The sequence below is a fragment of the Bos mutus genome, chromosome 5 (genome assembly GCF_027580195.1).
Source record: "Bos mutus isolate GX-2022 chromosome 5, NWIPB_WYAK_1.1, whole genome shotgun sequence".
NCBI classification, from domain to species: Eukaryota; Metazoa; Chordata; class Mammalia; order Artiodactyla; family Bovidae; genus Bos; species Bos mutus.
The window spans coordinates 106,798,820-106,868,373 of NC_091621.1; the positions used below are offsets into that span (position 1 = coordinate 106,798,820).

The 69,554-nt window shown below is 55.5% G+C and overlaps 1 protein-coding gene across 3 annotated transcripts; it reads left to right on the plus strand.

The window, feature by feature from the left end:
* Positions 1–17,865: 17,865 nt before the first annotated feature.
* On the plus strand, positions 17,866–55,234 carry NFAM1 (NFAT activating protein with ITAM motif 1). 3 transcript variants are annotated; one of them, XM_070370076.1, is made up of 6 exons: positions 17,866–18,019; positions 37,079–37,408; positions 38,572–38,684; positions 44,083–44,181; positions 53,333–53,419; positions 54,768–55,234. In XM_070370076.1, exons 1-6 carry the CDS (start codon positions 17,914–17,916, stop codon positions 54,825–54,827), a joined length of 795 nt encoding a protein of 264 aa, XP_070226177.1. In that variant the 5' UTR covers positions 17,866–17,913; the 3' UTR covers positions 54,828–55,234. The 3 variants fall into 3 exon arrangements, with proteins under 3 accessions (XP_070226177.1, XP_070226179.1, XP_070226178.1); XM_070370077.1 differs by lacking the exon at positions 17,866–18,019 and adding an exon at positions 32,258–32,369; XM_070370078.1 differs by lacking the exons at positions 53,333–53,419; positions 54,768–55,234 and adding an exon at positions 48,838–48,956.
* The last annotated feature ends 14,320 nt before the right edge of the window (positions 55,235–69,554 follow it).

Below are 69,554 nucleotides of genomic sequence, written 5' to 3' on the forward strand. Positions count from 1 at the left end.
AAAAAAAGAAGGGGAAAGTTGTGATATGTCCACATTTAGGGATGATCCAATACTTTGGCCACCTGATGTGAAGAGCTGACTCGTTAGAAAAGACCCTGACTCTGGGAAAGATTTAAGGCAGGAGGAGAAGGGGACGACATAGGCGAGATGGTTGGATGGCATCACTGACTCAATGGACATGAGTTTGAGCAAACTCAGGAGATAGTGGAGGACAGAGGAGCCTGGTGTGCTGCAGTCCATGGGGTCGCAAAGAGTTGGACAAGATGGAGAGATAGAACAACAAAACAGAAATCCAATCTCATCACATTTGAGCTTTTTATCAGAGAGGGAGAGGAGCTGGTAATCAACAGGCACCTTGCTGAGATGTGGTGAGTAGCCAGGGGAGTCAAGATCCTGCTGGAGGTTCTGGCGCAGAATCCTTCCTTTCCTCTCCCAACGTCTGGGGGCCCCCAGCATCCCACGGCTTTTAATTACATCACCCCAGGCTCTGCCTCCACCTCCAGGCAGCCTTCCTTCCTGCATCTCTGTGTGTCCCGTCCCCTTCTTACAAGGACACCAACCAGTGGATTTAGGGCCGACCTTAAATCCAAGATGATTTCGTCTCAAGATGAAAGGAACTAATTATATCTGCAAAGACCCTATTTCCAAACAAAGTTTCATTCACAGGGGGTTAGTCCTTGAACGTATATTTTGGGGGAACACAGTTCAACCCACTGCATTCAGTAAGACTTTCTCAGGGAGGGCAGAAGCAAGCTGGAGCCTGGTGCTCGCTGATGGCCCTGTAGCCTTTGAGGTCCTTGACCATCACCCTCAGATCTCGGGCTGGGATGTCCCTCCATCTCCCCAGCTCCTCTGCCTGGCAGGCGGGATTGGGGGAGGGATCCCTAGAGTTGCTACTTAGCAACAGAAAAATCACAAAGTCCCCATTCCGAATAAACTCCATTGCTTTTCCTTCTTTCATTCTCCCAGCAATTCCCACAGTGGTGTCTGTGGTGGGAGGGAGGGGAGTATGGATTAGAAAAGAGCTTGACAAAAACATAGCCTTTTTTGTTGGTTGTGGTTCTTGCCAGTTTTTGCCGGTCTAGCATCCTCCGCCCCTCTCCCACCAGGAACAGCCTTGATTTCCCTGTGGGGACTTCTGTCCCCCACCAGGTCTTCTAGCTAGGCAGGGCTGTCCCCACCCCCAGATGACTTCTTTCAGCTCCCTGCCCTCTGCTTCCTTCCCCAGAGCCAGTACCCGACCCCAACCCCGTCACCCAACCCCCCACCCTGGGCAGAGCAGACCCTTGCTCTGCTGCAGCCTTGCCTGGTCCTCCCTTCTGACAGGTGACTAGCCAGGTGCTGGCTGGACCTGCCCCTCCCTGGCCTGCCCGCCAGCCCGAACCAAGATGCATTCAAGCAGAAAGGGTGAGGGTGGCCTCACTGCAGTAAAAACCAGCAAGTCCAGCTTCCTGGCGGCATGTGGCTCTGTTGCTTTATACGTTCGCAGGTCAGAAGAGTGAGGAAGGGTGCAGGTGGAATAAAGGTGTAGACACCTTTGGGGGAGAGGGACTGGGGGTGGGAGAGTGGGGGTGATGACCTTTCTCTTTATAGATTTTTTTTTAAAGATTTATTTATTTTTGTGTCAGTGGTGGGTCTTTGTTGCTGCACACGGGCTTTCTCTAGTTGCGGCTTGTGGGCTCGGTAGTTGTGGTACATGGGCTTAGTTGCTTCAAGGCAGGTGGGATCGCCCCCGACCAGGAATCGAACTGCCATCCCCTGCATTGCAGGGTGGATTCTTCACCACTGGACCACCAGGGAAGCCCTCTTTATAGATCTTTGATTGTTACACTTTCTGAGTTCTGATTTCACTCTCACAGGTCCTTGTTTCTGCCCTGCTCTTTCCGGCCTCCTCACCCTTGGGATGGCACGGCTTCCATCCTGAGCCCTGGTCCAAGGCCCATTCCCATCTCCCTGGCTCCCTGCCCTGACACCTGCGCAGGTTCCCAGCTGGGTGCCCCTGGCCTTTCCGACCTGTGAGCATTCTTGACAGTAACTCATGAACGTGGCACAGCTTCTCCAATCCCCGGCTCCCTTCTCTGAAAACTTGGGGAGCTGCTATCTCACAGGGTTCTGTGCACAAGGGAAAAAAAATGGTTGAGAAAATGCTTTCGTAAAACTGGGATTCGCTGTCAAATCAGAAAGCTTATTACTAAAGATGTGAGATGCAGAACACTCAGCCAGCACTGAATCAGTCTTTTTCCTTACCATCAGGAAGGCTGAGCAGAGGGGCCAGCACAGAGATGCCACCTTAGTCTGTACTACGTCACCCCCTCTGCTCCCACCCTGTCCCTCCTGTCCAACCTGGGGCAGGGGTGGATAGAGCATCCCTACCCAGGGAGGACAGCTCACCGCCTCTCTGACCCTCTCCCGCAAGCATTCGGCTCACTGTCTGTCCCTCATGGGGGCTCTGTTAAAGGGCAGAGAGCCAGGGGTTGTGGGGGCTGTGGTAGAGGGCCTTCAGGGCATGAAGGGGCCCCAGGGAGCAGGCCAGCCATCCAACCTCAGCTTCGGGGGCTTCGTCAGTATCTTGCCAGGGTGCAACACGAATAGTCCTGCAAGATTCAAGACAGCCCCAAATCACCGCGCTTTCAGAAAATGGATGAAAAACTGATCAAACAGACGTTTGATGCCAGGATGAAGGGGAGCCGGGGCCTGCACGATCGAGTTGCAGGCAAAGTGTGGGCTGGAGTTCTTGACAGTTGGAGGAGGAGCCTTCCGTCATCCATCAAGCCTGAAAGTGAAAGCCTTCGTCGCTCAGTTGTGTCTGACTCTTTCTGACCCTATGGACTGTAGCCTGCCAGGCTCTTCTGTCCATGGAGTTCCCCAGGCAAGAATACTGGAATGGGTACCCATTCCCTTCTCCAGAGGATCTTCCCGACCCAGGGATCAAACCTGGGTCTCCTGCATTGCAGGTGGATTTTTTTTTTACTACTGTCTGAGCCACCAGGGAAGCCCATCAAGCCTGAAAGGAAAAGGGGGGGAAATAGGCTATCTTCTGCAGCCTGCCCACTGAGGTGTCCATGTGGGCTGGTGGAGTGCTAGGGTGAGAGCAGACCCGGGCCAGGGCGAGAGGCTGGGGCTCTGCCTGCAGGTAAAGCGCAGCCCAGTTGGGCCTGGTTCTGAATCCTGATCAGAGTCCTCACCCCTTTCTCCATGCCTGGGAGACCGCGGAGCTCCCAGAACCAGCCTCCGGGGCCCCCATTGCTGCGTTGTGCTGTGCTAAGTTGATCCAGTCGTGTCCAACTCTTTGCAACTGCATGGACCGTAGCCCAGCAGGCTCCTCTGTCCATGGGCTTCTCCAGGCAAGAGTACTGGAGTGGGTTGCCATGCCCTCCTCCAGGGGATCTTCCAGACCCAGGGATCGAACCTGAGTCCCTTATGTCTCCTGCATTGGCAGGAGGGTTCTTTACCACTAGCGCCACCTGGGAAGCCGGGGCCCCCTGCAGACCCCTAAATGGCAGGGTCCCTGGACAGAAGACAGCAGCCCCACGTTAATCCACAGCCTCTCACGTCACAGCACTCACTCTCCTTGTGGCTGCTCTTTTCATCGGCCTTGAGGAGGAGAAGGCGGAGGCTCAGGACCCTGGTGACTGGCCCAGGTTCCTGCAGGTAGGATGTGGCAGAGCCAGGCCTTGCAGACCTCAGCAGGAGTTCGGCTGCTGCATCCTCTCTGGGTCGCTTCCTCTGGAACAGCCAAGGAGTGCCTTGGCTTCGCCTGCCGGGATGTACCTGCTCAGTCAGTGCCCTTCAGTAAAAATACATTCTTTGTTTCAGCCGCTGGACTACAGTCTGTCACGGTATTGTGTTTATGTGATCATAGGTTTCTGCAGGCATTTTAACCTCAGTTAGTTGAGCCTCTTGCCACTCTGACGGCCTCCCCGCCTCTCTCCCAGGAGGGTGGTGTTGGAGTGGCCATAGCTTATGTGGCTCCCAGCTACCTCCACATGGAGGCTGGTTCTTGGGCTGCTGACGGTCTGGATGACTTCCAGGAATTCTCCCACCGATGAAGGAAAAACAGGACATCCAGTGAAAACGCTGAAATAATATTTGAATTTCTTAATGATTTGCCATGAAATGTTGACATTGATGGGCTTCCCTGGTGGCTCAGATGGTAAAGAATCTGCCTGCAATGCAGGAGACCCAGGTTTGATCCTTGGGTCAGGAAGATTCCCTGGAGAAGGGAATGGCTACCCACTCCAGTATTCTTACCTGGAGAATCCCATGGACAGAGGAGCCTGGCAGGCTACCTTCCATGGGGTTGTGAAGAGTCAGACACGACTGAGCGACTCACACTTTCACTTTCTCACTTTCTTGATATCGGTAAACACAAGACAGGGACTTCCCTGCTGGTCCAGTGGTTAAGACTTTGCGCCTCCACAGCAGGCGGCACGGGTTCGATCCCTGGTCAGGGAACTGAGATCCCACATGCTGTGCAGCCAAAAAAACAAATCAAAATACATAAACATAACACAAAACTCAAAATATGTCCCTGCAGAGAGGCCATCGAGGCTACACTGGGTATTGAGGGTTTTCCATCCAAGAAGCAGGTTGGTCTCTGTGGAAGGAAACCACATGCCCTGAATTCCTCCTGCTCATCTGCAAAGGAATTGATCCAAATTTACATTCTCTGTATCAGTTCAGTTCAGTCACTCAGTCATGCCCGACTCTCTGTGACCCCATGGACTGCAGCACGCCAGGCCTCCCTGTCCATCACCAGCTCCCAGAGTTTACTCAAACTCATGTCCATTGAGTCAGTGATGCCATCCAACCATCTCATCCTCTGTCGTCCCCTTCTCCTCCGGCCTTCAATGTTTCCCAGCATCAGAGTCTTTTCCAATGAGTCAGTTCTTTGCATCAGGTGGCCAAAGTATTGGAGCTTCAGCTTCAGCATCAGTCCTTCCAATGAACAGTCAGGACTGATTTCCTTTAGGACGGACTGGTTGGATCTCCTTGCAGTCCAAGGGACTCTCAAGAGTCTTCTCCAACACCACAGTTCAAAAGCATCAATTCTTCTGCGCTCAGCTTTCTTTATAGTCCAACTCTCACATCCATACATGACTACTGGAAAAATTATAGCTTTGACTAGATGAACCTTTGTTGGCAAAGTAATGTCTCTGGTTTTTAATATGCCATCTAGGTTGGCCATAGCTTTTCTTCCAAGGAGTAAGTATTATTTTTAATTTCATGGGTGCAGTTACCATCTGCAGTGATTTTGGAGCCCAAGAAAATAAAGTCTGTCACTGTTTCCATTGTTTCCCCATCCATTTGCCATGAACTGATGGCACCGGATGCCATGCATTCTCTGTATAGAGTGTGGCATTCCAAAATCCTTGTCAGACAAAGAGGTGATCAGCGTACAAAATCACAGGGAGTAGTGTATAGAGGTGGTCGGGCAGTTAATACAGAATTTCCGGTTATGTTCCTGAGTTGCTGGATGTTTATGGCTTTGTCAGCCTTTTAGGATTTGTAACTTGTGAGTTCTGTTCTCACTGGAAGGGGAAGTTACTATTCACTGTCACACCTCATATTGGTTTTGCAATTGTGGAGATTTTTTTTCCAAAGAAAATCTGGTCAAAACTGTAAACCTCAGCCCCCAGCTTCCTCTGAAAGCAGGCAATTTACAGAAAAGGGGTGGGCTTGGTCCTACCGCTGCCTCGTTCTGGATCCTGGCTACCTGGGCTTCCCAGCTCGGCTCTTTCTATATCATTAGGGGCAGCGTGTCGCTCCTGGGGGGCTATAAGATCACCTGTGTGAAGCACCCGAGGGCCTCCAGAATCCTCATGGAAGCCAGTTCTTGCCCCATCCCTCCCTCTTTTCCTGGTTGATGTCCCACAAAGATGGTTGCCGCTCCCCCCATGGTCCACGCTAAATGGCAAGTTATCTTTGCCTACACTCTGAGCTTCCCCACAGAGAGTGGATCGCAGAGCCTGAGAAAACCTTTTTCAAAATCAAAATGACCTGTGGGCAACCTGAGCTAATTAGGCGAGGGATTGGGAATCAGAATGTCAGAGGGGACAGAGAAGGGGGGCTTCTGAACCAGTGCCTCCCCTACAAGCTCCTCGGATGGGCCTCTTCAGGGAAAGCCAGGCTTTTGCCACGTGGGAGGCAGACGAGATCCAACCAGTCCATCCTAAAAGAAATCAGTCCTGAATAGTCACTGGAAGGACTGATGCTGAAGCTGAAGCTCCGATACTTTGGCCACCTGATGCGAAGAACTGACTCATTTGAAAAGACCCTGAAGCTGGGAAAGATTGAGGGCAGGAGGAGAAGGGGATGACAGAGGATGAGATGGTTGGATGGCATCACCGACACAATGGACATGAGTCTGAGCAACCTCTGGATGTTGGTGATGGACAGGGAGGCCTGGCGTGCTGCAGTCCATGGGGTCACAGAGTTGGACACGACCGAGCGACTGAACTGAATTGAACTGAACTGAGGCAGATGATAGTCACCATCACAAGTCACCTCAAAAGAGGATCCACGTGACGGTGGCTTCCAAGGACATAGAGGGGCACAGAAGAGGGTGGACCAGCCGAACGGGGCAACGAAGGACCCAAAAGGAGCTGAGAGGCTCTTGGGCAGCACCTGTCCAGGATGTGGGCGGGGCCATGCTCCCACTAGCCTCAGCCCTGCACAGACCCCAGCTGGACACCAGGGAGGTGCAAGTGGAGGAGCTGGAAGCTGGGCGGGGGAATGAGCTGGACCAGGGATGTCTTGGCCTGGCGGGAGGCTGGGGACCACACCCCCATCCTCACCTGTGGGAAGGAAATGGAAGAAGTTCCTGGAGGTGGAAACTCCTAAGAAAGGACTGTTCCCCCAGGGCAGGGGCTGAGAGCCTCCTGTTATGGGTGGAACACAAGTGGGCGAGGTGGGGGGGTGGGGGGTGGCAGGGGGGCGGGGGAGGCAGGAAGAGGACAGGCAAAGCCACAAGGGCTCTAGGGAGAGGTGGCGGGAGCCCCAGGTCACTGGCAGACCCTAGAAAGCCTCTGAGCCCATCCCCCTCACTTCCTCCTCCCCCATCAAGTTCCCCAAACAGCCAAGGCCTCCTGCCCCTACCCCTGCTCTGACCCCAAGCACAGCTGTTGCTTCAGCTGCCTGGACCCCAGGACCATCTGTTAGTTCCCTCCCCTCCCCCTCTGCTTCGGCAGCGTGTCCCAGGGAGCCTGTGATGCAGGCATCAGGGATCCCCTCAAGGGGAAGGGAGTCATCTGGGAGGGGTCTTATTTTCCCATGATCTCAGCACCAAGCCCAAGGCCTCGTCCCCGGGGAGCGCAGTTTAAACATCTGAGGAACTGAGTTGAAGGAGGAACTGGGTTCTGAGGCCAACTTCCTAATACTTTATAATTCTACATGTTAGCCACTTCTTTCCTATGAAGGGCCAAATTCCACGTTTTCCGATTCTGACATCCACTTGCTAAAAGTTTGTAACCAAAGTCATATGTATCTACTGTTAATTTGATTAAGGCTTCCCTGGTGGCTCAGTGGTAAGGAACTTGCTTGCCAATGCAGGTGACACAGGTTCAATCCCTGGATCGGGAAGATCTCCTGGAGGAGGAAATGGCAGCCCACTCCAGTATCCTTGCCTGGGGAATCCATTGGCCGGAGGAGCCTGGCGGGCTACAGTCCATGGCGTTGCAAAGAGTCGGACACAACTGAGCGACTAAACAACAACAAAAATGTAATCAGAACTCCTTGGGGGCCCCTTTTACCTCTGCATTCATAAAAGGGCCTCATACAGGCCTCCTCTCCCAGTTTCCCATCCATTCATTCAAGAGATACTTGTGCTTGTTCTGAGCACCTGCAGAGACAGAGGTGTTCTGCCCCTGGAAGGGACGGCTGCTGCAGGCGGGGCAGGTGAGGACCTGGGAGGAGTCGCGGCCACAGAGAGCTCACCACCTAGCCAGGGAGCACAGACACCCCAGAGGCTGTTAAGAGGCAGCCCGCGCGAGTGGGCAGAACCAGATTCAAACCCCAGCTCTGCCCTTGCCGGCTATGTGGCCTTAGAAAAGTGACTTCTCTCTGAACCTGCTTCCTCACCTGCAAGATGGGGATACCTGCCTGGGATGGTGGCTAAGAAGATGGATGCAGGCCCAGCATCTCGCAAAGACGAGTTCCATTCTCTCCTGGGGCCACCCTTCCCGCACCCTCCCCCCAACCCCAGACACTGGCCAGACACAGGCAGGCAGGTCGACGCTGGGGCAGGGGGTGGGCACAGAGTGGTGTCAGAGGGGCCCCTTGCCTGCTCCAGGCCCTGGGTTTCCTGCCTGCCCTGAGGTCAGCTGCATCCAGCCTGGAGCCCAGCCCTGGTCCCATGGGCAGCTCAGGGATGTCCACGGCCTGTGCACGGCTCATCTTCCAGAAGGTGGTGACAACAAAGATCAGCAGATAGATTTAGGGAGCGGAGAAAGGAAAAGGAATGACCAGCAGGGCGCGGAGATGCTGTGACTCAGGCCTGGGCACTCCGCCAGGCTGGGCTGCTGCTTAGGAATACTTTCACCCAAGCCAGATGCAAGGAGCCTGAAAACACTTTCCTCCAGGCTCCGCGGGGGTGGTGGGGGGTTTCCCTGGGAGGAGGTTTCTGGCAGCGTGAAATCCTCAGGCCCTCAGGCTGCTGCTCTTCTGTGGGACCTGGTAGAAAGACCACAGCATCTGAAGGTCTGGACTCAGCTGACTTTCTCCCTTCCTTCTCCTATCTGGACTCAGGGCAGGCTGTGGTTCTTGTCAATCAGCACATCCTCTGCAGATTTCTGGTCCTAAAAGCCACAGCGTGGCAGGCATTTTGTACAGAACGGGATTTTCACTCCAGGGAACGCAGGAAGTCTCTTTACTTCCAAATGAGCTGTCTTCCGGAGAAAGTCTTTCCACTCAGAAACCGTATCACAAATGATGCCAGGCTTCCAGGAACAGCCAGCAAGCTGCTTAACTCGGAGTGCGGCTGAAAATCTGTACCTGTGAAATGAACACAGTAGAAATCGATACTGGTTGCAACACCAGTAATTTTTTTAATAGAAACATAAACGGTTTTATTCATCTGACTGTTGACCCTGGAGAGAAGGCGGCTTCATCAGAAGATGGGGGAAGAGGAGGGCTGTCTCAGTCCGGCTCCCATGGGCCCCTCCTCCTGTCTCAGCTCCATAGCCTGGAGCTGACATCTCAGCCCGTCCTGCCCGCCCTCTCTCTTCTACTCCTGGGAGTTCCTTACCAAGACTCAGAACGCTGTGGCCGTGGTTTCCATGGCGGGCTCAGCCTGATCTGGGCTTGCGTCCCTTTCACATGGGGTTCCCACCGGGTTGTGACTTAGATATATGTGCGTGAAGCTCTGTCCTAGTTGGAAGGTGCCCAGGACAGGTCCTGACCCAGAGCAAGGCTCTGGAGACATTCACTGAGTGAATGAATGAGTGAACCAAAGTCCCTTGTGGGTCATCCGAAGGATTTCCACAGGAATTAAGAGGCGCCAGCCTGGGATTTTTACCATCTGTGAATTGAAGGCCTTCTGGCCTCGACCCAGGTCCCAGGCATGAGGGTTTGAGGGAGCAGGCCAAGATGCAATTCGACGGACAGATAGGAGAATGGAAAGCAGAGCTTTCCGGAGAGGTCAGCGGTGAGAGAGACCCCGGGAGAATCCCCCGCCGCTGCCCAGCCCCCAGAACCCTGCTTCTGGAACCTACCAGGGGCCATGGGCACCTGGAAGGCCCTCCTCCCGTTCCTGTATGTCACCCTGCTGCCCCCTCATACCCATCCCCACGCAGACTTCCCCATCCACAACTGCACACCCTTGGGGGCTGCACATGCCTCTCTCCTGGCGCAGACCCTTGTTGTTCTCTGCAGAACCTCCCCCAACCACCCACCCGAGCCCCTGGCCCAGCCCCAGTAAGGAGACCTCCTTGAAAGAGGCTCAAAGGTTTAAGGCAAAGCAGCTGCTTTCAACCAACACCTCATTCTTTGCAAAGCGCTCTCACCTTTGTTACTATGACTATTCTTCATCAGATCCGTGCAAGGTGGGTATTTCACCTGCGTATAGTAGGTGAGGCAACTTCGCCCACTGGCCTGGGATGCAAATGAAGCGGGGGGGGGCGGGGGGGGGGAGTGTTGCTCGCCTTCTAAGAGGGAGGAGGAGGGAGAGGGAAGGGAGGAGGGAAGACCCAGTCTCTTTGAAGGGCTCCTCCTGGCCAGAGCCTCCTTTCAGAGCTGGCTCCCTCGAGAGCCGCCCATCACTGCCCACAGACCCTTGGGAATCTGCCTTGGGAAGAACTATGGGCAATCTCTCAAGTGTGAGAACCAGCATCTGTTACTACACAGGTCTTCTGGTCTCCCAAAGCCTCATGGAGCTGGATCCCCAGGGTGGAGCCAGAAATCTTTGCAATTAGTGGCTGCCACCCCCTCACCGCTCCCTCCCCCCACCACCCTCACTGCAAGCCCTGGCCCCAGGGGACTGAGGTCCTCAGTCCTAAAGAACCCTGAGCGGTGAGGGGTGACAGTGCATGACTCAGCCTCAGGGGAGGCTAATTGCTCCCTAACTGTCTGAGCTCTCTATGGGGAGTCCTGCCTGGAAAGTCCCTGGTTGTCACTGCAAAGCCACAGACTGGTTTGCCTGGAGCCCGAGAGCTGGCTCCTGTGAAGCTGCCCCAAGAGGAGTTTCTAAGGTGTTCTCAGCCAAACCAGCTGTCAGGACGGAGCAGGGTGGGCTCTGAAGGAGGTTCTCGTGGGTGCTGCGGAAAAGCATCAGAGAGGCAGGCAGGTTGGGGTCCAACGGCCTCACGCCCTGCCTTCTGTTCCCCCGGGCCCCCAGCACATTCCTGGTCCTGCCTGCCCTGTCCTCCCCCCTCCCCCCACCACTTTATCATGTGGCCTCTCAAGCTCTGGTCTGCCCCATGCTGACCGGCAGCCTCTGGGCAGCCCAAGACCCCTGGAGAGGGAAGAAGCGACTTGGAGACGCAGGCATCCCAGGTGGGAGAGAGCCACGTGTGCCACCAGGTGGCGCCATGGGCACAGGACAACCCAGGGGCCGCCCTCCAAGCTGGAGGGGAAGCGGGTGGAAGCCTTAGGATAAGACCTTCAAGCTCTGCACACCCCACCTCCCTCCACCCGAGGACCTCCAGTGATCAGCCTCCGGGTGGGTGTTTGTCTCTCCCAGGGACACAGTTGTACCAAGAGTCTAAACCTAACAAGGCCATGGCACATGGTGAACATGCAATAAAGGTTGAAAAACGATGCTACCTTTGTTCTTCAGATCCTCAGGATTACTTTTAGTCTGGCAGGGGCACGGGAGGGGGCACTAGCTCCTTGCTGCCTCTCCCAGCGGTGTTAGCAAGGAAGTGAAAGTGAAGTCACTCAGTCGTGTCCGACTCTTTGCAACCCCATGGATAGTAGCCGGCACCAAGCTCCTCTGTCCATGGGATTTTCAAGGCAAGAGTACTGGAGTGGGTTGCCATTTCCTTCTCCAGGGAATCTTCCCAACCCAGGGATCGAACCCAGGTCTCTCACATTGTAGACAGACGCTTTACCATCTGAGCCACCAGGGAAAAAGTCTTATCTAACTCTGGGTATATATCCAACAGGAAAACCCTGGACTCTGTCTCCTCTGTGACCCCAGGCAGGCCACTTACTCTATTTTGCTGCATCACAAAATGAAGGTTGTAATGCTAGCCTCCCCCCAGAGAATCAAGTGAACTGCAGGACAGCATAGTGGTTAAAGAGCTTCCCTTGTAGCTCAGATGACAAAGAATCTGCCTGCGATGCAAGAGACCCAGGTTAGATCCCTGGGTGAGCAAGATTCCCCTGGAGAAGGGAATGGCTACCCATTCCAGTATTCTTGCCTGGAGAACTCCATAGATAGAGGAGCCTGGTGGGCTACAGTCCATAGGGTCGAAAAGAGTAGGACATGACTGAGGGGCTAATACCTTCACTTCCCTTTTCATAGTGATTAAAAGCAAAGCCAAGGAACAAGGAGTCCTTATTCTACTACTTCCTAGCTGTGTGGCCTTAGGGAAGTGACTTGCAGTCTCTGAACTGCAGTTTCCTTGTCTGTAAAGTAAGGGCAATAATAACACCTACACACATGAGGTTTCTGTGGGGACTGAAGTATTCAATACATAAAGAGCCTTTAGAATTGTGGCTGCATGAAGCAAATACTTCATAAACAGGCCAAATTTAGGGCAGCTTGAGCTGAGAAGAGACTTTGGAGATGGGCCAGGTCAGCCTTCCAGGCCAGGCAGGTATATTTCAGCGGAGCCTATATGCAGGTCAGGAAGCAACAGTTCAAACTGGACATGGAATAACACACTGGTTCCAAATAGGAAAAGGAGTATGTCAAGGCTGTATATCGTCACCCTGCTTATTTAACTTATATGCAGAGTACACCATGAGAAACGCTGGGCTGGAAGAAGCATAAGCTGGAATCAAAATTGCCGGAAGAAATATCAATAACCTCAGATATGCAGATGACACCACCCTTATGGCAGAAAGTGAAGAAGAACTAAAGAGCCTCTTGATGAAAGTGAAAGTGAAGAGTGAAAAAGTTGGCTTAAAGCTCAACATTCAGAAAACGAAGATCATGGAATCTGGTGCCATCACTTCATGGGAAATAGATGGGGAAACAGTGGAAACAGTATCAGACTTTATTTTTGGGGCTCCAAAATCAGTGCAGATGGTGACTGCAGCCATGAAATTAAAAGACGCTTACTCCTTGGAAGGAAAGTTATGACCAACCTAGACAGCATATTGAAAAGCAGAGACATTACTTTGCCAACAAAGGTCTGTCTAGTCAAGGCTATGGTTTTTCCAGTGGTCATGTATGGATGTGAGATTTGGACGGTGAAGAAAGCTGAGCGCCGAAGAATTGATGCTTTTGAACTGTGGTGTTGGAGAAGACTCTTGAGAGTCCCTTGGACTGCAAGGAGATCCAACCAGTCCATTCTGAAGGAGATCAGCCCTGGGATTTCTTTGGAAGGAATGATGCTAAAGCTGAAACTCCAGTACTTTGGCCACCTCATGCGAAGAGGTGACTCATTGGAAAAGACTCTGACGCTGGGGGGGATTGGGGGCAGGAGGAGAAGGGGACACCAGAGGATGAGATGGCTGGATGGCATCACTGACTCGATGGACGTGAGTCTGAGTTGGTGATGGACAGGGAGGCCTGGCATGCTGCGATTCATGGGGTCGCAAAGAGTCGGACACGACTGAGCGGCGGAACTGAACTGAACTGGGCGGATGGTTTGCACACCTCCAGTAACAGCGAGCTCATCCCCCCAAAAAGGAGGCTGGTCCACAGTGGACCAGCACAGTTCACGACTGGATGGGTCTCGTTCAACTGAGTTGCAGCCTGCTCTCTCCCCTGGGCTGGGTGGTCAGGGCCACTCTCAGAGAAAGGAGTCAGTGCCACCCATCTGCCGGCTGCTACGTGGTGCAGAAAGGGGCCCCCAGGGCAAACCCCGGTGTTGCTAGGAGGGGAGGGAGGCCACTCCGCACACCACTCTCTCTCTCTCTCCAGTGTGCAGGGTACCTGAGGCAGAGGATGGAAGGAAACAAGGAGCCGATCCATCTGCCCCTGGTGCCCTGGGCAGTGGGGTCATGAAGCCCAGAGGAAGGTGACATTCTCCATCCCGACTATCAGGCCGCTTCTCAGGGGGCCCTGGCAGGCTCCTCCTGGTGCTGAGGTCTACAGGGAGGAAGGAAATGACTTCCTCCAGGTAGGAGAGGAGAGTGGTCCCCTTCCGCTTCCCGTCCCCCCGCGGCCCACAGTGCAGCCTGGAGAGGAGACACAGCAGATCCTGAGCATCAGGGCCAAACGCAGCTTTGGAGCCTCACCTCGCTCGCTCACTTGGGGCAGCTGGAAATCCTTTCTGGGTGTTCTGTGTTCCTCCCTAAATGGGGAACACCTTGAGGGCAAAACTATGACTTATGTGTACCCCCACTGCCTGGCACACAGTAGGTACTTAATAAGTGTATGGAGGCCAACGACAGTGATCTCATTGGGAAAGCTTTAGTCTTTGTGTGGACAAGGCACTTTAGGACTTCAGGGACTTGTGTGCTCCCCCATGTCCTCCTTCACAGCTGCCACCTCCTCCATGAAGTCCTCCTGGTCACCCCTTCCTCCCTCCACCCCGAGTAATTCACTTCTTCCCCTTCCTCCCTCTTTGCTCTGTACACACTCTGCTTTTGAGGCAGGCTGGAGCAGAGGCTGGAGTCATCCTGAGTCACTTCCCCTAGATGCATTTCTTAGCTGTGTGACCTTGGGCAAATTTTAACTTTCTTGTGCCTCAGTGTCCTTATCTGTAAAATGGGAGTGACTATAAAACCTGTGTGAGTGTTAGTTGCTCAGTCGTGTCTGACTTTTTGCAATCCCACAGACTGTAGCCAGCCAGGCTCCTCTGTCCATGGGATTCTCCAGGCAAGAATAATGGAGTGGATTGCCAGTCCCTCCTCCAGGGGATCTTCCCAACTCAGGGATTAAGCCTGTCCCCTGTGTTGGCAGGTGGGTTCTCTACCACTAGCACCACCTGGGAAACCTGATTATAAAACCCACCTCATGGAACTGCAGTGAGCATTAAATAGATGTGTAGATTAAAACTGTCTCATATGATGTGTCTGGCGTTGGTTGAGTAACAGCTCTGAACTACCATGCGATTGTGTAATTGTGCAGACGGCTGCTCTCCCACCTGAGATGTGGGCTCCTCGAAACTGGGGTCTTTCACTTCTGCATCCTCCTGTGGAGGCCAATGCCTAGGGAGGAACAGGTGCACAGCAAAATGCGAAGAGATGACGGATGGATAGAAGGGTGGACAGACGACTGGGCGACAGCAGGAGCTGAAATGAGCGGGCCCTGGGGCCCTTGCCTGCAGACTCAGCTGCGGAGGCCTGGCCCAAAGGCTGCCCTGGAGATGCCAGTGGGGCCTTACACGGTCTGCTCTTCCTTTCACCCACTGATCGCAGCTCCCCCCAAAGGCAGGGGAGAGGAGAAGCCTGTGGCCCCAAGTCCAGCAAGTTCACTGCCCGGCAGCTGCTTCAAGGAGAGGAGGCGGAGTCTCGAGGAAACTGTGGTTCCTGAATGTGCTGCGACTTCTCTTTCATCACCATCACTGAGGCCCAGACGGCAGGGCCTGGGCCCCTGGCTCCCCACCCAAGGTCTGCGCCTGCCTCTCCCCAGGCGCTGGGTGGCCTCAGACTATCTAGGAAACTCAACAATGACTCTGGACTTCTGGCCACTTCCTTTCAGGTCACGTCTGCCTGGGGAGGGTGCCCGCCTCCTCCAGCTCCACCCCGGAGTCCAGCCTGATGCCCTGAGGCACCCACCTCCACAGCCAGCCTCGGAGGGAGGCATTTAGGCTCATTCATCCTTCATTCGTGCACCAGGATTTATTGAGCACAGACCAGGTGCCGGCCCTGTGCTAGGCTCAGGGGAGGCAGAGGTAAAAAAAGACAAATGGGAGGCCCCCGGGAAGGCAAAAGGCTGCAGGCTAGACTCGGGCCCGGAGGCGGCAAAGTTCCCAGGACCCCGGGGCTTGCAGACCCAGGGCTCAGGCGGCACCATTAGGGGGCCTCAGGCTCTGTGTTGGTGGTCGCAGGGGTGGGGGGTGGGCAGAGCGGCCCCAGAGGGGACAGGCAGGGGTCCCTGCTCCAAGGCAGCCTGGCACTCGGCCGCCTCCCGATGCCAAGTCATAAAGAGACACCTGGAGGCGCAGACCGATGCCTTTATAACGCTCCCTCCGTACGTGGAGGCATTAACATGACGTCTATCACCATGGCATCGAGGTGCTTAGACAACCTGCTCCCCCCAGGAGCTCGGAGACAGCGTGAAGCCGATTATCTGTGTCTCACCGCGACATCTGCGATCATGTATCACGGTGATGGATCCACAGTCAATACCACTGGGGTCCTGCCGCCCCCCAGCCCACAGGAAGTGTCTGCTGTTCATCCGTCTTCCTCACCTGGCGGGCAGGCCCTGCTGCCTGTGTCCTCCTGGTGCTCCTGGAGTTGGTAGGAAACAGCGTTCTGGTTTTCACTGTTCGTGTGCTCAGCGGCTGAGGGGAAAGCATTTAGACCAAGGGCAGAAACTGGACCCAGTGCTGCCATCCCTGGAGGTCAGTTAGGGGTGGGGAGAGAGGCTCTGGCTTCACCCAGCCTGGCTGCCCCTATCATGGGCACATCGCTTTGCCTCTTGGGGGCAGAGTTTGTCAGATTGCGATAAAAGCCTTGATCTTGAGGGTTGATGGGGTACTAGGGGCTTCCTCGGTGGCTCAGTGGTAAGGAATCCACCTGTAATGCAGTTGATTTGCAGGAGACTCAAGTTTGATCCCTGGGGTTGGGAAGATCCCCTGGAGTGGGGCATGGCCACTCACTCCAGTATTCTTGCCTGGAGAATCGCACGGATGGAGGAGCCCGGCGGGCTGCAGCCTATGGGGTTGCAAAAGAGTCAGACACGACCAGCAACTGAGGAGCATCAACAGTGATGGGGGAAAAAGGGGGCGTGCTCAGCTTGTGCTGAAACTTACCACCTTCAGTGCCACCCCCACCCCGCCCCGCCTTCCTCTGTGGGCCAGCTGGCTGCTCACCTCCACCCCAGACCCCTGCCCTCTGCTCCTCTGGACAGGCAGGCATGCATCTGTCCCCCATGCCACCCGGCTCTGCCCGGTGTGGGGCTCCAGAATGCCAGGCCTGCACCAGGTCCCAGTCTGCTGGGGAGAGGGACCCAAGAGGCAGGACCTGTGTTGGGGGCCTGTGGAGGGGAGGACAGGGACTGGGGTTCACTCCTGATGGGGAAGTGATTCCTGGGCCTCCTGGTGGCGGAGGGGTGGCTCGAGTTTAGGGGAGCTGCAGCAGGGAAGACATCTGAGGTGGGTTGGAGGGGAGGTGTCTGCTGGGCCTCTCAGGGGGACCCCCATGGAGGCTGTTGTTGGGCTAAGGAAAGACAGCAGGCTTTTTGGTCTCTGGGAAAGGCTGGAAACTTGGGGCTTTTGTCCACCCCCCACCCCCCAAATGCCTGCCCCTCCCTCATCCCCCTAGCCCCTTCCACTCCCCCATCCCAAACCATCCTCTTTAAGGAGCACCTTGATCCAAGGGGCTTCTGGGCTATTTCTGAGGGGCAGTTTGTGTGAATGGGGTTGGTATGCTGTTTTTTTTAGAGTTTCAGGCCTGAGCAGCTAGACCTGCCCTCCTTTGGGCTAATTTATCCAGCAGAAAAGGGGCTGAGAAGGGGAGAAGCCACCGCCTCAGGGGTGAGGGTAGGGCGTGAATGGGAGGCCTAGCCCCTCTCTGTTCTTCTGCATGTCGTGTTGTTGTTCAGTGCTGAGTCGTGTCCAGCTCTTTGCGACTGCATGGACTGCAGCACGCCAGGCTTCCCTGTCCTTCACTATCTCCCAGAGTCTGCTCAAACTCATGTCCATTGAGTCAGTGATATCATCCAACCATCTCATCCTCTGTCACCCCCTTCTCCTCTTGCCCTCAATGTTTCCCAGCATCAGGGTCTTTTCCAATGCGTTATCTCTTCGCATCAGGTGGAACTTCAGCATCAGTCCTTCCAATGAATATTCAGGGTTGATTTCCTTAAAGATGGACTGGTTGGATCTCCTTGCAGTCCAAGGGACGCGCAAGAGTCTTCTCCAGCACCACAGTTCAAAAGCATCAGTTCTTGGCGCTCCAACTCACATCTGTACATCCTGGACGGGTGGGAGCCCCACATCCTCGCCTGGCGACGCCCTGGCCTGAAACTGTTCCCACCAGGAAAGTCCGGGGTCACTGAGAGGACAAGGCGGCCAACTGAGACCTGGAGGAAGCAGAAGGCTGGCCGGGGAGGAGCCTGTTAAGGACGCCAAGGGCAACCGTGGCTACCAGCAGGCTGTCCCCGCCCGCGACCTAAAGAGGAAGAAGGCCCCGATGGAGAGCTGGCCTCCGCGACGGAGGGCCTGGCCGGGCCCCCTCCCGGCCCCCAGGCTGCTGGGCTTGATCCTGTTCCCCTGGACCCTGCCGCTGGCAGGCGCAGGTACGCGGTCCTCCCCTCCTCCCGCGCTCTCTGCCTCGCGTACATCACAGCCGCTTTCATCCGCCGCGCGGCTAATTCCCCGGACCCGTCTCCGGGGATTTGCTGGTTGCGTTTGAACATTGCAGACTTCACAGGGAAAGCCTTCGGGGACCGGGAGATGTTTAGCTAATGCCTTGCCGAGGTGGCTTTTGAAGAGGCGGGGCCGCGCCCCCAGTCTCGCTGCTGGAACAGCCTCTCTCCCGGCTCCTCCTGACCCCCTGGCCCCTCAGCGAGGTGGGTGGGCGTTGCTGCGGGCCGGGGAGGGGGCCATCCGGTGGGGTGTGGGATCTCTGGGAAGGGGCAGCTCACCCCCAAGGTATCTGACTGCGGAACCCACGCCTTGAACCTGCCCATTGGTGTTGCAGCCCCCACGTTGGGAGGGGTGGGGCGGAGGGAGGGAGGCCACCGCTGGTCATAGGGCAAGGTGCCTGGGAAGTTGGGTGGATGGATCCAAGCCTGGCCCTAGGATGGGTGGCCCAGGGGCCAGTTCATCCAGGCCAGGGAACTCCCAGGAGTGTCCCCCACCAGGGCTGCCCAGCCTGGCTCTGGGGTCTCTGAGGCTGTCTCACCTGGGCAGTGCCCACCCTCCTGTAGCCCCAGCATCCGCCCACCCCGCTGGGCAGGCTGGGTGCAGGCTGGATGCTTTCCTTCTCATTCACCTTGATTTTTATGAGCCTTCCAGGAGCTGCTCCCACCCTTCTGCTCCATCCTCTGCCTTTCATTCATACCATAAGCAGTAACAGCTATATTTGTCCATATATTTTTAAAAAATGTATTTATTTGGCTGTGCTGGGTTTTAGTTGCGACATGCGAGATCTCTAGTTGCAACATGTGAATTGTTAGTTGCGGCATGTGGGATCTAGTTCCCTGACCAGGGAATTAACCCGGGCCCCCTGCATTGGAAGAGCAGAGTCTTAGCCACTGAACCACCAGGGAGGTTGGACATCTACTCTTATTATCATAAATTAGCCTCTCTGTGCACATAAGCTGGGCTTCACACTTGTACTCAGGCCCCTTCAAGGCACCCTTGGGGTGCTGTTCCCATTGGCACCATGTAAGCACGGAGAAATTGAGGCCCAGCACAGCCAGATAGCTGGCCCACAGCCTAGAGGGTGAGTAGAGGCCAGGTTCAGCTCTGAACTGACCCTTGGAAGTGGGCTCCAGGGGTCCTCTTGCCTTTCTTTGTAAAGAACATCCTTCACAAAAAATCTACCCCTTTGGGAAGGCAAGACTCAACTGGGTGTACCCAGTCCTACCGCAGGCCTGACAGCCCAGCCCCTGTGAGGTCATCTCCTTTCGTCTGTGCACCTCACACCCCCAACCCCGTCACCAAACCCCCCGCCCCAATGCAAAGAAGGCTGAGAAAATGCAGCTTCTTGGTGACAACGTGTTGAAACTCATTCGTTTTAATTTCCCCCCCAGTTCCAATCATTTCTCTTTGTGTGGTCCCTCCTCTCCAAAAGGGACCCCCGCACACCCCAGTAACTGAGTAGAAGAGACTTTTGGGGTGCTGCTGTGAAAAGTGCTGTTTGTAACTGTCTTGACCACAAACAACATATTCCCCGCCCCCGGCCCCCTAGGATTGCAGCAGACATTGTACCCAAGAGAAACTCTGCTCTTTCGCAAGAGGTGGAAGCACCTTGTGGTCTCTTGCAGCAGCAGACAGCACCCGGTACTCCTGGTCCTTCCCCTGCGGGTCCTGGGTTCTGTCTCTAGTCTGTGCCATGCCCCTCCCCACCCTCTTATCTCCGAGCTTTGAGAATCTGATGGAGGGAATCCAGTTTCTCTCACATCCCCCAAACCTCCCCTGACCTCACCCATCTGCCTAGTGTAGCCAACTCCATCAACCATCAGCACCACGACCCAGCCTGCAGCCTCAGGAGTGTCCATGGGGGACCTTGGGGACTGTCATCGTTGAAGCTTGGGCTCAATACACTGTTTCCCTGGACCACCTGATGTAGGGTTGTGTGCAGGCCAGGGTGTAGAGTCTGGATCTGAGCTCTGCTTTGGACCTGGGCCCCTGGGCAGGTTCTTTCTTTTTCAATATGTATATTTCTTTACTTGTTTGGCTACAAGGGGTCTTTGTTGTGTCACGCGAGATCTTCAGCTGTGACATGAGAACTCTTAGTTATGGCATGTGGGATCTAGCTCCCTGACCAAGAATCGAACCCAGGCTCTCTGTATTGGGAGTGAGGAGTCTTAGCCCCTGGTTGTTGTTGTTTAGTCACTAAGTCATGTCCTACTCTTTCTGAGACCCCATGGACTGTAGCCCACCAGGTTCCTCTGTCCATGCAATTCTCCAGGCCAGCATACTGGAGTAGGTTGCCATTTCCTTCTCCATGGGATCTTCCTGGACCAGGGATTGAACCCTTGTCTCCTGCTGCTGCTGCTACTGCTGTTAAGTCGCTTTAGTTGTGTCCAACTCCGTGTGACCCCATAGACGGCAGCCCACCAGGCTCCCCCGTCCCTGGGATTCTCCAGGCAAGAACACTGGAGTGGGTTGCCATGTCCTTCTCCAATGCATGAAAGTGAGAAGTGAAAGTGAAGTCACTCAGTCGTGTCCGACTCTTCGAGACCCCGTAGACTGCAGCCTACCAGGCTCCTCTGTCCATGGGATTTTCCAGGCAAGAGTACTGGAGTGGGGTGCCATCGCCTTCTCCGTTGTCTCCTGCATTGGCGGGCAAATTCTTTACGGAGCCACCTGGGAAGCCCTTTAGTCACTGGAGCACCAGGGAAGTCCCCTTGGGCAGGTTCTTAATGTTGCTCGATGGCCTCACCTGTCAAGCGGCTGCGATAGAACACCTGAAGGTGCACGTGACGGGAGCTCAGAGAATGTCAGCCACCTGCCTGCCTAGCAGAGCCAATCAAGATGCAAGATTCAGTTGGCTGGCTCTACATCTTGGGGAGCCCCCGGGCTCCTTGGGGTCACTCTGACCTTTCCAGGGGTCTCTAGCAACACCCTGGGATGGCAACTCAGGACCGTTCTTGCTCCCAACCTTCCTCCCCTGCTCTCCTCTGATCTCTCTGCAAATTCTACTTTTCTCAAAGGGTCTAGTGGCTACCTCTGGTCTGAAGGGCACCTCTTAGAGGAAAATCATCTGAGTCTGAGGCTCAGCTTTCCTGAGAGCAGCTACACACCTGCTCTAGCCCTGCTTCCACCAGGCTTCAAGTCACTTCCAAGGGCTTTGAAGCCAGACAGAGCTTCTTCAAATCTGGCCTTCTTCTATTGACTGCTGTGTGACCTCAGGGAAGTTCCTTAACCTTTCTGAGCCTTGGTGTTCTCAACAAACATCAGTCTCCAGTCTCTCCCTGGCTGTGTTTATTTCTCAACTATTCATTAAAGAGGACCAGTTCCAGACACTGGGGGGAACTGAGGGTGAATAAGCCACAGCCCCTACTCCCAGCTTGGCGGAAACCGTGAGACTCACCCGCAGAAACAGGACCCCAGGGCCAGAGTCCTGATGCAAGTTCGCCTCCCCTCCCCCGTTAGCTCGGGACTCAGGTGTCACAGCTTCCTTTGTTGCCCAAAAGCTGTTCGGGAGCCTGCTGCCTCCCTCCCCGCAGCTCCAGGCCTCTGTCAGGACTGGCCTCTGCTTTTGATCTTCGTCTAATCCCAATAAAGAGCTTCCGAGGCAGGCGGAGGAGAAGACCTCCCTGTTGGAGGTGGGGCAGAGGGGGTGCTGGAGGGGGCGGCGGGGAGGCGACGGAGCAGGTGGGTGGGTGGCAGGCACAGCAGGAATAAAGGCTGGGAGGCCAGAAGGCAGAGCCCGGGGGAGGGCATGGCGAGAGGTTCAGACTCGCTGGGGAGGAGGGTCTCTTAGTAGAGCTGCGGGATACGATTCCCACTGGGATGTGGGTCCGCGTGGATCATAAACGCCTGTCAGGCAGGAGTGCAGATGCCGTTCCAATGGGGCCCTGTCAGTGCTTTCTCTTTTAAAATCGCGAACTAGAATACATACGCAGAGAAGCACCATAAATATTACAAAGCCAAGTGTGGCGTGTCGACCGTCCAGGTCAAGAGAGCAAACATTCTAGGGCCCCAAAGCCCCTGGATGCCTCCCAAGACACCGCCTCTCCCCCACGCAGAGGAACCACCATCCTGAGTTTAGGGCAATTGCTTCCTGGCATTTTTTTTGTACTTTTATCCTTTGGTTTGTGTCCCTAAACGATATAGATTAGCCTGGCTTTGTTTTTGAACTTTGTATAGTCAGAATGATGTTGTGGGTGTTCTCTGCGACCTACTTTTTCACTCAACATCTTTTTAAAATGTATTTAGTTATTCACTTTTGGCTGCACTGGCTCTGCTGCTGTGTGCAGGCTTTCTCCAGCTGTGGCAAGAGGCACAGGCCCTCTTTAGTTGCGGTCCACAGGCTTCTCTTGTTGCGGAAAATAGGCTCTAGAGCGCGAGGGCTCAGTAGCTGTGGCACACGGACTGAGTTGCCTCTCCGTGTGTGGGATCACCCCAGGCCAGGGATTGAAGCTGTGTCCTCTGCAATGGCAAGCAGATTCTTAACCACTGGACCGCCAGGCAAGTCCAAACATTATGTTTTTTAAGCTATATCCGGTTGACAGTGTGGCTGGTTTGTTTATTTTGGTTGGTAAAGAGCAGGGGTCCCAAACCCTGGCCACTGGGGGGTAAGTCCAACCCACTGCCTTTTTGTATGGAGTTATGAATGTATTTTTCTAATGGTCAGAAAAACATCATGAGAAGAATACATATTTCACAGTGTGAATATGAAATTATACAATAAAGTATAATTTTATACTTAAGCCCTCTGTATCTGCCAGTTCTGCATCTGCGGATTTAACCAACACCAGATCGAAAATATTCAGGGGAAAAAAAATTTCCAGAAAGTTCCAAAAAGCAAAACTTGAATTTGCAGTTCTCATGGCAAGTATTTAAATAGCTTTTACATTGTATTTACAACTACTCCCATAGTACTTACATAGTATTAGTCTTTTTTTTTAATTTTGGCTGCACTGAGTCTTAGTTGTAGCATGTGGCATGTGCAACTCTTAAATGCGTGTGTGAGATCTAGTCCCCTGACTGGGAATCAAACCCGGGCCCCCTGCATTGGGAGCACAGAGTCTTGGCCAGTGGACCACCAAGGGAATTCCTGTATTAGGTACTATGAGTGATCTACAGATGATTTAAAGTGCAGCTAACCTTTGGGCAGCATGCATTTGAACTGCTCAGGTACAGTTATACACAGGTGTTTTTCAGTAGTAAATACAACAGCTACACTGTTGGTTCACTCTGAGGATGTGGAACCTTGGATACGGAGGGCCGCCTGTAAAGTTACACTTGGATTTTCAACTGTGCACGGTTCAGTGCCTCTAACCACCATGTTGTTCAAGGGTCAGCTGTATATGGGAATCTTAAGCCATTTTATGAATCCTATGTCATTATATCATGAAATATAACTTTTGTGGTTGTCATTTAGTTGCTAAGTCCTGTCCTACTCTTTGTGACCCCATGGACTATAGCCTGCCAGGCTCCTCTGCCCATGGGATTTCCCAGGCAATACTGGAGTGGGTTGCCATTTCCTACTCCACAGGAGCTTTCCGACCCATGGATCAAATTCGAGTCTCCTGTATTACATGCAGGCAGATTCTTTACCACTGAGCCCCAGGGGAGCTGCATAAAATATAATACAGACACAGAAAAGTGTGATACATATTAAATAAACATAGCCCTATGTGTCTACCATCCAGGTCAAGAAAGAGAACATTCCAGTGCCCCAAAGGGCACTGTACAGGCTTCCCTGATGGCTCAGTGGTAAAGAACCCACCTGCCAATGCAGGAGATTTGGGTTCAATCCCTGGTCAGGAATATCCCTTGGAGAAGGAGACGGTAACTCACTCCAATATTCTTGCCTGGAAAATTCCATGGACAGAGGAGCCTGGTGGCCTACAGTCCATGTGGTTGCAAAAGAGTCAGACACGACTGAGCAACTGAATAACAAACCCCCTGTACCCCCATCACTCTCAAGATACCCTGTGTCTTGAGCATCTGTGGATTTTGGTGTCTGTAACGGGTGCAGGAACCAGTCCTCCATGGAGAGTGAGTGATGACTGTATTCCCATTTCCATGTCCATAAATAAAGTTTTATTGGAACACAGCCATGCCTATCCATTCATGGCTCATTTATGGCTGCTTTTGCCCCCACAACAGCAGAGTAGAGTAGCTGCGATAGAGACCATATGGCTCACAAAGTGGAAAATATTTATTCCCTGGCCCTTTACAGAACACGTTTGTGAACCCCTGCTGTGGAGCGTCCCACTGAATGAACATACTGCGATCTATTTAGTTATGATTGACGTTCCAGGTGTTCCCATCTCGGAACGCTCACGTGTGGTCTCCAGGCACGCGTGTGTTCGGTGCCTCCAGCGGGTATGTTCCCATTAAGACTGCTTCTTTCTACACTTTCCTCCTCCCTGTGTGAACTGCGAGCTTCACGAGGGCAGGACACATGTGGACTTACTTGGCTTCGAATCCTTGGCTCCCAGCACGGAGCCTGGCACCCAGAGGATGCCCAGGAAATACTCACAGTAACAGGAAGAATTCAGCTCCCAGTCAGACAACCCCCTGAGGAGCGCTGAGCAGGGTGGACATGTGATGCCACCAGGAGAGGAATGACAAAACCCTCCTGACTTGTGACCGAGGGAGTGGGTGCCCGAGAACCCCGAGACAGGATCTGACCCCCTCCAGCTTCGCTGCCCGCTCTGAGCCCCAGCTTCCCTCCTAAGCAGGCCTCTTGCCCGGGGCAATAGGAAGGCACATCTGGGACACTGATGACCCCAGGGCTGGCACCTGGGACCCCTCAGGGAAGGTCTGTGGGCCTCGACCATGGGGACAGGCTGTCTGGAGAAGGTTGGGGGCCTGGCAGGTATGTGCTCCCACCCCCCCCCGACCCTGTCCCAGGACTGCGTGGGCTGCGGCTGAGATATAGCAGAGCCAGGGCGGGGGCCCCTTGGAGGCTCTGGGCTCGTCACTGCTTCCTGCTGATGGGGAGGTTGTGGGGTGGTGGGCAGGAGGGAGGCACCAAGTGGGTGCAGCCCAAGCCCAAGGGCAGGCGTGCCCTCCCATCGAGCAGCCCGTCCTCAGACTGTCAGGGGAGACACCTGCTCTAGCATTGGTCATAGGGTCCAAGGAGGTGTGTCTGAAGGCAAGTTCATACCTGGCCACACACACCAGATTTAGAACATTTGTTGTTCAGTCGCTCAGTGTCCGACTCTTTGCGACCCCGTGGACTGCAGCACGCCAGGCCTCCCTGTCCCTTACCTTCTCCCAAAGATTTAAAACAGGCACACCCTTTAAATCAGAGCCTCCCCTTCTCAGAGCTGTCCTAAGGAGCTGGGGGCCCAGGAGACAGCCCCTGGTCCCTTGGAGCACAGCTCAGCCTCTCTGCCAGCAGCTGGTTCACTGCAGAGCATCTGGATCTGCCCTGGCCCCTGCCCCTGGGCTAGCCTTTCCTCCCGCCCCTGCCCACACCCCACTTCCGAGCCACGCTGACGACTGCCTGCCGCTGAGCTTTTGCTCCCGCTGGTCCCTTGGCCTGAAAGGTGTCCTCACATTTGCCCACCTGGTGACTCCAACCTGTTGCTCAAGGTTGAACTCTGGTGCTCTCTCTGCGGTGTCCTTTCGGGTCCACTCTTCCTGCCCTGACAGACCCCGCCTTGCTCCCCACGGTGTTCACCCCTGGTTCTGAATGTGCAGGAGCTCAGAAGTGTGGGACAGGACTGAGCTCACCTGCGGCGGGTGAGGGTAGGGGCAACCCAGGAACAGGTATTCAACCTCTGGGGGTGGGCTCTGTAAGGAAGAGGGCAGGGGAAGGCTGGAGAGGAGGGGTCTGCAAGGTCAGGGTCAAGGCTGAAAAGGAGCCACAGCTTAGTCTCAGGGTCTTGACTGACCTCCAGCGTGGGAAGCATCAGGGGTTGGGGGTTGGGAAGGGTGGGGTGGAGGGCAGGGCGGAGATGGGGTGGGAGGGGCGGGGATGGGTGGGAGGGGCGGTGAGGGAGGGGCGGGAGGGAAGGACCTGGCTGGCAGATGGGCGGATGCGGAAGGGGAGGGAGAGGAGGAAGGAGCGCACTGAGTGATTTTGTTCCTGGAGTGGGTAGGAGCTTTGGGGAGGTGGAGACTTAAAAGAAATCGGGATAAAGGTGATCTGGCACAGGCGTCCCCGGGAAGGAGTTAGTGAGTTGTCAGCCAGAAGCATTTATATATTAAAAGGAGGCTGGAGCTGGTTGGGGGCGGGTACTGAACCCCACAGAACAAAACCACGAATGCTAGGGTTTCAGGCTGCTAAGGAAGGCTTTCTGGAGCTCTCTAGTATTTCCCTCTGTTCTCTCCCTAACAGGAACTGTGATCAGGTCACTTCCCAATTTCGAAGCCCGCAGAGGTTCCCCAGGTTTCTAGGTCAACATTCAACCCTCAATCTCCTCCTGGCCCCTACCGGAACCCTTTCTTTCAACTCCACTAGGGCTCTGGAGCCCCCCAACTCCCTGTCCTGGCTCAGGGCTTGTAGAAGCTTCCTTGTACTTAAACCCCCTCGCTTGGACTCTCCACTTTAAACCTGGCTCCTGCTCTTCCTTCAAAGTTCAGCTCAGTAAAGAGGTGGGAAAGAAAGATCAAAACACTCACAGCTGTGATACCAGTCGGGGAGGACTGCACACAAGCTCCATGGCCTCCTTGATCCCTCACTGTGGCTTCTAAAATGTGCACAGGGAGTGTGTTGCACGCTTTTATAATGGAAGGGGGTGCCCTGAAGAGTTCTAATTTAAAAAACAAAGTGCTGCTCCCAGGGTTGGCCTCTCCAAGAAGCCCCTGCCCACTCAGCCAGCCCATCCACTGGGTTTCGGTCACCCCTGAGACTTCCCTTTATCTCACCACTTTCAGTTTCGTCAGGCAGCCCCCTTCCCAGCGCAAGTGGGACTTCGAGGGGCCACAGACTCCTTGCTGAAGGGGGTGTCCTGGTGGGGTCTCTCCCCTCACTCCATTTCTCTCCTTTCAGAGACAAGGCTCTACCACACCTTAACCCCGTCCTGACAGCCTTCTCTGAAGATAGAACAGGTTGTAAAGGGAGAAACAGTCCCATGTTCCCCCCGTCCACACTCTCAAACGAGCCCCCAAGTTTGAGCAACTTGCCTTTCAAAACAAGCCAGAAGGGAAGTGACTGCTGTAAAAATACCAATTAACACCAGTGAAGCTTAGACATTTCTGGACTAAACACTTGACGGTCTGCCCTTGGTTTGTGTCCCCACGTAGCTGCTGTGCACCCAGGGGCCAGAGTCTGGAGGCCTGAGAACAGGATGCAAGCAAACGTGGAAACGCCCTCCCCCTACCCCCAGGCAAGCCACATCCGTGAGCATCTTTGTCATTCGGAGGTGTTGAAAGATGTGACAGCCAGTCTGATGGCAGTGTTCCGGGGGCATGAGCGCTAAAAAGCTCCAGGATACACACGCTCTGTTCAAAGACTGCCTTCCAGCGCCGGCTGCGCGCTTCTCCCTAATCAGCCGCTCGGTCCGCGCACCGCGGTGTTTGATGCGCGTGCCCCGAAGGACTCACCTGTTTTTCGGTGGCGTCCTGGGATTCGTGCTCGGGCGAATGGCCAGAGCCCCGTGATGAAACCAGCAGTCCCACACCTGCAGCCCTTCAGAAGGGCCTTGAAAAAGAGGCCCGGCTCTGAGAGATGCCAGAACTAAATTGGAGGGCAGAACTCCTGCCTAAAATAAAGACCGTGGGAACGGCTTTCTTCTGTAGCCGGAGAATCAAAGTGTTTTCATTTAAAATTGACCTAAGTTGGAATGGATACCTTTGATCACCACCTCTGGGCTACAGAGCCTTGGCTCAGTGCCCTACAAAGGATGGCATTCCGGGCAGAGGGGGAAGCTGAGGCCAGGGCCTGGCTCAGGGTTGGTGGGGGAGAGGCACAGAGAGTGGGCCAGGGCAGCTGGAGCACGAGTGATGCTGGGGAGCGTGTCAGATCCTGGGGGTGAGGGGATGTCACTACTGCAATGAGGGGGGGCCGGCGGGCTCTGGCTGGCCTTGCCACAGGACCAGCTATGCAGGGCTCATGGGGCCCGCTGGTTTCCATTTCCTTCTCCAGGGGGATCTTCCTGACCCGGGGATTGAACCTGGGTCTCCTACAGTCGCTCAGAAGTGTCCGACTCTTTGTGACCCCATGAATCACAGCACGCCAGGCCTCCCTGTCCATCACCAACTCTCGGAGTTCACTCAAACTCGTCCATTGAGTCGGTGATGCCATCCAGCCATCTCATCCTCTGTCGTCCCCTTCTCCTCCTGCCCCTAATCCCTCCCAGCATCAGAGTCTTTTCCAATGAGTCAACTCTTTGCATGAGGTGGCCAAAGTACTGGAGTTTCAGCTTTAGCATCAGTCCTTCCAATGAACACCCAGGACTGTTTTCCTTTAGAATGGTCTGCCTGTTAGATGACCCAAATTCAGGGGAAGAGCCTCTGAATTTTTATTTCCCTTTAAAAGAGGGCAGGTCTTTCACGTGACAAGTGTCTTCTTTTTTGCTTGCTTTGAGATTTTTTAAATGGTTGCCTAGAGTAGTGGTTAAGGGGCTTTGCTGGTGGCTCAGTGGTAAAGAATCGGCCTGGAGGAGGGCATGGCAACGCAATTCCTTAGTCTTGTCTGGAGAATCCCATGGACAGAGGAGCCTGGTGGGCTACAGACCATGGGGTCGCAAAGAGTCGGACACGACTGAGCGACTGAGCACAGCCAGTGCAGGAGACATGGGTCTGATCCCTGGTCCGGGCAGATCCCACAAGCCAAGGAGCAGCTGAGCCTGAGCACCACAACTATTGAACCTGTGCTCTAGAGCCCAGGAGCTGCAACTGCTGAGCCCAGGTGCCACAGAAGCCCAGGTGCCCTACAGCCCATGCTCTGCAACAAGAGGCACCACTGCTGTGAGAACCCTGCAGGCTGCGACGAAGAGTAGCCCCTACTCACTGCAACTAGGGAAAAGCCCGAGCAGCAACGAAGACCCAGCACAGCCAAAAATAAATAAATAGATTCATTAAATTAAAATAAGAGAGAGAGAGTTGGGGGGTTAGGGACTTCCATGGCGGTCCAGTGGCTAAGACTCTGCGCTTTCACTGCAGTGGGGGACAGGTTCCATCCTTGGTTGGGGAACTAAGATCTCACATGTTGCAGTGCGACCAGTTAAAAAGAAAGACAAAAATAAACAGGGTAGGTTTATTGGCTCCAAGAGACTTAGCTTAAAATCCCACCTCCACCACCAGGCTCCTCTGGTGGCTCAGACGGTAAAGAATCTGCCTGCCATGCAGGAGACCCAGATTCGATCCCTGGGTCGGGAGGAAGATCCCCTGGAGAAGGAAATGGCTACCCACTCCAGTATTCTGCCTGGAGAATCCCATGGACAGAGGAGCCTGGAGGGCTACAGTCCATGGGGTTTGCAAAGAGTTGGACATGACTGAGTGACTAACCCTTTCCACCAGTATTAAGTACTTTGTGGACTGGACAAACCTCTCCATTCTCTGAGCCTCAGTTTTCTCATCTGTGAAAGGGAACACCCCAGTGGAGGTTAGTTCTTATCATCACAGGCTTGACTGCGAAGCCTGAGGGTCTGTGCTGTATAAACAGAGCGTGTGCGCACAGGAGCAGCTCGGGGAGGGGCTGTGCGAGTCCTGCCCACCTAGAGGCTGACTGCACAGTCTGTGGAGGAGAAGGGCACAGGAGGACGTGCTGGGCAACGGGAACAGTGTGGGCAAAGGCTCGAGAGCCTTGGGGAACGAGCAAGTGAGAACCGAGGGCAGTTGAGTTGGGCTGCACGGGGTCTGGAGGAATGGGCTGGATCCTCCAGGCTAGGGAACTTAAAAAAAAAAAAATTCCTTAACAGTGGCCCCAAGTTAAGGGATACATGGTTATAGTGTGACCCTGTCTGAACCCAGTTGTGCGAATGTAACAAGCCAGAAGGTCATAAACAGCGACCTCACTACAAATGAGATGCTCTCTGTTCTATTTCTTTTTTTTAATTGTGTGTCTTGACCCTGTAAATTGATTTCAGACTCCTTCCTGGGCCTCCTCTGGTTGGTTGGGTGGTTGGGGCGTTCAGGCAGGGTCAGGCAGGGCAGGAGCAGGATGGCAGGTGGCTCCCTCGGGGGTAGTGCCAGGCTGGGCAGGCAGGGGAGGAGAGAAGGCTGGATGCTGGAGCTGTCAGAGGAGGATGTTGTGCTGGGAGCACGAGGTCTGATGGGGTGGGCACCCCTCCCACCCCTGGTCAAGTTCCTTGATTGCAGATCTGCGCCCCCCCGCCACACCCCCAGAGGACTCAGCTTGGAGTCCCTGGGCCAGAGGTGGGAGTGAGGCGCCGACTGCCAACGGGCTCTCAAACCCACAGTTCAAGCGCCCACAGATTCAAAAGAAGAACCGGAAAAGGAAGGAATCAGGCGCCAGCGGGTGGTAGATAAAGTCTTTCCCAACCAGGGTGGCAGACACGCGGGCAGGATGGGGGAAGAGCAGCAGGAGGCTCCTGGCGGGGAGGGCTTTTGAGCACACACTGCTCAGCCCACGGGCAGCCTCGAAGGCCACGCCCAGGATCCACGCTCTGGGGTGTCGCCTACCCCCATGTCCAGCCCAGCACAGGGCCTGAGGTGTCAGAGAGGCTTGGGGCAGGGGGCGCGGGGCCCTGGGGGGATCCCGTCATGCCCGGAGACCACCCCGTGCTGTGATGCCCCGTGCTGAGGGCCTGTCACTTACATGGGCAGAAGAGTCAGGCTGGCATTTGCCCTTCCAGGTTTCCAGCGAGGACTGAGGACTGGTCTGGCTTCCCTGCCTGCTGTCACTGGGGAGAGGCAGCCCGGCTCTGTGGCAGGCGTGCTGTGTTCTTGGACCCATTTCATCGCATGACAACCCTGGGAGGTTGGCCTTGTTCTTCTCCCCTTGTTTCAGGGAAGACACTGAGGTTCAGAGAGGTAAAGGCACTTGCCCAAGTTTGCACAGCTTTTTAAAAAAATATTTATCTGGCTGCGCTGGGTCTTAGTTGTGGTGCGAGATCTTTGATCTTTGTTGTGGTGTGTGGAATCTTTTAGTTGTGATGCGCAGGCTCTAGTTCCCTGCTCAGGGATCGAACTTGGTCCCCTTGCAAGGGGAGCATGGAATCTTAGCCACTGGATCAGCAGGGGAAGTCCCAAGCTTCCACAGCTTCTAATGGCAGAGCCAGGATCTGAACCGAGGCTGGCTGCCTCCAGAAACTGGTCTTCTCCCAAACACCTCCTGCCCCCTCATTTCTGGCCAGGCCCCTAGCTTTCTAGCAGTCCTTGGAGCTGCCAGTAAGCGAGGGAGGAGGAGGTGGTTGTTGTTGTTTAGTCACTAAGTCCTGTCCGACACTTTGTGACCCCAGGGACTGTAGCCCAGGCTCCTTTCTCTATGGGATTTCCCAAGAATACTGGAGTGGGTTGCTATGCCCTTCTCCAGGGGATCTTCCTGACCCAGGGATCGAACCCACATCTCCTGTACGGACAGGTGGGTTCTTTACCACTGAGCCACCAGGGAAATCCGATGGTGGAGGTACCATCCCTGAAAACACCATCTCCCGCAAAGCAGGAGCGGGAGGGCTTTGAGGGGGTAGCTTGTGCTGCCCAGTACAAGCTTCTGTCCTTGCAGTTGTGTGGGCGTGGGGAGAGGAGGACTCGGGGATTTGTCATAAGCAGCCCAGCTCTCCAGCAGGGCTGGACTGGGGTGGTGGCCCTGGGGATCAGGGCCCTCCCAGACACCCCACTGCAACTGCTTCCCAGTCCCTCCCTGGCTGACCCTGCTCCCAGCCGGCCCCCACTCGCCATGGACCTCACCCAGCAGGGCTGCCCCTCCTCCGGCCCTGCACCAGCCCCACTGACACAGGCTCACAATTCTCCCGTCCAGAAAAACTCCCCCTGGACCCGACCTCCAAATTCTCCCTGCATCTCCTGCTCCCACCTTTCAGATCTGCTCTGGAAAGAGCAGTCGCCTTCAGCCCCTCTTCCCTTCTGTCACCAAGCTGTCCCCCCTGCAGAAAACAACGCCAGACTCCTTGAAGCGCTTCTCTCCTGGTGCCTGTCCCAGCCTAGGCTGCACTGGGGATGCACAGAATAATCCCAAATCTACGCTGGGATGCTCCTGCAGCCCAGACCTCTTGGTGTGCGGAGATGGTCCTGGAGCTGCGCCAGCCGTGCTGAGTGAGTCGGAGCGCTGCGGTCATTTACAGCCGCAAATGAGTCCTAGTTCTTCGAGTCCCAGCCAAGATTCAGAGCCGGTTCCCACTGAACTCATCCCTGGCGCCATCTGCGGTGAGAGTAAGGGGTGAGGGCCCTCCTGGCTCTCTCTCTCTCCTCAAACCCCCTCTCCAACCTCCCCCACCCCCGCTCCAGGGTCCGCCAGCTGGAGGCAGGAGCCTGGAGGAGCAGGAAGAAACAGAGAAGCCCTGCCCATCAGGTGCTGCAGACATAGGGCCCTGTCTCTGGGCACTTGCAGGGGTGTGGAATGGATGCCCTTGGGCACTTCTGTGGCCACTCAGGGGCCCCCAGTTGAACTCTTGCAGCTCTCTCTCCTGCCACGGCCTCAGGAATCCAGGGTCCACCTCCGTCCTCCTCTCTCGGCCCTTTGCTCCTCTTGGCCGCCTGTCAATCTAAGGGAACCCCCAGGCTGGCTCACGTGGCCCCGGCCCACTTTGCTGGGAGACACACTCCCTTTGCTGAATTAAAGGCAAAGCGGGAAGCAGCTGACACCAGGCTTGAGACAGAAGAGACACCAGCCGGTATGCCATCCCTGCAGCACTCAGTGTCATGCCTCAAGCTCAGTGACGGTCCCCAGGAACCACCCCACCCCCACCCCCGCCCCGTGCACTGCATCTAGGGTGAGAAGCAGGCCCCCGCAGGGCAGGCTGGGTGCCCTGGCAGCTCTGTTCAAGCCCCGCTTCACCCGTGCTCTCTGGCCCGTGGTTTCCATGTAACCTTGGAGCCTTGCAGCCCCTTGTTAGCCTCCAGCTGTGAAAATGTAGGCCTCCTGCCAGCAACCCCCCTCTCTATCTTCTGATAGCACTCACAGCCCAGCACTCGGCACACTTGGCTGGGTCTGACCTCACCTCCTAACCCGGCAGCTGGCTTTTCTGCCTTAGCACGGTCACACAAACCTGGGTTCAAATCCCAATGCTACTGCTTAGGAACTATGGGGCTTTGGACTTCTAAGACCCTCTGTTTTCTTTTCGTCTGCAAAATGGGATTGGCTCAGCTGCCTCATAGGACTGCCATGATGTTTAGTTGAAGTGGGGCCTGGGTCACACCCAGGCAGAGGACATTTTATACACGCTTTCTTTCCCCTCTGTCCTCGGGCCAGTTCTGGCCTCACTGTATGTGTGTGTTCCTGCTCCCACACTCTAGGATATCACTACCCCTTCCTGTCCTCCCCAGTCTCAATTATTGGTTCCCTCCCCTGGCTCCATCTGCTGCCCTGTTAGACTGGGAGCGTTGCGAGGGCAGGGAGCTCCTCCAGGCCTTAAGGTACTCTTTTTATTTTTTAATATTAATTCATTTATTTGGCTGCTCTGAGTCTCAGTTGCGGCATGTGGGATCTTCGAGATTCATGACACAGGCGGGATCTTTAGTTGCGGCATGCAAACTCCTAATTGTGGCACGTGGGCTCTAGTTTCCTGACCAGGGATCAAACCCAGGCCCCCCTGCATTGGAAGCACAGTCTTAACCACTGGACCACCAGGGAAGTCCCTAAGTGAAAGGAAGAAAGAAACTGAAGTCGCTCAGTCGTGTCCAACTCTTTGCGACCCCATGGACTGCAGCCTGCCAGGCTCCTCCGTCTGTGGGATTTTCCAGGCAAGAGTACTGGAGTTGGTTGCCATTTCCTTAGGTACTCCTAAATGTTTGTTGGAGGTGTAAACAGATGGTAGCTGAAAAGCCGTCGTGGACTCGGAAATCACTCTGAACCTGACTGTGGCTCTGAGCCTGAGCTGTGGAATGCTTCAGGTGGCTGCCAGCTGGAGCAGCCTGGACCCCAGAGGGGCTGCTTGGAGGCACAGGTCCAGGAGAAGTGGGGGAAGCTGGGCTGCTATGGTCCAGGCTCCGGGGTGCTGACATCCCAGTAAAAAGAAGGGACACTGGAGGCAGTTAGTACCATCGTCGGGTCAGAACCCAGTTGCCTTCCTCCAACAGCGGACCCTCCTCCTCCCTGTTCTTGGCCCGCCATCTCCCGACCGGCCGCCCTCACTGGTCCACAGAGACGGCCTCATCCTTCCACATTTTTGGAGACAGATCCACCCCAGATCTGAGGTTCTTTCTGCGGTAGACCTGAGCCAAAGCCATCCCCTTCCATGGTCCTATCCCTCTGACCTTAAAATAACAAATCCCAGAAGAATACAGAACAATGGTCATCTATTTTTATGGATTTCCCCAGAATTGTAAAGACGGGCTTAATTGCACTAGCAGATTTCATCATTTTCTAGAAGCATGCGTCAAATGGGGATCATTTTTAAGACACTTGGATGGATGTCTTCCTGCTGGGACAAACAGGAAGGTGGCCCCAACAGCACGGCCAGCCTCCCCGGGCCTGGCATGGCCGCTTGGATCCTGGACAGGAGGAGGTGCTGGGGGAGGGGGAGAGGCCTCAGTGCGGCCACTTTCCTGGTGGCTTTGGTTGGGTTCCGGGCTTCCCTGGTGGTTCAGATGGTAAAGAATCTGCCTGCAATGGGAGAGACCTGGGTTCGATCCTGGGTCGGGGAGATCCCCTGGAGAAGGGAATGGCTACCCACTCGAGTATTCTTGCCTGGAGAATCCCATGGACAGAGAAGCCTGGGGGGCCACAGTCCACAGCATAGCAAAGAGTCGGACACCACTGAGCGATTATCACTTTTCACTTCACTTTTGGTCGGGTTCCAACCTCCCGACCCCCATGAGGAAACACCAGGCTATCACTGTGCTCGCCGGGCTGCCTTGAAGCTTCATTGCGAGAACCAAACAGGAGGAGATGCGTAAATGTTGCAAGTGGTTCCTGAGCTGAGATCTGGGGACTAGGGAGGCGTTGGCCGGGTGAGGAGGTGGTGGTCTGGGCAGAGGGGACCGCAGAGGGGGCTGCAGAGCTGGGCGGTGGCCTGTGTGTGCAGGAAGGACACGGGGTGGGCTCGCTGGGGGTGGTGAGTACTGTTCATCTCACCTCCTGTCCTTCCCGGCCCAGCTGGGACCCTGGGGGATCACTGACCACCCCTTCCTCCAGTCTCTGTACCCACACCCTGTCCCTGCTGTGCCTTAAACCTCAGCCCTGACTCAAGGCTCCTTGTTTTATGACAAAATTAAAATATTGTTATAGTTAAACAGTCACCACCACCAGCCCAGAGATATAATGTGCAGTGTAACGTCCTCTCCCCTCCCTCTCTCCCGCGGGGGAGCCCCTGGGACCGGCTTAGCGGGGTCTCCATGCATGAGCATCACGTGTGACAAAGCCGACCCACTGTGACATCCAGATGTGCCAGTCGATCCCCTGGGACTAGCCTGAGTCCTTCAGGGGAGAGGGTGTCTAGCTTGTTCCCTGGAGCTCCAAATATCAGTGTGGCCTGAGCTTGGAGGAATTATCAGGTGTGGAGGGCCATTGTCCCTGTCCTGGGGTCCCCCAGGGAGCCTGACCTCACTCCCCTGGGGACCCGGCCCAGGGCTGAGCTGGAGCCCCCAGAAGAAACCGGCCTGGCCTCTCTCCAGCCCCGCACCCCCTACAGGCGGGTGGGGGGCCCACGCCTCACTTCCACAACCAAATAAATCCTGCTGCTCGCTCCAAGTGGCTCCAACGAATGATCTTCTCCCGATTAACAGCCCGGCCAGCATGTTCTCGGTGGCTCGCTGCCGACCTCAATTTAGAACTGTCTGCTGGTCGGCTGCGGGAGAAGGAAGGTGCGGGTGGGCGGGGGGACAGGGCACACTGCAGCTGGGGGGCTTGGGCAGCTGAAGTCCGGGTGTGGGGAGGTGGCCACTGCTGACCCAGCCCAGAATCTGATGGGCACCTCAGAGCCTGCAGGAGGGTGGGGCGCCCAGCCAGGCAGACTCCTGCCTCAGGAGAGCTTTCAGACTGTTTTCCTAGGTGCCTGTGATGAAAGGCCCTGGAGAAGGAAATGGCACCCCACTCCAGTCGTCTTGCCTGGAAAATCCCATGGACAGAGGAGCCTGGTGGGCTACAGTCAAAGAGTCGGACACGACTGAGCGGCTTCACTTTCACTTTACTTTTCTGATGAAAGGGGTGTTAGGTGGGGGCCAGGAGAAGACAGCTCCCCCAGCACTGCCTCAGTCATGGTTGTGGCCATGGGGCAGCCCATGGAACTCCTCTGCATTGTCCGAGAACTGCTTTTAGGGGTGCGGTTTGCTACCCACTCCAGTATTCTGGCCTACAGAATTCCATGGACTGTATAGTGCATGGGGTCGCAAAGAGTCGGACACCACTGAGCAACTTTTGCTTTCACTTGCTATATTTTATAAACACTGTACAAGTTCTTCTCCAAGCTCGGATTCAGGGAAAGCTTTGTCTCTCCTCACTGGTGCCTCCTCCAAGCTGGGGAGAGCGTGCCTATGCCCAGAAGGGCTTCTTCCTGCCAGGAGGCATTTCTTCACTTGGTTTCTTGCCTCCTTCCTCTTTGCTTCTCCTCCTTCTCCAGCTTTGGGTCATCTCAGGCCTGTGGTTTTTATCCAACGTGGCTTCTTGACCTTCGGGAAGGAGGGTGGTTGGGAGTGTGGGGTCTGGCGTCTTCCAGCCCCCAGGGAGGGGTTGCAGCTACCCTCCACACCTGCTGAGAAACTGAGAGTTAGCAGCTGGACCCCCTGAGCCCAGACTCTTCCTGCAAAACGGAACCCTTACACACTCGGCTTTGAGTGCGTTGGGAAGCGTAGAGTCATGTGTGAAAAGCACTCGGCACACCGCCTGCATCCACGCAGTACGTGGCGAGCGTGAGCCCCGGTCCTCATGGGGACACGGGGACTGAAGCTATCACTCTGTCCCTTTCCTTCCCCGGCAGAAGAGCGGTCTGTGACCCATACCGGCCTCCCCATCCTGGTCTCTCTGGCCAACAGGGCCGTCTCCTTCAGCTGCAGCATCACCTACCCCTACACCCCCAAGTTCAAGGACTTCAGAGTCAGCTACTTCCACGTGGACCTCCAGGGCCAGACCAGCTCCGAGAAGAAGATCAGCTGCCAACCTGGTCCAGGCAGTGAGAACCAGACCCACACCACTGCCTGTCCCATCTTCCTCAAGCTGCCTAACTCGTCTGCCACCGGGACCTACTACTGCTCCGTGCACTGGCAGGACTCCAGGATGATCGGCGAGGGCACGTTCATCCTGGTCAGAGGTGAGCTTCCTCTGCGGCTCTTCTCTGGGCACAGGGTCCGGCAGGCTTTGCGGGCACAGGAACGAAAGTGGGGAATGTTTGCCTCCCCGCTCAGCTTTGGCACAACAGAGCTGAGCTGCCTCCAGAAGCCCCTAGCCACACAGGTGTGCCGAGATGCCCACCTTCGTGTGGAAAGGGCAGAGTCTGGGGTATGGATTGGCTCTGGCCACCTCTGGCAGGCCCTTGTCCTTGGGGTCCCTTTCGCACCATGGGTTGTGTGAGTGTGGAACAGAGCCCGGGGGCCTGTGTGGGTTTGTGGAGACCTGTGAGCATGCATGCGTCTCATGGACATCTTTCTGGGGTCAGATTCCTAGTTTTCATCACATTCTCAGAGGAGTGAGTAATGACTCCCAGAAGTTAAGAACAGCCCATCACCAAAGTCATGACCCTCTGACCCAGCTCTGCCATTCCCACTGGTCGTGCCAGGGTTTCAGAAGGCCATGGACCTGGGCTTGGCCCCCCAGTCCTGCGGTTTGCCAGGATGTGACCTTGGACTTGCTCTTCATGGCAACACCCCGCCTGTCAGAGGCTTTTCTTGGGAAGAGAGGGATCCTGAATGCAAGGGCTGGTGCCTGGTGGCAGGATGTTCTGGTTGAACTCCAGACACACATGTGCCTGCCATGTGGTTGGCGCTCTGCCGTTTTTTGGTCCGCCACATGGATGGAGGGATGGAGGGAGAAAGAGGTGGACGAAGGGATGGGTGGCTCAAGGGAAACGGCTGGACTGTGCCCTTGCCTACCCCTGGCGCAGGGCAGCACCTGCCAGGCCTGGTACAGACTCCGCCCAACCCCTGCTTCACCTCGCCTCTCCTGCCCGTGTGAGCACTACATCACGGGTGGGAAGGAGGAGACCCCAGGAGGTGACGTGGCTCGCTCAGGCCCCGGAAGTGCCTTTCAGTGGAGCCAGTGCCTTGAGGCAGGGGCACCTAAGGAGCGAAGGATGCGGTCCTTGCCCTTGCCAAAAATCAAGGCAGTGAACACAGGAAGGGGCTCGGCCAAGGCTAGTGTTGGGTGGTGGAGGACCTCAGCAGAGGGGGTCCGGGGGTCCTAGTCAGGGAGAGTTGTAAGGAGGGCTGGGGGTGGGGTGTACCTCTCCAGACAACTGACCTCTCTGCCCTCACCCAGACACAGGGTACCAGGAGCCCCCCCAGAGCCCCCAGAAGCTCCTGCTCTTCTGCTTCGTCGGCATCCTGGCCGTCTTGAGCATTCTGGCCACGGCCCTGCTTCTCTGGAAGAAGGTAGGGGATGAGGACCCATGGCAACCCTGCCCCCACCCTACTCAACGTGGCTTAGGGACAGCCCCTCCCAAGAAGGGTGCCTGGAATAGGTGCTTCTTGGGGCCATTTACCCCCGGGACCCCTGCCTCACCCCACCCCCACCCCCACGGCCACCAGATCCTTTTTGATCTTGTTGCGGGAGGTCAGGACTCTTGAGTCTTTTCCGGGGTCTCAGGTTCCTTAGAGTGTCTGATGGAAGCTGCAGGCCTGCATTTGTACCATTTCTAGCTCTCTAAGTTTCCAAAACCTTATCTCATATCTTCTGTGCGTGCGTGCTAAGGCATTTCTCATGTTCAACTCTGTGTGACCCTATGGACTGTGGCCCACCAGGCTCCTCTGTCCATGGGGATTCTCCAGGCAAGAATACTGGAGTGGGTTGCCATGCCCTCCTCCAGGGGATCTTTCCGACCAGATTCGACCCAGGGATCAAACCAGCGTCTCTTATGTCTCCTGCATTGGCAGGCAGGTTCCTTTTCCACTAGCACCACCGGGGAAACCCATATTCTCTGGATCCCCGGCAACCCAGAAGGAAGGAAGGAACGTTTCCTCAGGGCTGCTGGGTGCTGGGCACCCTCCCCTGCATGCTCCGGTCAGTTGACCTCCGTCACTTCTTCCCACTTTACAGCTCTGAACAGTGAGGTTCAGAGGACCGGACCACAATATGTTTCTTCCCCACTGCGGCTCTTCCAAGGATAGGGACAGGTGGGAAGGCTCTGAGTCTTCAGAGCAGCCCCCGGGCGGCAGACTAGGTGTTGGACACAGTAATCTGAGGCAGGGGTGCCAAGGGACTCACCGCAACTTGCGGACCCCCAGCCCGGGCATAGCTGTGTGAGCACACAGGTGTCTTCCACGGGCGGGATGAGGGCCGAGCTGTGTCCAGGCAAGAACTTGACCTACTTCAGCCCTTGCTCTGCAAAAAAAAAAAAAAAAAAGGATTTTAATGATTGGATCTCAATGTCCAGCGAAGCGAGGGAGGCTCTGGTGCAGAGTAGGAGGTCACTAAAGAGGGGACGACAGGAGAGGGTGGACCTCAGAAGCCTCAGCTTGACTTCTATCCCAGCCCCTCCCCCTGCCACACTGCCTCAGAGACCCCTACCTCCTTCCCCGCGCCCTTCCGCCTTCCCTCCCTTCCTTCCAGGAATAGCTGCTGAGTGTTTAGTGTGTGCCAGGCTCTGGCCTAAGTGCCAGACCTGGTGGAAGGCAAGACAGAGGCAGCCCCTGCCCTCTTGTCAAGTTTCCACCCTCTCCAAGCCTCAGTTTTCTCCTCCAGAAATGGGGTTAAGGACAGATCCCCTCCTCCATGTGAAAAGGTGGGCGAGACCACATTGGCCAGACGCCAGCAGGTGCCTGGCCCCCGTGGGAGCACAGTGCAGGGCACCTCCTGCTGTCGTCCGTGCACTTGAGGGTGGGGGCGCTGGGGTGAGAGCCCGGCCTTGAAGGGGAGAGGGCTCGGAAGGCCGGGAGCTGCCGCGGGGTTTGTGCCGCCGAAGAATTTCCCAGAGTTCCCTGGAGCTGCATCCAAATCCGGATGTGGACCCTGTAGACGCTGCTCCAGAACTGGATGGCCCGCATGGTTTGAACCCTGAGCTGACCACAGGAACAAAGTACGCAGCAGGGTCCCCAGCCAGAGACAGGCCGGCTGGCCCACCTCGGAGGCCGAGGAGGAAAAGGGACAGAGGACCCCAGGAGCACATCTGATAAACGCATCAAAGCTGGGAGCTACTGACTCAGAAGAGGTAGATGAGTCCTGTCCTGAAAGCGAGTTCGAGGGCTCCCACTCAGCGTGAGATCAAGGTGGGCTTCCTGGAGCAGGCAGCCTCCGACGTTGGTCTGTCCTCATCCTTGCGGGGCATCGGATACAGCAGGTGTCCCTCCTCCATGGCACACTCCATCCTTGGTTCTGGAATCCCCAGGGGAACCCTGCGCTGGGTCACCCACATTTCTGTGGCCTCTGTATATCGGCACATCCCAGGCCCCTTCCTCAGAGCTCCCCTCATCTGTCTATACTCTTCCATGACTGCTACGCTCCAGGGATTACAACCCCACCCAGTGTGGCTGCCCCAAGCCCTCCCTGAGCTCCAGATCATGTCTTCTCCATCCAAGTGCCCATGGGCATCTGCACCCACCTTGTCGGGAACAGTGCTCCTTGGTCCCCAGCAGCCAGCATCATCCCAGCAAGTAGCAGCACGCTCCAGATGTTCAGACCGGAAGCCCTGGTGCTGTGCCTGTCTCCCTGCCACCCCCACGACTGATCCCTGGGCCCGTCCTGCCGGCAGTCTGTCCACGATCTAGCTGCAACCCCCAGCCCACGCCTCCATCACCCCTCGCCCAGAATACGGGTCTCCCTGTTCCGCTTGCTTCTTCTCACTCTGCCCCCACAGCCTTGTTTCTGTGTCACTGCCTCTCCCCCCACCAGAGTGTAAGCCCCAGAAAGAAGCCCCAGGCTTGGTGTCTGGGGGAGCCTGCCACACAGTGTTCGTGAAAGGAATGATGGAGTAGTGAACACTGAGACCGGAAAGATGAGTCTGAGGTGGCCAGGCTGCGAGGGGGCAAGGTGACAGTATTGCTCCCACCTTACAGAGCGGGAAACAGAGGCTTTACGGACTTCCTGAGCAGCTGAACGGTGTATTCATTTGAAAATCACAGTCAGAAGGGTACATGCTGATGGTCTGGGACGGGGCACCCGAATGGGACAAGGCTGGCTCCAGGGAGCGTCACTTCCACCGCAACACAATGCACTGTTTCCAGGACCTGTATTCTTTCTCACGCTCCACTCCTGTCTCCGGACAGACAAGCAAGCTCTGAGAAGTCCGTCCCAGCTCCTGGCAGACCTGGACTCCTTCTCATGACCCCACAGTGCCTCTTACCTTCCCAGTGGCCTCCCCCCTCCACCCCCAGCCTCAGTGGAGCACCACGAGGCCAGGCCTACCTGGGTCTTGTCACCAAGGAGTCCAGGAGAGCCCCTGCCCATGAACCCACACCCACCAGCTCTGGCAGTGAAGCAGGTGGTACAGAGGAGGGGCACTCAATTTGAGAACAGGGCACCTGGGTTTGATCCAAGCAGTCACCGACTAGCTGAACAAACTTCAGTCTCCCCCTCTGGAAAGCAGGAACTCCATGCCCACTTCCTCAGGCAATTATGAGAATTAAAGTAACAAAAAGAGATGGTTAGACAGCATCACTGACTCAATGGACATGAATCTGAGCAAACTCCAGGAGACAGAGAAGGACAGAGAAGCTTGGCACGCTGCAGTCGATGAGATTGCAAGGAGTTGGACATGACTTACTTAGAGATTTAGCAAGAATAAGTCCTAGAATTCTTTGTAAACTATAAAGTGCTGCCTGAATGTCTGCCTCTACCTGTTTGGGAGACCTACACATCCCAGAAGAGCCAAAACCCCAGGTATTGTCAGGGCAGCATCTTGGTCAATCACACAGACCTGGGTTCAAATCCTGCCCCTGCCGCTTCTGGCTCTATGGCCTCGGGCAAGTTGCCAGCCCTCTCTGAGCCTTCAGAGCCTCCTGTGTGGAACAGGGATGCATGTGAAGACTGGCCTTGCAGGTTTGTGGAGGGGCGCAGGAGGTCAGGCAGGTCGCGCATTTAGAGCCCCACCTGGCACCCAGTGAGGCTCCGTCCTAGCCCTGACCCATTATTATGCTGTGACTGGGGATGGCGCTGGCTTCTGCCGGAGAGTTAAGTAGCTCTCGAGAGCTAATCCCAAGTAAATGGGCTGGGGACTGGCAGGCGGCCAGGGTTTTTAATTAGCTCCTGCCCCGAGATGAGGCTGTTGTTACTCCACTGTTGGCAGCACGGTGCCTGCGATGAGAGGGGGGCGTGTGGACAGCCTCCTTCTGCCTCTGCACGGCCTCCGGCTCCCAGAGCCCCCGCCTCCCGGAAGGCCCCCACCCACCCCACCGCCCCCGCATCCTCGGCCACTAGAGTTTCTTGCAGCACCCAGCACAAGCTTTCTGAAACCGCCTTCTGATCCTGGCGTGTCCTGCTTGCAGCCTTCAGACCTTTTCCACCATCCACCCTCTGCTTGCAGCCCGGCACAGCCGCCCTGATCCATCCCAGGCAGGTTTGCGTCTCTGACCACGCTGACCATCTTTTCATTTCTCGAGACCTTCAGGCCCCAGCACCTGCTGCTGCCTCTTCCTCTCCTTCCTCTCTTCCAAACTAAGAGGACTTAAAAAAAAAAATCTTTGGCTGCACTGGGGTTTCGTTGCTGCATCTGGGCTTTCTCTAGCTGCGAGAGCAGGCTCTAGGTTCAACGGCATGCGCAGCACGTGGGATCTTCCCGCGTCCCCTGCATTGGCAGGTGGATTCTCAACTCCTGGACCATCAGGGAAGCCCCAGCCTTCAGGTTTTTAACAGCCCTTTCTGCCAGGCGAGACACTTGTTTCCTCTTGTGAGCCAGAGGCTCTGTCTCTGTCGGTCAGTGCAGGAACCATGCTTGGGAAAACTGCTGGTTCATTGTCCATCTCTCCACTGGGTCCTAAGCTCCAGAGGGCAGGGATGGGGCCCCCGTGTCCACGCTGCCTGGTTCACTAGAGGTGCCTGGCGAGTGTGTGTTAATGGCCAAGGGCCACCTAAGTGACACACACATGGCAAGCACTTACTTCCTCATCGGTTCCCTGAGTCTGTGCAACATTCTATCAAAGGAGGGTGATTGCTGAGGAAACTGATGTCCAGAGTGGGGGCAAAGGCAGAACCCCTGAGGGACAGAGAGGACTGGACACCTGGTCTGGCTGGTGCTCACTCAGCAGCCCTCCTCAGTAATCGGCCCTGTAGCCGGGGACCCTTTCTCCCTGCTGGCCCTGTGCCCTGCAGCACCCACCTCCCCAGAACCAGGCCCTGTGTGGTGGGCGGGGTGCCTCGACGGAATCTTTATCGTTTCCAGTATCCCCGGGCAGGTGAATGATTTGATGTAGGTCTTGAAGGTGTTTGGGTTTCCCAGTTGACACTAGTAGTTAAAAAAAAATAAAAAGAATGCCTGCCAATGCAAGAGACGTAAGAGATGGAGGTTTGATCCCTGGGTCTGGAAGATCCCCTGGAGGAGAGCATGGCAAGCCACTCCAGTATTCTTTCCTGGAAAATCCCATGGACAGAGGAGCTTGGGGGGCTGCCGTCCATAGGGTCACAAAGAGTCAGACATGACCGAAGTGACTTAGCATGCATGCAAGCATTACGGGTATTTGCCACGCTTCTCAGGAGAAGGTGGGTGGAAGGTGCTGAGTGATCAATTTCCGAGTGGCCTCATGGGTATCTACCATCCTTTCCTCTGTGGGGTCTGGTGGGGTCTGGGGAGAAGGGGAGCTGCTGGTTTCTGGCCTGACAACCCTGATTCCTTTCCCCCAGAGACAGATTTGGGCTCTGTGGAAGCACGCTGCCAAGAAGTACCCGGGCCCCAGTGCCACCAGCAGCCCAGGGCAGCCTCCATCGGAATCTGTCTACACGGTGAGTCCTCCACCCCCTGAGGCCTGACTTGGGGACTGGTTCCCTGGCTCGGTCAGAGTTCCAGTTGTGTGACTTCCCTGCGAAGTCCGAGCCTCCACTTCCTCATCTGTGAACTGGGGACCAGTATTCCTGCCCTGTGGGACTTCTGTGAAGGTGAACCAGGGTTACAGGTTTGTGGCCCTGGCCCCTGGCAGACACGTAGATGGGAGGTGCCGCTGGGGTGCCCTCCTTGGCACGCCCTTCCACTTCTGGAACAAGGGGGTGGCCAGGGCACAGTGGTGAGGAATGAAGAAATTTCCTCCGTCTGACCAAATGACAGTGACCAGCTCACCAACTTCTTCCTGTTTTTATTGCACAAACAACATTGGAGCAACAAGAACCACAAAAAGAGGAAAAAGTCAGGCAGTGTCCCACACCCTAAATAGAGCACGGAGTTTCAATTCTTCACTATCTCCCTCCCCACCACGCACACACACATGCACGCACATTGTTTTATGTCCTTACAGCCAAGCAGAGGCATAGCCGGCCTGCCCACCTGGTCAACACGTGGCCAGTCTGCCCAGGGGCTGGGATGCCGACAGACATTCCTTTTCAGTTGCATCTATTTTAGCTGAATGAGGAACATATGCTCATTGTTGAGAAAGTGAAGAATAAAGGCTACCCAATGTCAGCTGCGGTCTCAACTCTACGGGACCTTCAGGTCCACCAGGTGTGGGTCTTGGCTCCACACCTGGGAGGTGCACAGCCATGCCGGGGGTCCTGCAGGGTCCCCCAGGGCATGTTCTGGGACTCTGCCTGTACGAGCTCCAGCTGTTCCTGTCCCCACCACCCTGACCCGTACATGAAGCACGGGTCTTTCCTCAGTGTCCAAAAATCCCCACACAGAGGGTATTCAGAATATGACCCTGATTATCAAGGATGAGGTAGATGGGGACGAGGCGAAGACAGGGTTCCTTCAGGGCAGCACCGATGACCCCAAAGGGGACACAACACTGCCAGCTCTCCCAGGGCCTGTGCCCCCACTCCCACTCCAGGGAATTTCCAACAGCCACTGCTTCCTACATGGCCCCAGACTTCCCCACAGTCTCTTTTCTCCCAGCAGCTTATCATGGTATTTTCCCTAGGAGGAATTCTGATGTCAGCTGTTAAATAAAAACATTTCTCTCTCTCCATACACACACACACACACACACACACACACAACGATCTTTCTATATATATCAAATAGAAGAAAATAACCATCCTCCTAAACCTATCTTCTTCCAGGATAAATACTAGTAACATTGACTTCTATACCTTGCAGTCTTTTCTGTAAACACATACTGAGAGACCCATACACACACTCACACACACACTTTTTTTAAAGAAAATTGGAGTAGTACCGCTATTTTTGTTCATGTTACAATATCTCATGAACATCTTTTCACATGAATAAATATCCTTCTCCACGGTTATTTTTAATGGAAGAGACTCACTTTTGCATGGAGCATCTTTCTTGCCTGTGTTTAGACTTCTTTGAGACTCAGGCTAACTTTGCTGAAGTGTGGGGAAGAGGTCCGATGGCCCTGCCAGGTTGCTGGGTGGTTCAAGAGGCTTTAAGGTTGGAAAGGAGCTGGGAAGAGAGGCCACAGACTCTGCCAGCCCTTGAGAACTGTCCCTAGTAGCTAGGGTTGGATCTGGGCAGGTAAGAATGGCATGAACAAGTGTGATGATGACGTCAGGGTCGTTAGTTGAGTACTTACTACATGCCTGGAGCTGTGGTACACCTGTCATCTTATTAACACTCATAACGCGGCTTTAGGGTATGTGTGTTGTGCCCATTCTATTTTCCAATTGTCTATTGCTGGTAAGTTGAGATGTGATTGATTATTTTTTATATGATTTATTTTTGTATGTTGACTATATAAAGAGTAACCTAGCTGAACTCACTTCAGTTTCAGTTCAGTTCAGTTCAGTCACTCAGTTGTGTCCGACTCTTTGCGACCCCATGAATCACAGCACGCCAGGCCTCCCTGTCCATCACCAACTCCCGGAGTTCACTCAGACTCACGTCCATCGAGTCAGTGATGCCATCCAGCCATCTCATCCTCTGTCGTCCCCTTCTCCTCCTGCCCCCAATCCCTCCCAGCATCAGAGTCTTTTTCAATGAGTCAACTCTTTGCATGAGGTGGCCAAAGTACTGGAGTTTCGGCTTTAGCATCATTCCTTCCAAAGAACACCCAGGGCTGAACTCACTAATTAATTCTAATCCTTTCTCTGTAAATTCTTTTTTTTTTTTTTCTGTGGCCCCAGCCATGTCATCTATGAATGATAGACGTTTCATTTCTTTCTTTTTAAACTTCAGACCTTGTATTTCTTATTTGCTTGTCTTACCGCACTGCCTCAGACAGTGATGGTGAATAGGAGTGGTGGCAGTGCACGGGAAGAGGCCTTTGTGTACTTCCCCTCTCCACTTGCCTTCTCCCTTGTGTTGTATTTATTTATCTGGGTCTTGGTTGTGACGTGCAGGATCCTTAGTTGTGGCACTCCAACTCTCAGTTGCAGCAGGCAGGTTCTATTCCCTGACCAGGGATTGAACTCAACCCCCAGGATTGGGAGCCCAGAGTCTTAGCCACTGGATCACCAGGGAAGTCCCTCTCCTCTATTTTCTTTGGATATTTTGATCACTGATTTTCTAATTCATGCACTTAAAGCTATGAACTTTCCTTTAAAAGTGGCTTTAGCTGCATCCCACAAATTTTCATATGCCATATTTTCGTTATTGTTCAGTTTAAATTTCCCACTGAGATTTCCTTCTTCCCCCATGAGTTATTTTAGAAATGTTTTGCTTGATTTTCAAATATTTAATTATTTTCTAGTTTCGTTGTTTTTTATTTCTTACTAATTCTGTTGTGATCAGAGAATACCTTCTGTATGACTTCAATCCTTTGAGGTCTTTAGAGATCTGCTTTAGGTCAGCTTACATTTCAAATGCATTTGAAAAGAACTTGCATTGTGCGTGGCTGAGTGAGTGAGTGTTCTGTGTGACAGAGAGGTCAAGCTCGTTGATTGTGTTGTTAAAGTATGCCATATCTTTATTGGCTTTTTGTCTATTAGATGTTAAGTGAATCAAGTTAAAATCTGCCCATATGATTGTAGATTGTATATTTCTCCTTCTAATTATGTCAATTTTTGCTTTTTATTCATGTGGGAAAATGCTCATGATATATTGTGACAAAAAAAGGCTATCCTACTCCAATTCGTGTGTGTGTGTGTGTTTGTCTGTGAAAATTGACCGATTAAGGAGCATGAATTTGGATTGAGCCAGAGAGACTGGGGTGCAAAGCTTAGTTTTTTTGCTCATGAGTTCTGCGACTTAAACTTTCTGAGTCTTGGTTCCATAATCTGACATAGGGCTGATGTACTGTTTTCCATGTATAGTTTGCAAACATGTTATGATTCCTTCCATCTTCAGTTTCTCGTTTTGAGCCCACAGCCCCTCCAGTGACCCTGCTCTTTTTCCATGACTCCTGTTAACAGGTCTGTCAAAATTCTGCCTTCACTTTCTCTCTCTCTCTCCTTTCTGACCCACTTAGGCTTTCTGCCCACCTGTTCTCTCTGCCCACCAAAGCCTTCCTTCTCAAGGTCGCTGTTGGCCTCCACGATATTAAACCCAGTGGTCCGCTGGGTCCTCCTCTTCCTTGGTGAGCTGCAGTGTCTGAGGCCAGCAAGTGCTCCCTCCTCCTGGACACACTTTCTCTACTTGCTTCCAGAACATTCCACCCTCCCGTGATGTCTCTCTGACTCACGGCCATACATCCTCAGCCTTCTTCACTGGTTCCTTCTTAGAAACCAGAGGAATCCTGACCTCTAAACGTTGGAATCCAGGCCTGGAGCCCTTTCTCTTTGAGCTTCTCTCCCCTCCCTGGGTGATTTCATGCAGCCTCAACCTTTTGAGACCGTCTACACTCTGACATGGCATCCGGTCCCACCACTTCATGGGAAATAGATGGGAAAACAGTGGAAACAGTGTCAGACTTTATTTTTCTGGGCTCCAAATCACTGCAGATGGTGACTGCAGCCATGAAATTAAAAGATGCTTACTCCTTGGAAGGAAAGTTATGACCAACCTAGGTAGCATGTTCAAAAGCAGAGACATTACTTTGCCAAAAAAGGTTCGTCTAGTCAAGGCTATGGTTTTTCCCGTGGTCATGTATGGATGTGAGAGTTGGACTATGAAGAAGGCTGAGTGCCAAAGAATTGATGCTTTTAAACTGTGGTGTTGGAGAAGACTCTTGAGAGTCCCTTGGACTGCAAGGAGATCCAACCAGTCCATTCTGAAGGAGATCAGCCCTGGGATTTCTTTGGAAGGATTGATGCTAAAGCTGAAACTCCAGTACTTTGGCCACCTCATGCAAAGAGTTGACTCATTGGAAAAGACTCTGATGCTGGGAGGGATTGAGGGCAGGAGGAGAAGGGGACGACAGAGGATGAGATGGCTGGATGGCATCACTGACTCGATGGACGTGAGTCTGAGTGAACTCCGGGAGTTGGTGATGGACAGGGAGGCCTGGCGTGCTGCGATTCATGGGGTCGCAAAGAGTCGGACACGACTGAGCGACTGATCTGATCTGATCTGATCTGACACTCTGACAGCTCCCTCATTTCTATGTTCAGCCCAGACACCACCTCTGAACGCCGGAACCCAGCTCTGTTTGGACCCCTCATCAGCTTCTCTCTCAGACCAGTGTCCGGTTCTTCACCCATGGAACTGCCTCTTCCCACAGTCCTCCTGATGCAGGGAGTGATCGCTCCACCTTCCTGTTGCTCAGGCTAAACATTCTGAAGCTGTCCTTTCCTTGTCTCCTTGCATCACTGCTCCTGTCAGGTCTATCAGCACAACTTAACTCCAGACATATCCGGAATCTGAATCTTCTCACCCTCCAGGGCTGATGCTGGTGGGTACCACCACCATTTCTTGCCTGGAGCCCTCCATTTGGGTTCTCCTTCTTTCTTCCTTCCTTTCTCTCTCTCTCTCTCGTATTTGGCTGTGTCAGGTCTTAGCTGTGGCATCTAGTGCCCTGACCAGGGACTGAACCCGGGCCCCTGCGTTGGGAACGTGGAGTCTTAACCACTGGACCACCAGGGAAGTCCTCCTGCAGTTGGTTTCTGATCAGCTGGCCCGTTATTACCCTAGCCCCACCGTCTGTGCTCTGATCAGCAGCAGCGGAGTCACGCCCTCCAAACATAGGTCCCATCCCTCTCTGCTCTGAGCCCTTGGTGAGCCTCGGTCCTCTGAGAAGCAGACACCAGGGCAGGAGTAAGTGTGTGATAGTGGTATTCGGGGGACCACCTGTGAGAGCAAATGGAAACGACTGGGAGAGCTGATGCAGATCTGGTTCTGGGTAAAGGAAAGGGCAAAGGAAGGCAGAGAGGATGTGCTGACCTGCGCACAGTCAATGGACGCTTCAGCAAGGCCCCTGGGAGCCCGGTCAGAGGGGCTCAGGGGTCTCCCAGGGTGGGAGAGGCAGGGATGGCATCCCTGCTGGGCTCAGCCATTGGCTGGGGCAGCCCACGGGGGTGTGGCCTCTGTGCACACGAATGCTGGGTCTCAGAGCCCAGCAGCTGGGCCCTGGGTCAGTGCTGATGATCCCTGGAGCTGGAGGTCTGCGGATCACACTCACGACCGTCTAGTGAGGTGGATTTCTCCATCTTGTGGTGGGGCCTTGGTGTTGGCTGTGTGTGCGCCCCCCCTCTCCGGGGTTCTGTCTGGAGCTGTCGTGGGGCCCCTCCCTCGCTCCCATCTCCCTGCACAGGGGGCACCTTTGCAGGGAGGCCTTTCTGACCTCCTCATCCCCCACCTCAACACCCCCACCTGCCCCTGCTGTAACCCAGCCTCCTTCCCTTCCTTCTCCAGGTCTCTCCGTGGCCCTTACGACCACTGTTTGCTTTCTGACTGTGGTCTGTCTGGGACCCCAGGGCCCCGCATGTAGCAGGCGCTCAGCAGTCAACTGAGTGGAAGCCCGCTCTTAGCTCCCGGGTGCCTGGGGTTCCCTGGAGGCTCCGTGCTGGGCAGAGTGGGCACTCCATGGCAAACGTGGGGCGCCATGGATGCCTCCCCTCAGCTCTGCTCCAGCTTCCGCCTGGTCCAGCGCCCTCATTCTCGTGCTCAGCCTCCAGCCCTCCTGCTCCTCCTGGCAGGAAGAGGAGCCTTTCCAGCACACCCCTGATGCCATCGCTTCCCACCCAGAAACCTCCAGTGACTCCCCACTGCCAGCTCCTTAGCTGGCACATGAGGCCTTCACTGGAGGCCTAGCCCAGCCCTGCCTTCCCGGACTCCTGTTAGTGCCGTGGGCCGTTCGCTTCAGACATGCCAGGATCCTGACCTAGAGCAGAAGTGCTCCGTCCCTCCTAAGTATCGCTTCTTGCTGAACAGGGCTCCCGGATCTGCCCCCAGAGTGAAGTGAGTGAAAGTTGCTCAGTCGTGTCCGACTCTTTGCAACCCCATGGACTTTACAGTCCATGGAATTCTCTGGGCCAGAATACCAGAGTGGGTAGTCTTTCCCTTTTTCAAGGGGTTTTCCCAACCCAGGGATCAAACACAGGTCTCCTGCATTGCAGGCAGATTCTTTACCAGCTGAGCCACAAGGGAAGCCCCCAGAGGGCATCAGGCAAATTTCAGGTGTCCATGAGACACAGTTCTTGTGTTTCCTTGGTGACAGATGTGGGTATTACTAGGGGAATCAATGTCCAGGACCCTCAGATTAGGTCTTGGCCCAGGGCCGCTGACTTCTGACCTCAGCCCACCCGGACAAAGGCCTCGGCGCTGACTTCACCCCTCTGCCAGGGCTGATGACCACTCAGCTCAGCACCACTGTCCATACAGGGCGGCAGGAGGCAAAGGGCTCGGGGGGGCTGGATCCCAGACGAGTGGCCCAGCCCGGCCCAGCCTCAGCCCAAAGCACAGCACAGCAGCGTGGCACACCCCAGCGCTGCCCAGGCCAGCCCTGACAGCACAGCAGCAGCCCAGCCCAGCCCGGCAGCCGGTTCAGAGGCCTGGCCTTCTCCCGGCGGAGGGAGGCGGCCCCCATCACCCCCTCCCCGGAAGGCCAAGAAGGTATCCTGTTGACAAGGTTGCCTGCATTTCACAGCCTAGTGATGCAGGTCACAGCCGGCATGCAGATGCAGCCCAGCAGGTCAGGGCTTGTCAAAGGCTTCACTCAGCAGCTGCTAATTGGCAGCAGCTTCTGCAGCCGTCCTGTCCTCAGCCCTGCAGCTGCTCCTGCCCACAGCCTGACCACCGCCAGGGTGGGTCAGAGGCCTGCGGGGCCCCCGGGCCAGGATGCTCTTCTCTGGCTTGGAAATCACTTAGCAGTGTGCCCAGGCCCGTGGGAGCACACAGCACAGAGGGCAGGAGGAGCTGTGAGACCTCAGACAGCTCCGGGCATCTCTGGGCTGATATGTGGTGGGCGGCCCATGGGCACTGGACCTGAGGGAGAAGGGGACCCTCTGGGGGCCCCGAGATCTGGTCCTCTGCCAGCATGTCGGCAAAGAGGCCCTTTTTCTTGCTTCTCTCTGTGACCAGGAACATCCAGGTTGGTGGGAGGGCGGCTGTCAGATCTTTGGAGATCCAGGACTGGGTGGATGGAGGGTGGGGGCCAGGGCCGCTGGGGAGACCCACACCCCGTGTATCAGGCTTGCTGGCGGTGGCTGGTGCTTTGGGCAGGTGTGAGAGCCCAACAGGCCAGAGCAGGTCTCAGAAGATGCCTTTCAATGGAATTGGGGATCCTCCCCGGGGCCTCCCTGCTCCCACAGGCAGGTCGGAAGCCCCTCTTCCAAGACCCTCCCTCTTTCTGACTCGGAGGTCCCTAGGGCAGCATCCGTGTGTGTGATGCCCTTGAAGTGAGGGTCCCCCAAGTGCCAAATGGTTTATTACACAGGTTTTCATGCCCCGCTGCTTCGGAGCCTCCTCCCACCCCTCTTTACCTCCCCTCCCTTCTCTTGCCTCAGAGTACCACCTGTCTCTCCAGCCTTCCTCAGCAACCCCTGCTTGCCTGTTGCCAGGGAAACCACCTCCTTGGCAACCAGCCGGCATCCATATGACATGTACACGTGGGAAGGAAAGGTTCCTGCCTCTTGCTTAGGCTGTTGGTGGCTCTGCTCCAACAGTTCCCAAGGAGCAGCATCCACCCTGGTGCCCATCAGGGTTTGAGGGAGGGTCTAGGCTGTGACTGCAGAGAGAGCAGGGAGGCACCAAGCCCCCCTTGATGATCATTCAATCGTTATTAAGCACATGTGACTCACTAGACCCTGTGCTGGGCCCTTCGTGCACAATATCTCATATAGTCATCCACTGAGCCTGCAAGATGGACACAGTTATCCCCATTTTACAGATGAGGAAACTGAGGCACAGGAAGGCCCCCGGTTGCCTGTGGCTGGCAGATGTCAGAGCCGAGAGTTGAGCCTAATCTTGTCTGATTTCAAACAAGAAATCATTTCTTTTTATTAATACCACCCTGAGGCCTCTGGTCAGGCTGTTCATAGCTGGACCAAGAGTCAGTGTGGCCCTAAGACACACACCCAGGTGAGCGAGGAGCCCTGTCACCACAGCTCATTCAGGGTTGTTCTCCAAGGGTCCCAACCGCAGCCATGGTGACCTAGAGACAGACCAAGCCCCTCTGCAGGAGAGGAGTGTGATTCCAGTGTGAGCCTAGGTCCTTTGTGAGCACAGGCTGGTGGGAGGGGTCAAGGGAGACCTAGAGGGGTGGAGGGATGGGTGGGACCCTCCCAGGGGCTTTGGTCCAGGGAGTGAGGGGGGATGTTCGCAGAGCTCCTATTGAAGCCTTGGCCATAGGAGTCACGTCGGGGGACTGCTGGCTGCCAGGTGCCTGAGGCCCTGAGGACAGGCAGGGACAGTGAGTGTGGGCCAGGGCCCTTCCTCTTGCCAGCGAGCTGGAGGCCTGGAGAGCCCGCCGGGCTGAGCACAGGCTCTACGAGAGGCTTGAGGTGGTGGGAGGGGGCGGCAGGGGGCACCCAGAGGAGTGGCAGTGTGCAAACGGGGGAGGGTGAGACGGCCCCAAGAGGGAACGGTGGGTGCAAAGGCGCGGCCGTGTGACCGAGAGGAGTGAGACTGGGCACCACGGGCATCCCCTGACCTCATGGTCTCCTGCAGGACCTACAGCGCCGGGAGACCGAGGTCTACGACCGCATCCAGAGTGAAGCCAGCAGCCCGCCCACCTCCCAGGGCCTGCTGTCCCAGGTACGCAGGGCCGGGGCAGCGGGCCTGGCTCCTCCACTCCTTCCGTGTGTCCTGCCCCTCATCTGGGAAGTGCCTGCCATGTGCCGGGGGTGGGGGTGAGCCACCCACTGCTGAAGCAGAGCCCGCCCGAGGCGGCTGACCTGGTGCTTAGGAGGCTTGGTGGGTTTACCCACCACCCCGGCACCACCCCTTTCCAGCTCTGCCGCCCTGGCCAAGCGGCTAAGCTCTGTGCCCACATCTGTAAGCTGAGGACCCTGAGAACATTCACCTCCTAGACTTGCCATGAGGATTGCAGATGGTACTGCGACCCAGTAGGCGCCGTGCAGGGGAGCAAGCGTAACCACCGCTGGGCACGGTAGAGCGTCTACGCCGGTCAGTCAGGCAGGGGTGTGAGGCTTCTCGCTGCCCCCAGGCTGAAGGTGGCTGGGGATTGTGCTGGCGGCAGCAGGGGCAGGCCTGGACAGGGCTTTATTTTATCATGAAGGGGGCTAAGGCACATCCCTCGATCATGAGTCTCTCTTAAACCTCAGTCTGCTCATCTGTCAAGTGGATGCATGACACTTTCCTGCAAAACCAACTGCCCATGAATTCAAATGAGTTCCAAGTTAAGTAGCATCTATACCAGAGCTCTGGACACCATCAAGTGCAAGGGGCTCAAGGACCGTGGCTGGGCACCTTGGAAGAACCATCAGGAAGTGGGGGGCAGGTGCTTGGGCCCCCTAGCATAGGCCGACTCTGTTGAATCTCCTATTCTCAAAGCTCTTTCTACGGTCATCTCTGAACTAGGCTGTGACTGGAGGCAAGGCTTCCCCACCCTGGGACCCCCAAGGTTGTCTGGGCCATCCCAGGGAGTGACCACTGTATGCCAGGCCCTGAGGTCCTGACCAGGACAACTAGACCCTGTCCCAGTTCCCCAGCATCCCCGGGTCTGCAGGAACAGTCATGGATTCTTACAGACACATAGAAACATCTGTGAATGGTGGGCTCTGGGGAGGGACTAGCCCAGAGTTGAGGAGGGGGCTCTTGGTGTGCTAAGCTGAGCTCTGTAGAGTGAGGAGGAGGTCATCGGGGAACAGATAGGGTCCTGGGAGCACCCCAAGAGGAGAGAAGAGCATCTGGGGAGGCCTAAGGCAGGAAAGAAGGGGCCTGTGGGGCTGGAGAGCAGAGAGCAGGCGTGGGGTGGGAGGACAGGAGAGGAGGCTGGTGAGGTGGGCTTGGGGACAAGAACAGGGCTCCCGGTCAAAGCTACTTAGAAAGCCACCTGTTTGTCTCCTTTGCCCAAAACTAAATTAGTGCAAATTTATCTTTCCCCTCCCTACTGTTCATTTCTTTCTTTTTTCCTTTCCAGGAGAAACAGCATAAATTTGAGGGTGATGGTGAATTTAACCTGGTCTATGAAAATCTCTAGGATGAGCTCTGCCTGCCCACAGATCTTGCCCTGGATCAGAGGCCCTGGGGCAGCCTCTCCCTCCAGGGAACTTGATCTGTATTAGAAGTGAGGCTGCTGGGTACCCCATCACCTCACTCCCACATTTAAGAGGCTGGCCCCCACGCCCGTTCCGCAGCCCAGTCATGCCCCTCAAGTGTGCCACGTCTCCAGGCTTCTGCCCAAGCTTTTCCCTCTGCAGGTGGGCACTCCCTCCATCTCCAAGGGCCCTCTTGGACACCTCCCATCCCTGGGGCCCTCCTCACCCTCTAGGGACACTCAGGCTCTCTTGTACCAGCCTGAACCACCAGGAGGTTCCAGCAGGGACCCAGTACTGTGTGCACACGCATCGCAGAGTAGATGAATAAAAGAGCAACTATACAAAAGGCCCCCACCCCCGGTTAGGCCAAAGACAAAGCAGCTGTGCAAAGTGGAACCGGGGGCCGGCGCAGGAAGTACAGGGTGTGAGCGAGAATGAACCATGTGGAGGCTGGGCTGGGAGACCAAGCTGGAGGCCCAGGAGGTGGTCATCGGTCTGGGGGCCTGAGACTGGGAGGGTCAGGGCACATGCAAGTGAGGAGGGAGATCTGGGCATCAGGGGGTAGGGAGGAGGGTGCTGGCAAGACAGGGGCCGGACAGACTGACGCTCTCTGCCTCCTCAGCACTGACTTCAGGGTCTGCCTCCCCCCACGGGGCGGGGACCCCAAGGTTGTTTACCCTTCAGCCTGCCCCCGACACTCAGCATGCCAACTGCTGCCTCCCAATGACCCCCTCCTCAAAGCTCCCCACCCCCAGGGCCTCAGCGGTGCCTCAGTCCACCCTGCAGCCCGGTTCCCTGGAGCCCCCTCTACCTGGCCTGTCCCCACCCCTCCCTCCTCCTCTTCATCTGCCTTAGGCTCCAGCCCTGCCCCCTGGGGATCGGGGCAGACCAGTCCCTTCCCTGCTTGCCCAGCTGCCCGAGGCCACCCCTGTCCATCCCTGCCTAGCTGCATGGCTTGGTTCCTGGGGCTGTCCCTGGGGAGCACAGAGGGGCCCTTAGTGAGGCAGAAGCTCAGGCCCGCGGCTCCTCAGTGTCTGATCCTGAGCCCTTTCTGCTGCCCGAGCGTGTTCCTGTGACCCGTTGTTTCACCTTCAGCTGCGCCCGTGGCACCCCGTCTCGTGGGCCGACCAGGGCTGAGGCTGGGAGCACCGGGCTGCCAGGCTCTGCACCCTCCTCCCCTGCTCCCCCGCTCCCCTCCTCACCTCCCCTGCTTGCCCGTACTCCTTCCCCACACCCAGGGCTGCCCCAGAGGTCCCTCAGGGGCCTGGGCGCCCAAACCCCAGCCTGCCTGCGAGGGTGGTTATGGGCAACACCGTCTGCTCAGCAGGTCAGTACCCACCCCAGCCCAGGCCCTGCAGGGATAGAAGGGCTGGGGGAGCGGGCCCAGGGCCGTAGACCGACGTCCAGAAGAAGCCCCAGTCCCTCTGCTAGGGCAGCAGGGGCCCCCCACCCCTGGACTCACAGGACCCCCCCTGGACTCACGGGACCCTCTCCCCAGGCTCATACCGCCTCCCCAGGCTCACAGGACCCCCCTGGGCTTACAGGACCCTGCCTGGGCTCACAGGACCCTCCCTGGGCTCACAGGACACCCCTGGGCTCACAGGAACCCCATGGGCTCACAGGAACCCCCTGGGCTCACGGGACCCTGCTCCTGGGCTCATAGGACCCCCCTGGGTTCACAGGACCCCCCTCAGACATATGGGACCCTCCCCCCAGACTCATGGGGCCTCCCTGGGCTCACAGGAATCCTGCCCCCAGGCTCATGGGAGCCCCCCAGCCAGGCTCACAGGACCCCCTCCTGGGCTCACAGGAATCCCCTGGGCTCACAGGACCCCCCCTCCTGGGCTCATAGGACTCCCCTGGGTTCACAGGACCACCCCCCCAGACTCATGGGGCCTCCCTGGGGTCACAGGAACCCTGCCCCCAGGCTCATGGGACTCCCCCCAGGCTCACGGGACCCCCCCTCCTGGATTCACAGGACACCCCCCCCCCCGGGCTCACAGGGCCTGCTGGGTTCACGGGCCCCACTGGGCTCACAGGACTCCCCCCACCCTGCCGGGCTCATGGGACCCCCTGGGCTCACAGGACCCCCCCTGGGTTCACAGGACCCCCTCGGGCTCATGGAACCCCCTCAGGCTCATGGCCCGCTGGGTTCACAGGCCCCGCCGGGCTCACAGGAACCCCCTAGGTTCACAGGACCCCCCCGGGCGCATGGGACCCCCTGGGCTCACAGGACCCCCCCCTGGGCTCACAGGCCCCGCCGGGCTCACAGGACAGTCCACATCCTCCCAGCTCGGTTCCAGGCCCAGCCTCCGAGCACAGCAATGAGAGCTCTGAACTGGATTATGGGGCTGGGGTGGGGGTGGGGGACGCAGAGGCCCCTGCCCCCCAGAAGGCGGTTTAACAAACTGTTTAAGGAGGAAAACTGCCTTGAGCAAAGCTGCCCTCCAGTCTCCTGACTCCCACGTCCCGACGCAGAGGCTGGAGCTGGGGTCGGGGTGAGGCAGAACACTGCCCACGGGGCCGCGGAGCCACTCTGGGAAAAGCCGAAGCCAGTGAGAGCAGGAGGAGGCCGCCTGGCCAGGCCCCAGGGATAATGCAGAGAGCCAGGAGGGACAGCAACCCCCCGCCCTGGCCCAGACCCCGCAGTCCTCTGTCCATGAGGCAGCTGAAGGATCCTGGTGAGAGGTACATGGGACCTTGACCTTCCTTGGGCTCAAAACCTTCCACGGTCCCCATCTCACCTGGAGCAAAATGCCAGCTCTTCCAGGCGGCCTGTGAGGCCCTCAGGGACCGACGTGTCACCTTTTTTTAATATTAATTTTTATTTATTTGGCTCACAGGGCCTTAGTTGCGGCATGTGGGATCTAGTTCCCCAACCAGGGATCAAACCCAGGGCCCCAGCATTGAGAGATCAGAGTCTTAGCCACTGGACCACCAGGGCAGTCCCCCATCATCCTTCTTGTGGACACAGATGTCAGTGGTGGCCGAGCTGGGTGCTCGCTGGGGTCTTCAGTGAGTGAGGAGAGAGGCAGGGAGGGGGAGGGGGCATGCTCAGAAGAGAATGTTCTGGGACCCCCTACTTGGGGCCAGGAAGACCAAGCCCCCCATCCTCCAGCCCCCAGGACTGAGCCAGGACTGCGGAGACAGGCCGGGCAGGGGTAAGGGGCAGCAGATGACTGCAGGGCGGGGGGTGCAGGTGGCTGTGGCGGGGAGGAGGGGCAGAGGAGCCTGGAACTGAGCTCCTGGAGGGCAGGCTTGAGTGGACGCTGAGTGCGTGGAGAAGAGGAGGGAGGAGCTGCCTTCGCCTCTCTTGAACCCCAGCTCCAGCTCCAAGCAGCCACTTCCACCTGAGCCCCGGCTTCAGTGACAATCAGGACGTCGGGCGCCGCTCGGAGGGGACAGATGGGGAACTCCCTGCTCTGCGGAGGCACAGCGGGTGTGTGTTTCCTTCTCTCAGCCTTCAGGAAAAACCGGCTGCCACTGCGCAGTGCAGGGGAGGGGGCCGTTAAATGAGGGGTGGGCCTCCCTGGGGGTGGAGACCCCCTCTTTGGTTCCCCTACAGGGAGGACCTGGGAGTGGGGACAAGGCAAACGGAGACGTTTGTGTGTGTGTGTGTGTGTGTGCACGCGCTGGGCACAGGAGGGGCCTTGAGAAGCGGGGGGACAAGGCAAACAGAGAGGTGTGCATGTGTGTGTGTGTATGTGCCGGGCCCAGGAGGGGCCTTGAGATGGGGGAACAAGGCAAACAGAGAGGTGTGCGTGTGCGTGTGTGTGTGTGTGTGCGCGGCGGGCCCAGGAGGGGCCTTGAGACGGGAGGACAAGGCAAACAGAGAGGTGTGTGTGTGTGTGTGTGTGTGTGCGCTGGGCCCAGGAGGGGCCTTGAGGCGGGGCAAGGCAAACGGAGATGTGTGCATGTGTGTGTGTCGTGCGCGCGCACGTGGCGGGCCCAGGAGGGACCTTGAGATGCGGGACAAGGCAAACAGAGAGGTGTGTGTGTGTGTGTGTCGGGCCCAGGAGGGGCCTTGAGAAGGGGGACAAGGCAAACGGAGATGTGTGTGTGTGTGTGTTGTTCCAGGACCAGGAGGGGCCTTGAGATGGTGGGACAAGGCAAACGGAGACGTGTGTGTGTGCCGGGCCCAGGAGAGGTCTTGAGGGGGGCCAGAGAGGGAGAGAGGCTCTTAATCAGCAAGGAAGATGCCCGAGGGGAGGCGCTGAGGAGCCACAGTGAGCCCACCTGAAAGGGAGCCTTACAGCAGAAGGGTGGATGGCAGCCATCCTGAGGGTGGACCCCAGGACCTAGAGCTGGTAGAAGCAGCCCGGGGCAGCCCCTGACGGCGGCCGCGGGCACTGCCTCCTGCTGCCCGGATGGTGCCCCGAGCCACCGCACAGAGGCCAGCGGATGTGTGCCAGGGCCTCAGCTGCTGGCCCTCTCTCTGCCTGACCCACCCAGCTCCGACCCAGGGTTTCCTGCCAACTCTAGGTCACAGCCCCGCCACCCTTTGGCACCTCTGGGCGTCTGAAACCTCTCAGTATGGCCCACAACCTCAGCCTCCATGGCGTCTCCAGGGTAGTGGCTTAGAAACGGTCCATTCAGCTCCTTTGGGCCGCTTTCAGCCTCCAGCCCTCCTTCGGCTCCTGTTCCTTGCAGCACTTAAAGACAAGCATTCCTGGAAACCAAGCCCAGGAACACAAAGTGGGTGTGAGAAGTGCTTTCCCCTCCTGGGGAACGATTTCCAAAGGATTCTGCAAAGCAGAGTTTCCATGGGAACCCGTGCTGGTTACACTGGAAGCCTTGGTGGGGCTGGGGTCTCCTTCACAGCAAGCTGCAGGACCTTGGTGTCGGGGGCGGGACCCTGGTGTCGGGGGCGGGACCCTGGTGTAGGGGGCGGGACCTCGGTGTGGGGGCCGGGACCAGGCACAGCTGTTGCCTTTTAGCCACCAGCCCTCACTCACCTGAAATCAAGCTACAGGCAAATCTGCCTTTCCCCCCGCCCCCTTACATTCTAATTTAAAGGCCACACTCCGTTCCAAGGATGCCTCTGGGATTTCCAGGATGGATTTTTATGTCGTTCACTAGTTTTCTTGGCAGACCGCTCAGCAGGGAGGGGTGGGCTGTGGCCTTGGTCCAGCTAGGCTGACAGCATCCTCACTCAGGCCCGCCAGGGGATATCATTTGCCCGCCTGAGGGGCTTCCCCAGTCAGAACCCATACTCTGAGAGCTGGGGACATTGGCGGGAGGCACTGAGACGCCTTCCTTCCCAGGGTGCCTCCCTTGACCTACATTCAGAATTGTGGCCTCTGAGCCTTGATGGCACATGGGTCAGCCCTCTTTGGTTATGTGCTCAGTCCTGTATGGCTCTTTTGCGACCCATGGACTGTATGTAGTCCACCAAGCTCCTCCTCTGTCCAAGGGATATTTCCAGGCGAGAATACTAGAATGGGTTGCCATTTCCTCCTCCAGGGGGGGTCTTCCCAACCCGGAATCGAACCTGAATCTCTGGTGGCTCCTGCATTGGTAGGTGGATTCTTTTAGCACTGAGCCACCTGGGAAGCCCAAGGTTAGTGTGGGTCAGGCTAGCCATCACGATTGTCTGCACTTGGTGCCGGAGGGTGTTTTGTATGAGTGTATCTCTGCAGCGGACACAGGCATATACTACAGTGAAACACTTACACTCCAGCAAAGTGAAATTCTCTTTGTTGTTCTTGCCACCTCCCAAACCTCCAACCCAGTCCCCTCCCTGGAAGTAACCACTGGGTCATTTGGTCATATTCTCTTCTTCCAGGGTGCGTTTATGGCAGCCATATGCACAAATGCGTATACACGAACATAAAATATATAGTACTTGTGTGGGGTTCCGAGAACCTGAAACGGAATCAGCTGTAGGTGTTGTTTGCTCCTGCTTTGTTTGTGCAGCCCCACGTGGCAGGGATCTGTCCTACGTGACGGCACGTAGGAACTGCCAGCCTCTTTAATTACAGCGAAGGGGTCTGCAGGACTGATGGATCCTAATTCAATCAGGCCCCGATTAATGCCCTTTCCAGTTGTTTATGATTTTCCAGTCTCACAGGAGGTATCACAGGAAACACCCTCAGACATATCTGCAAAACTTTCTCCACGGGAAATGTTGGGAAGAAATTGCTGGGGCCCAGGGCGTGGACATTAACTGTTTTAACAGACACTGCCAAATTGCCATGCGTGGAGGTTGTCCTGACTTCTACGGCTCAGGCTCTTTATCTACAATATCTCGTTTAATCCTGAAAACACGCCACAAAGGGAGGGGGCTTGTCTCCCTATTTTACAGAAGCAGAAGCTAGGATTCAGAGCAGCTGCCTGGCTAAAGGTCATTTAATGCAGAAGGGCAGTGCTGGGCTGGCTCCAGCTCTGTGCAGGGGAGTGGGCAGCGGGGGAAGCAGAAAAGAGCCAGTGAGGGACTCTGTGCCCCCAGGGCTGGGCAGGGGGTGCCCATGAAGGGACAAATTTTCTTAAGAATATTGCTCAGAACTGTGGGAATACGGGGGTCCTTCTGTTCCTCCGTGCTCTATTTCCTTGGGGAAATGAAGGCAGGTCAGTATGGGGAGAGGCCAGGCCTGTCCAGCAGCCGGTACCCAATGTGGTTTTCAGGTGGCCTGCATGCTTGGATCCCAAACCTCCCCTGGAAATTTCCAGGCACAGCCTGCCTGGAGGTATGAGCCACTTCTTGGAAGCCTTATAATCTGGGGTAATGCTGCTGTAATTGGCATTGTTTTTCACTTGCAATCCTCTCGTTACCTGAAAACTCACTCACAGTGGCTATATCTGGAGAGGGTTTAATTTTAGCACTTTGTGGATCTCGAGAGAACAAGGAGCCCAGGCTTTTTCCTCCATCATCCCCTCACCCCCATCCCGATTCCCTCGTGTATGCTACATTCCAGCAGATCTCTGTACCTGGCTCCCCACCAAGGTCCCCCCACCCCACCCCAGATGATCTGGGAACTGCTTTTCTCCCCAGTTCCCCCTCTCTCCCTCCCTCAAGCCCACCTGTAGAGTCTCCACCCCTCCTCTTTCCAGCCCATCCCGGTCTCTGCCGTCAAACTGATCTTCCTATAACACAGATCTGACCATGTCCCTCCCCTCTCAAAAACCCTGCAGTACTTAACATTTATGGTCAATTCATTTCAATAAACAGGCTAAGATAATTCAATGGGAAGAACAGCTTTTTCAATTAATAGTGCTGGGAGAAATGGACATCCACATGAGAAAGGATGAAGTTGGAGCCCTGCCTTACAACCTGGAAAAAGCTCATAGTGCCTTCCGCTGTCCACAGGTGGGGGGCTTGACCCCTCAGCTCTTATGACTCCTTCATTCCTTCAACATTTGTCCAGCTCTGACTATGTGCCAGGCCCTGTCCTGGGGCTTGAATAAGAGACAGTTCTGTCCTCATAGAGTCCATCAGCCTCCTTTCTGACCAGCTCCCACTGGCCCAAAGTCACCCCAAGTCCTTTCCATGCTTCAATCACAGCTGCTGCTATCCCTAGTGCCAAACTCCCCACCTCTGATCCTGAGCTGGAGTTCCTGCTCAAATGCCACCTCTTCCAGGAAGCCTTCCGGAACACTCCCTCCCCCACCAAGCAGTTTCTTCATCTCTCTGACTGCTCTGACCTCCTTGCATTGAATCGGTTCACACACATCCCCAGGAGGCTTGAGCTTCCTGAATATGGCAAACCCCTTGCTGGGCTCAATCCCTGGGTTGGGAAGATTCCCTGGAGAAGGGAAAGGCCACCCACTCCAGTATTCTGGCCTAGAGAATTCCATGGACAGTCCATGGGGTTGCAAAGAGTCGGACCCGACTAAGCGACTTTCACTTTACTTGTCTCTTTCTGTCTGACTCAAGAGCCTAAGAGCAATTTGTTTAAAGAATAAATGCAAATTTTCCTCTGCTGGTGATTTAGAGCTGGCTCTTCTTTAAAAAAAAAAATTGTTTATTTTTTTTGGCCGTGCTGGGTCTTCACTGCAGGCTTGTCTCTAGTTGCAGGGAGCAGGGGCAGCTCTCCAGCTGTGGTGCACGAGCTTCTCATTCTCCTGTTGGGGAGCGTGGCCTCTGGAGCAGTAGGCTTCCGTAGTTTGTGGCTTCTGACCTGTGGAGCACAGGGTTAGTTGCCCCGCAGCATGTAGGAACTTCCCAGACCAGGGACGGAAACTGCCTCCCACGTGGGCAGGTGGATTCTTATGCACTGAGCCACCAGGGAAGCCCTAGCGCTGGTTCTTGCTGGAAAAGGGAGAATGATTTTTTTCCCTCCAATTTCCAGCACCTGTAATTAGTTCGTGACCCATGTTACATACGTGAAAACTGGGAAAGACAGGTAGCTGCCTCCACACCCAGGAAGGGCAGGGCGATGAAAGTGCAACTGTTGGAAAGGCAGCCCCCTTTTGTCTGATGGGAAGAGGCAAGCTCTGAGCTGGGCTGCTGGAGGCAAAGCCTGGACACATCAGATGGGCCAGCAGTGGCCTCTCACCCCACCTCCCAGCCGTGGAGGCTGTCAGAAGCTCTAATCAATCAATGATGCTGATGCGGGCCTGTGGAGCGCACGGCAGGGGCCATGAGCCTTGGTAGGGTGGTTCTGATAATTCATCCCAGAAGCCTCTATCACCGCCAGGGGATGCCTCGGCCGGCTCAGCGATGCCTTTCCTCCGTTGCCTCTAGTCTAGGCCAGACAGCTCTGACCACGTGGGGCCCAGGACCTTCCAAGCAGTGGGCAGGGACTGAGCCCAGTGGGGAGAGAAGGGTGGGAACACTAGTGTCTGGGTTGGTTCACAGCCACCCTCTTAGTGTCTGGGTGGGTAAGAAAGGCTCTGGGGGCTCAGGCCTTTCAAGACCCCCTACTCTGGCTTCCTGGGAACGAGTCAGGATCCAGCCTCAAATGTCCCCCACTTGCTCCAGCAGCCCCACAGTCTCCTGCTTCCTATGGGAGGGCGTTGCTTTGTGTGTTGGGGGGGTGGGGTGGGGGCGGGGCAAGATTGCTTCTGGCTCCCCGGGTCTGTTAGGACAAGTCTGTGCAGTTGAGTCCCCAGGGGAAGGAGACTCTGGAGACAAGTGATCAGGTCCAAAAATAAAACTGGTAACTGCGGTGATGCAAAGCAAGCCCCGAGCTCCCTCACCTCAGCCTGTACTGTGGGCCTTCCCAGCCTCCCTGGATCAGATGAGGAAGCTTGCAGGGGCTGAGGAGTTGACCCCAGGTTGGTCTGGCCCCTCGGCCAGCGCTCATACCCGATGTCTCAGTGCTTCAGGATGCTGTTGCCTTCTCCCTGGGTTCGAGCCCAGAGTGGGAGACTAAAGAGAGCTTTACGATGCTCCATCCTAAAACTGCCCTGCAGGCACACACGCTCACGCACTCCTCCCTGGGACCTGGTCCGACTCCACCCTCCCCTCTGCCCCAGCCTGCCCTGCCTTCTCCACTTTCCCGCTTGTCTTCCCATCTTTCTGTAGTAGGGTCCTTCTGGGGTCTTTCTCTCTCTCTTCTTTAAAGTATTTATTTGTTTATTTGGCTGCATCAGGTCTTAGTCGCAGCATGCAGGTCTTTGATCTTCGTTGCGGTATGCAGGATCTTTAGCTGCAGCGTGTGGGATCTTGTTCCCCGATCAGGGATTGAACCTGGGCCCCCCTGCATTGGGGGCATGGAGTTTTAGCCACTGGACCACCAGGGAAGTCCTCTGGGGTCTCTCTTAACCTCCAGGCCCTGGCACATGCAGTTCCCTCAACCCAATAGATGTTCCTTAAACACCTACTGAATTCTTGCCTGGAGCTAGGCACTGGGCTTCCCTGGTTGCTCAGAAGGTAAAGAATCTGCCTGCAATGTGGGAGACCCAGGTTCAATCCCTGGGCTGGGAAGATCCCCTGGAGAAGGGAATGGCAACCCACTCCAGTCTTCTTGCTTGGAGAATCCCATGGACAGAGGAGCCTGGCGGGCTGCAGTCCATGGAGTCACAAAGAGTTGGACACGAATGAGCGGCAAACACTTTCACTTTTCTTTCAGGCACTGTTCCCACTTTATAGACGAGGAAACTGAGCATCAGAAAGCTGTAGCAACTTGCCCAAAGCCAGACAGCTGGCACATGGTGCCGCTGAGTTCAAGCGCCCAGAAGTAGCTTCAGAGCCTGTGATCGCAACCTCTTTGCTCAGTTGCCTTGGATGGCAGGCTGAATAATGGGTCCCCCTAAAATGTCCACTTCTGAATCCCTGGAATCCGTGAATACTAACATGGCAAAGACTTTGCGCTTGTGATTAAGGATTTTCAAATGGTGAGATTATCCTGGATTATTACACTCACCAGTGTCTTTATAAGAGAGATGCAGAAGGAGCTTACAGACAGAAGGCGGAAGGCAATGTGATGATGGAGGGAGAGACAGAGATTTAGCGATGTTACCTTCTTGGCTTCAAAGATGGATGTAGGCACTGTGAGCCAAGGAATGCAGCCCTAGAAGCTGGAAAGGGCAATAAATAGATTCTCTTCAAAGCCTCTGAAAGGGGCATGGCCCTGTGGACGCCTTGGTTTCAGCCTACTGAAGACGATTTTGGATTTCTGGATTCCAGGAGTATAAGAGGAGAAGTATACACTGCTTTGAGCCACCAAATTTTGGGCAATTGGTTATGGCAACTGTAGGAGTCAGATGCCCTTTTCCTCCCGGAAGAGCCGGTTCAGCCTCCCAAGCCCCCAGTCAGGTGCTCACGCCTGCTCTGTGTTACCTGTGATGACTCCTCACGGCTTTGATCCTGGAGGTTGCTGCAGCCACAGCCTCTCTGCTCACCCCAGCCTGAGCTTCTCCTCTCACTCCCAGCACTGACCTTGCCAGGGTGGTATCATCCTCCAGTTGCCCAAGGACAGGCCCCAGCTCTAGGGCATGGCAGAGGAGGAAACTGAGGCTCATAGAGGGTCAGTGAATATCCGAGGTCACACAGCTGGCAAGGGGCAAAGCCAGATTTGAATTTGGGCCTGTCTGATAACAGAACTGGTGCTCCCAACAACTCTTCTCCTGGTGGACACTCAGTAAATGTCCCTGAATAAGTGACAAGGCAGGCAGACAGCGGAACTCCAGGGAAAACACATTACGGGAAGAGCTATGAGATTCTGAGCAAACTAAGGAAGGCTTCCTGGAAGAGGTGCCCTTGAAGGATGAGGGTGCTCCAGGCAGAGAATATCATGAGCAAAGTCTGAAGACGGAAGGAGTGAGATAGCAGGAAGGGTGAGGCGTTGAGAGGAGCCTGGAGAAACGATGCCAGGCCCAGGTTGTGAAGGGCCTTGGATATCAGGCTGAAGCCTGAGGAGCCCACAGAGATTGGGGAACAGGAGGGCAAAATCCCCCACACTGTTCTTTAGGTGACTTTGTTCGACTGAGTGCCTTTGGGGAGGGTGGCCTGTTCCATTTGGAGGCTGCTGAGATGGGTAAAAGCTTTGGGGTTGTGACTGAGACCAAGGAGATACAGATTGGGACAGGGAACCAGACTTGAGAGCCACTCTGTGGCGGGGTGAGGGGGTCAGTGAGACCTGGTGACCTACTGGTTGATTGATGTCCATACGCTCATCCAGTGGACAGAGGCTGGTGTCAGTGAACAGAACCAGTGACAGTGCAACTGTGAGTCGCTCAGTCGTGTCTGACTCTGGGCGACCCCATGGACTGTAGCCCGCCAGGCTCCTCTGTCCATGGAATTCTCCAAGCAAGAGTACTGGAGTGGGTTGCCGTTTCCTTCTCCAGGGGATCTTCCTGACCTAGGGATCGAAGCCAGGTCTCCTGCATCGCAGGCAGAACAAGAGTAGAGCAGCAATGAGGGGAGAAATCCAGGTGGCCACCAGGGGGGAGGTGTTCCAAAGGCAGCCGCCACAAAGGGTCAGGAGACAGGTTGAGGCTGAAGACAGATGATGGGGAGAAACGGGGAAGGCTGGGGTGGCCACAGCGGCAGGAGGAATGAAGCAATCCGAGAAGGTGTGCTAAGATGGTGACCAGGACACCCATGATGAAGGACTCACAAGAAACTGACTCTTCTCCTCCTCGCCTGCTGCCCCTGGATGCCAACCCAGCACTCATCTGGGTCCCTGCGGAATGGGACCTTTCCTGGTGGGCTCCACTTTGGGGAAACTTGATAGCAAATTCCAAGCCAATAAGAGCAAATAAATGAGGGGTGATTACTGACAATAGGAGAGGGTATGCCACAGGGTGCCTCCAAACAGCATCTCCTCCAGTACGTTTTAAGTGCTCTATAGGTCATTAACTACTTGACAGAGACCGCCTGACACTTAAAGCAAAGGACTCTGCACCTCTGCCAGGGAAAAATCAATCAGAAATGAAGACAGAGCATCACTGGCGTTAAGATGCACAGGGTGGGCAGACGGAGTTCGATTTACACATAATTTTAAGGTCCTCTCCATTGTGTGAAGTGAGGTCATGGGTATGTGAGGCCATTTATAAATCCCAAACTGAAATTTGGAAATATTTAACCTCCCCTTGCCTTTTTGGGGGGTTGTTGTTAATGAAATATTTCAAAGATGGAAAAGTACTGAGACAGGCTTAATCTAAAGCCCACCACTTGATTCTGTCAAGTAAAACTATACAGCTATGACTGAAGCTTTTAAATGTTACTTGTTTTTAAAAATGTTTTATTTGTTTGTTTCTCCTTCCTGCCCTTTCACATTCTATCTTCCAGCCCCACCACTTCAGGGAGACCTGAAGGCTGACCACCCACCCCTGTCTAAGATATCACTCCTTCCTCTGAAATCCAAGAGTAATTACTGCCTCTTTAATTAACTTGGCGATTAATCACCACCTGCTTGGGAAACAGCTTTTATTGTCCTTGTCCGTCTTGCATGTGGGATGCGGGTGGGGATGGGGGTGGGAACCAAGCAGGCAGGAGAAGGGGAGGCAGGCTGGGCTCTCTTCAGGGTCCTAGGCTGAGCAGGGTCTGCTGGAAGGAAAGGCTTGATATTTAGGGGATCAATTCCCTCCTGGCTGTGTTTAGGCAGCTGCCAGACATCAGGAACTGAGATGAGCCAGAGATAAGCCCCAAAAGAGCAGTGGGTAGCTAGGAAGGTAATCTACCCTGGGCAGCCTCAGAGTCCCTACTCTTGCTGTTCCCGTCTGACCAGAATGGTCCTTCCTCACTGGGCCTTGCAGGTTGAATTGTGTCCCCTCAAAATATAGGTTTGAAACCCTAACCGCCAGTACCTGTGACTGTAACCTGATTTGGAAATAGGTTCTTTGCGGATGTGATGACGTTAAGATAAGGTCATGCTGGATCAGAGTAGGCCCTGAATCCAATGGCTGGCATCTGTACAAGAAAGCCATATGAAGACAGAGACTCAGGGAGAACTCGCTGTGCCGCCAAGCTGGCTCCTCTGCAAACCTGAACCTGGCTGCTGAGGGTCTCAGCCTTTATCAGGTTGATTAACCCTCCCCCACCCTGGTGGCTCAGTGGTAAAGAATCTGCCTGTCAATGCAGGAGACACAGGAGATGCGGGTTCAATCCCTGGGTCGGGAAGATCCCCTGGAGGAGGGAATGGCAACCCACTCCAGTATTCTTGCCTGAGAAATCCCATGGACAGTGGAGCCTAGTGGGCTACAGTCAGTGGGGTCACAGAGTCAGACACGACTGAGCACACATGCGTGGTAATTCTAACTCTAGCACACCCAACTCAAGGAGCAGCTCCTACATCCTCCATTGTCAGAGGAAGCCCTCTCCCCACCCCATATCAGAGACCACCCCGCAATCAAAATGACTCTCTTGGGAAACAGGGTGTTCCCAAGAATTCCCTCCTCCCAGAACAGCATGCATGCTCAAGTCAGTTTGCTTTATGAGAACCCCTGTGCACCCCTCCCCAAGAAAATCCTCCTACATGGCCCCAAACCCTCAGAAGTGGGCAAGGTACCTGCAAGGTACCCCTGGTTTGAGCAGAGTGCTTTTTACTTCCCCTGTGATTAGAGGGGAGGGGTGGTCAGGGAGGGAGAGGGGACAGCAGGTAACCAGGATTTTAACATGAAGGCAGAGCTGTCTCATTCATACTGCCAAGCACAGCAGCACTGTATAATCTGTTCACAGAAACAATTCATCTTCTAACTCATCTTCGGCTCTAACCCAACACTCTCTTTTGACAGATGGGAAACTGAGGCCTGGACACTTCACAGGGGTTCACTGCATAGGGATCTGAAGTCCACAGATGTAAGCACATCCCAAGTGACAGCGTTTCTCAGCGCCTCAGTCTCCCCATTCTGGTGGTTTAGTTGCTAAGTCATGTCCCACTCTTGCAACCCCATGGACCGTAGTCTGCCAAGTTCCTCTGTCCATGGGATCCTCCAAGCAAGAATACTGGAATGCGTTGTCATTTTTTTCTCCAGGGGATCTTCTTGAACCAGGGATCGAACCCTGATCTCCTGCCTTGCAGGCAGATTCTTTACCAACTGAGCTACAAGAGAAGCCCGAGCTAGGGGCTAGCAGAGGATGGTTTCGATCCATCGACCTCTGGGTTATGGGCCCAAGCATGCTTCCACTGCGCCATGCCGGTCTACCTCCCACTCTAGAAGAATATTAATACCCTCTTCTAGGGATGTTCCCAGCCTTAAAAGTAGCTCTAGAAACCTATATGTACATTTCCCATGAATTCAATCAACAAACACGTTTTGAGCACCTCCCGAGTACCAGGTCC

Coding starts and splice junctions, on each gene's coding strand:
- NFAM1 (XM_070370076.1), top strand. CDS start 17,914: ATGGAGAGCTGGCCTCCGCGACGGAGGGCCTGGCCGGGCCCCCTCCCG. Junction 37,409..38,571: donor CACGTTCATCCTGGTCAGAG/GTGAGCTTCCTC, acceptor GCCCTCACCCAG/ACACAGGGTACCAGGAGCCC. Junction 53,420..54,767: donor CCCAGGGCCTGCTGTCCCAG/GTACGCAGGGCC, acceptor TTTCCTTTCCAG/GAGAAACAGCATAAATTTGA.